Here is a 72,089-nt window from a genome sequence, read left to right as displayed (position 1 = left end):
TAGGTAGCTTCCACTTCAGGGTTTCTGGTTGGAGTACTTCAAGTCTGTGTGACTCAAGTGGTGATTTTTGTGTGATGAGTTAGCAGTATGATGGAGGACAGATCATGTTGCCATGTAAGCTCTGTGTGCGTGAAGGATCTTGCAAGGGAAGTGATACATGATTCTTGCCAGACTAAAGGAGAGAAGAAATATCTACAAAGTGAGCTTATTGAGTGACCGGTTCATGACTAATTGAGCTGTACTAGATGTTATCATTTGCACTCTGATTAAACAGCATCCCTGTTTGTCAGTCATTTGGAGTATTTTCTATCAAACTAGTTTCGGACTGTATTTGTGTTTGTACTAATTCACCCCCCCCCCCCTCTCAGTACCGGTTTGGTACTAGTGATTCATCATTGAGTTATCAAATCTTTGTGCAAGAGAGATAGTAACTCTCCCAAGATACTTGCCATTTCATGCCCCCATTATCATTTAAAGTCAGCTAATACAATGTTGAGAATCCATTGCGTGAGACTCAGCGGTCATATTCTGATTAGCTATTGGGTGTGTACCTAAGTTAGCAAGCAAAGGTTTTCTTCTCTCACAAATTTCCATAGGGTTAGCATGTTGTGATTGAAGTCATTATACATATTGTGTGTTTACTATGTTTTCATCCCTAAAATTGAAACTAAAATACCAATATTGGAGAAAACAATAAACAACTCAGTAGTCAAAACTCTATCTGTGTCAAAACTAGTCTATCTTAGTCGAAAATTTGTTTGTGTCAAAACTAGTCTATCTTAGTCAAAACTTTGTCCGTGTCACAAACTAATCTATCTTAGCTGTCCAAAAAATTCATCCATCTCAAAACTCGTCGTCATCAGTCATTAAAAAATCACTCTATTAGAAATTGTCTCTTTCTACTAAATTGTCATACGAGTCTTCCAATTTATCATCTGGGTCCTTATTTTGTGTCATACAAGTCTTCTAATTTATCATCTGGATCATTATTCTATGTCATACAAAATTTCATTAGCTCTAACAGTTTGTCATCTAAGCCTGAGTTCTGTGTCATACGAAACCTGATAAATTGTCATCCTTTTTAGGGAATTATGGTCTGGTCTCTGATTTTGTGTCGTACGAAACACCATTATATTCATCGGTTTTTCATCTAAGGTATACCCATCTATCATGTGAACATAGGTAGACACTCATATGAAATTCTTTTTTTGTCGTCCTAAAGCTATTAAACTATCATCTGGTCCTGTAAAACATGTTGTGCAAATCTCTGATTTTGTCAGTCCAAAATAGTCAAACTTGCCTAAAATAGTCTACAGTGAGCATAAAAATGGTTATCATCATTCTAATCATAAACAAATCTAAACAGTGCACTTCTGTCATAGTGTTGCATGATTTTATCGATCATCTTTCAGCTAGTTCAATCAACCATTTATCAAATTTAAGTCACTTAGATAACATCTTACATAGGATAGATCATTCCTAAAACCAGACTGAGTCTTAGTCACTTCTCTTAAATCAAACTAGGTAACTTAGATAAGCATCTTACACATGATAGATTGTTCCTAAAACCAGACTAAATCTTAGTTGTTTCTCTCAATCGATGCGTTGAATGAACAACTAGCTACAATTTGATCTTGACTTATGTATCACAAACAGGTTTAGGTCACATTAGTCAATAAAAATGCCTATTCAAACCAAAATTTCTCATAAGAAAGCTACCAAGGAAAAAGGACAATCCTTTTCATATCAAGATAATCCATTTTACATAAAGGATCCTCTCACTGATAAACCTTCATCATCAGATATGCCAATTTATGATCAAACCTTGTCTCCCACCATATCTAGAACAAAATAGGAAAGACAAGTTGCTAAACAAAAACCTTATAACAATCTTAGTATCCATGATACCGATAATGATTCCTCGTCAAGTGAATCTGAAGCCCCTGAACCTCCAAAAACTAATATACAAAAATGTCAAAAAGATAAAAATTTCCAAAAAATGATGAAGGTTATCATGGCTAGAGAAAAAGAAGACTATTTTCTAGAACTAGAAAAGCAAGGATTTAAACTTCCTACTGGTTATAACGTTGAGGCCCTCATCACTAAAGAGGAAGAGACACCATTAGCAATGGTAAACAAACAATTACAAGCATTACGAAATGAGATCACAGAACTGAAAAACAAGGATAAATCACCAAAACAATATACTCTGGACACAATATGCCCATTTTTATTTGATAAAAACATTTATATGCCTCCATTTCCTTCACAAGTGAAGATCTCAAAATTTGACAAATATGATGGTAACTCAAATCCCCAAGACCATATCAAAGAATTTTGTGTTTTATGTATGGGTTTCATGCATGACCAAACATATCTCATGCGCTTTTTCCTGAGAAGTTTATGGGGACAAGCCATGGAATGGTTCTCAAGCCTACCTATGGGAATAAAAACTTTTAAAGAATTAATCCAGCTATTTTTACGACAATACTCCTATAACATTCATCACCCAGCCACTATGATAGAGCTTTGCAATACCAAAGAGAAAACAGGAGAGCCCTTTCTCACTTTTCTCCAATGATGGAGAAAGATGTTCTCTAGATATTCACGGCCTATTCCAGCTTCTGACAAGATGGATATCTTCATCAACAACTTAATCCCTGAATTGAAATAATGTATCCAAATGCAAGTGCACCCTTCATTCTATTGGTATTTTGGTATGGTTTTGTCATTGATGTCAACACCTACTTTGGAGATCCAGCAACATTCACCGGCAAGCAGTAATCTATGCAACAGTTACAGGTATATGGTTAACCAGCAGGATATAATGTTCATCGATACCTGGAATGACATGGAAGACACTTGGTAATATCAAAGACATCATGTGGACACTTTATTTTGAAGAAATAATCATTGGTATATTCATATTTATATATTTTCTTTTACCGGCAAATAGGTCTAGGTTATCTAGGGTTACACCGGTAGGTTTATCTTTTCCAGATCAGCATGGCACGCTATGGAGATGATTTATTATTGTTGTAAATGCATTAAGCCGACATGTTTAATCGGTTATTGCATCGGATATTATATTATTTGTAAAAAAATTTTATTGTAATATCTTGTAGAGCCGACCTACTAAAATTGGTCTTAGGGTATGGTATAAATGTAAGATCTTATTTGTAAGATCAAGTGTGGAATGCGAAAAAAAATTTGAGTAAAGGTATATGCGAGATCAAGCAGAGGCATACACAAAGACATCATTTGAAGGTGAAGTTAGGTTTTTGTAGAAGCATATCACCATTACACCAGTACTGAATCCAACATATGAAGATGCTATTTTGAGTAGTACATTCTTATTGGATTTAACCATCCAACTGTAGTCAGTGCGACTCCCATCTTTGATTGAGTAGTGAGCTCTAGGTTGTTGGCCTTTCTGCATGTGTAGACCCCTCTTTGTACACTTACTATCTGTAGTAGTATCATCTGATTGTGGGTAAGGTTTCCCACCATGGTTTTTCCCCTTACAGGTTTTCCACGTACAAATATTGGTGTCATGTGTTGTGGATGAGTTTATGTTTATGTTTCATGCATTAAATATTACAGGTATAGAAATTTAATGTTAACACTATCTACTGACATACTTAACTAGTTTACCGGTATTAAGCATTAAGTTGGTTAACAAGTTTTTGGTTTGAATTTATTATACAACTGATTCACCACCCCCCCTCTTAGTTGTATCTAGGACCTAAAAATTGGTATCAAAGCTTAGTCCTCTTTTGCAGAAGTTTAACAACTTGAGGAGATCCAATGACTACTAATTATTTTAGGAAGGACAGTCCTAAACTTGATGGAACCAACTATGGGATATGGAAGATCAGAATGGAGACACATCTAAATTGCATCGGTAAAGACATCTGGGAAGTTACTAAGAATGGTTTTACTGTTGTTGTAGTTGGTCAGACTGCTCCAACTACCTTAGCCAAAGATGAAGAAAATGATTACAAAGCAAGAGAAGCACTCTTGAGCGCATTATCAAATCAACAAATCATGGGATTATCTGATAGGTCTACTGCTAAAGCTATTTGGGATCATTTAGAAACACTGAATGAAGGAGATTCCACAGTCAAAATTGCAAAACTTGAAAGCTTCCGAGTCAGGTATGAACATCTGAAAATGGAAGAAGATGAAAGGATTTCTGCTTTTATGGAAAGAGTAAATGAAATTGTTTTAGGAATCAAATGTTGTGGAGGAACCTTGAGTGAGGATGAAATTGTTTCAAAAATCTTAAGAGGTTTTCCATCGGCATATAAAATGAAGGTTACTGCTATAAATGAGTTGAGAACAATGCCTAATGCATCAGTAACTAGGGATACATTGATTGGAAAACTTTCAGCTTTTGAAATTGAGGAATTTGGTCCTGTTATTACTATAAAGACTGATTTGGCCTTTAAAGCATCAACATCATCTACTCCTTCATTTAACAAATTAGACTGGAGAGCCTTTTATGCAAAAGAACTTGAAGAAACTAGAAAGGAGAATGAAGAGCTTGAAGAACTTGATGCACTATTTGCAAGGAAAATGCCAAAAGGTCCAATTGGAAGTAAGTATGAAGGTAAAGCACCCTTTAAATGTTTTAACTACAATAATATTGGTCATATGGCTTCAAGATGCCCTAATAGACATGCTAGACTAAGAGAAGAAGCTAGAAGAACATACAAGCCTAATCCTGAATATCAGAGATACAGATTTAAGAAGAACAAAGATAAATCTTGTTACACTGCGGATGAAGGTGTGACTGATGATTCTTATGAGGATCCAGCAGACAATGGATGGGTTTTTGTTGCTATAATAGAAGATCAACCGGCACCTATTGCTCAACCGGTAGAACAAGCCCTAGCAGCTAAAGTTGAATCAAAGGATGAATGGATTATTGACTCAGGATGCTCACATCACATGATTGGAGACAAAGGTAAATTCTTGAACTTTCAAGAATACAATGGAGGTTTAGTAAGATTTGGAGATGACAAAGCTTGTTCAATCAAAGGTAAGGGTTCAATATCTCTTGATGGTAAACATAACACTGACAATGTCTACTATGTTGAAGGATTAAAACATAATCTTCTAAGTGTTGGTCAATTAGTTGAGAAGGGTTTTCAGTTACAACTTCCAAATGGAAAATGCAAAATCATGAATAGAACTGGTTTGGAAATTGGAACCGGTAATCAGACTAGAGGTAATATCTTTCATTTGAATAACAGTGAAAAGGCATGCTTAATTGCACATATAGATGAAAGTTGGTTATGTAATAAAAGACTATGTCATGTAAATTTTGAATGCATGGTAAAAATCAGTACTTCTAAGGCAGTTAGAGATCTACCTAAAATTGTGAAACCTCAAAATACAATTTGCAAGGAATGTCAATTTGAAAAACAAGTTAGAGCTAGTTCCAAAAGTATTCTAGAAAAATCCAATAATGCTCTTGATTTAATTCACATTGATTTATGTGGTCCAGCTAGAACTAAAAGCTTACAAGGTGATAGATATTTCATGCTAATTATTGATGATTATTCTAGAATGTGTTGGGTTACTTTTCTTAGAGAAAAATCAGAAGCACTTGGGAAGTTCAAACTATTCAAAGCAATAGTTGAAAATGAAACCAGTAAGAAAATCAAATGTTTAAGATCAGATCAAGGAGGAGAATTCACATCTAAAGATTTTAATACATTCTATGAAGTGAATGGAATCAAAAGATAGTTATCAGCACCTCGAACACCACAGTAGAATGCAGTTGTTGAAAGGAAAAATAGAACTATCTTGGATCCAGCAAGAAGTATGTTATCAGAAGTAAATCTACCACATGTGTATTGGAGAGAGGTAGTAAGCACTGCTGTCTATACATTCAACAAAGTTCACATCAAAAGTGAAACCGGTAAGACCCCTCATGAACTATGGTTTGGTAATATTCCTACTCTTAAGTATTTTAGAATTTTTGGAAGTAAATGTTATATTAGAAGAGATGAGTATATTAGCAAATTTGATCCTAGAAGTGATGAAGGAATATTTCTTGGTTATTCATCTAAGAGCAAGGCATATAGATGTTTTAATAAAAGATTGCAAAAAATTATTGAGAGTACAAATGTAAAGATTGATGAAGAATTCAGAGGAACTTCAAGGTATATAGACTCTGAACCGGAAACAGAAATTGTGACAAATGAACCTACACTGAACCCACTGGTACAGAATGAAGATCCAGTTACCTCGGTATCATTAGAGGATTCCACAGTAATTGAAGAACAACAACAAACTAAGACACCTCGGTATGTAAGACTAAATCATTCTGAAGATCAGATAATTGGAAACAAATTTAAAGGAGTTATGACAAGAGGAAGATTGGCAAATGAAGAGGTAAGTCTTATTTCTCAAATTGACCCTTTATCTATCAATGAGGCATGTGAAGATAAATTTTGGATTAAAGCTATGGAAGAAGAATTAGGACAAATTGAGAAAAATAATACTTGGACATTAGTTCCCCGGCCTAAAGATAAAAATGTAATCGGAACCAAATAGGTATTTAGAAACAAACTTAATGAAGATGGTAAGGTTGTTAGAAATAAAGCAAGACTAGTGTGTAAGGGATATTCTCAGAAAGAAGGAGTTGATTACAATGAAACCGTTGCACTGGTAGCCAGAATTGAGGCAGTTAGATTATTCTTGGCCTTTGCAGCTCACAAGGATTTCAAAGTTTATCAAATGGATATTAAACGTGCATTTTTGAATGGAGATCTTAAAGAGGAAGTTTATATTGAACAACCTGATGGATTTTCTTTGACAGATGACAATGATATGGTTTGCAGGTTAAGAAAAGCTCTGTATGGATTAAAACAAGCCCCAAGAGCTTGGCATGCAAGATTGGATAAGTATCTTTTAAAGATTGGTTTTACTAAAGGAAATGCAGATAGCAATTTATACTACAAAGTAACTAATGATGACATCTTGATTATTGAAGTATTTGTTGATGATATAATCTTTGGAGGAGAAGATGGATTATGTAAAGAATTTTCTCTTTAAATGCAGCAAGAATTTGAAATGTCTATGATTGGAGAAATAAAATTCCTTTTAGGATTACAGATTTTACAAACTGATAAAGGTATATTTTTGAGTCAATCTAAGTACTTGAAAGAACTACTAAAGAAATTTGGGATGGAGAACTCTAAACCGGTAAGCACACCTATGACTACAAATGACAAATTATCTCAAAGGGATGAATCTACACCTATTAATCCAACTAGATACAAATCTATGATAGGAGGTTTACTATATTTGACACAAACCAGACCTAATATTATGAATGCAGTATGTATTTTCTAGATTTTAGAGTAATCCTAGGGAAAATCATGAATCAGCAGTGAAAAAGATTTTCCGGTACTTACAAGGCACAGCAAATCTTGGATTATGGTATCCTAAAGATGAAAATTTTGATCTATGTGCATATACAGATGCAAATTGGGTAGGAGATGTGGATGATAGAAAAAGCACCTTTGGAGGAGCATTATTTCTTGGAAAGAGATTAGTTTCTTGATTTAGTAAGAAACAGAGTTGTACATCTTTATCAATAGCAGAATCAGAATATGTTGCAGCAGCAACAAACTGTACACAGGTACTTTGGCTTAAGCAAATGTTGAAAGACATAAAGGTAAAATGCAAGGAACCTATTACTATATACTGTGATAACACTGCAGCAATTGATATATCTAAAAATCTGGTATTACATTCTAAAACAAAACATGTTTCTATCAAACTAAATTTTCTAAGGGAAAAAGTTGAAGAAAAAGAGATAAAGCTGGTTTATGTGAATACTAAAGAATAGCTTGCAGATATTTTCACAAAACCTTTGCCTAAGGAGACTTTTGAATATCTCAGAGATCAGCTTGGAGTCATACCACCATTGGTAGAGACTTAGACAGTTGATGATTGTCATCAACCGGTAGAATTAAATGGACAAATATTTTATCCCGGTATTTGATGAGGAAGCTACTTCTTAGGGGGAGTAGTTGGTCTATTGAATTGGTTGGTATTTTGTATGAACTTGACCTTTTGTGACTTTGGCATTTGATGTCAAATGGGGAGAGATATCTATGGAAAAACACATTATCTTTTTGGTAAGAAAAAGAGATTTTAAGGGAGAGATTTTGAAAAACACATTTAAAGAAAATTGGTATGAGAAATTGGTATTGTTACTCCCAGGGGGAGAAATGAAGATTGTTGGTTTTTGTATTTGGCATTTCTGGTTTGGCACTTTGATGGTTTTTCCATCTTGTGTTGCCATCAATGCCAAAGGGGGAGATTGTTGGTATTTTTGTATGGTTTTGTCATTGATTTCAACACCTACTGAATACACCTACTTTGGAGATCCAATAACATTCACCGGCAAGCAGTAATCTATGCAATAGGTACTGGTATATGGTTAATCGGCAGGATATAATGTTCACCAGTACCTGGAATGACATGGAAGACACTTGGTAATATCAAAGACATCATGTGGACACTTTATTTTGAAGAAATAATCATTGGTATATTCATATTTGTATATTTGCTTTTACTGGCAAATAGGTCCAAGTTATCTAGCATTACACCGGCAGGTTTACCTTTTCCAAATCAGCATGGCACACTATGGAGATGATTTATTATTGTTGTAAATGCATTAATCCGACATGTTTAATCGGTTATTGCATCGGATATTATATTATTTTTAAAATGTTTTTATTGTAATATCTTGTAGAGCCGACCTACTAAAATTGGTCTTAGGGTATGGTATAAATGTAAGATCTTATTTGTAAGATCAAGTGTGGAATGCGAAAAAAAAATTGAGTAAAGGTATATGCAAGATCAAGCAGAGGCATACACGAAGACATCATTTGAAGGTGAAGTTATGTTTTTGTAGAAGCATATCAACATTACACCGGTACTGAATCCAGCATATGAAGATGCTATTTTGAGCAGTACATTCTTATTGGATTTAACCATCCAACTGTAGTCAGTGTGACTCCCATTTGTGATTGAGCAGCGAGCTCTAGGCTATTAGCCTTTCTGCATGTGTAGACCCCTCTTTGTACACTTACTATCTACAGTAGTATCATCTGATTGTGGGTAAGGTTTCCCACCATGGTTTTTCCCCTTACAGGGTTTCCACGTACAAATATTGGTGTCATGTGTTGTGGATGAGTTTATGTTTATGTTTCATGCATTAAATATTACCGGTATAGAAATTTACTATTAACACTATCTACCGGCATACTTAACTGGTTTACCGGTATTAAGCATTAAGTTGGTTAATAAGTTTTTGGTTTGAATTTATTATACAACTGATTCACCCCCCCTCTCAGTTGTATCTGGGACCTAACACATTCAAAAAAATGGTAGATAATGCCCTCAGGATGGAAGATGTGCTTATAAAGAAGGGAGATATCTCACTTTGGAAAGAAACACAACCGAGATCTAGTTCCAAAGAAAAGAACAAATATTGGAATTATGGCAAAGACAACAACAAAAATGTTGTTAATGATGGAGTGGTAGACATTGTTAAAGCAAAATAAAAATCTATGATATTTAACTTGGCTAGTGGCACGCAAGCACTCAAAGTAGTTGAAACCGTAGCAAAAAATCCTCTGAAGAAAGTGAAAGAGTGGTTTAAAGAGAAACCTTGGCTTTCAAAACCTAAACATGAATTCACTCCTCTGGAAGAATCATACAAATCCGCTTTCAAAACTTTATTGGCAAATGATCTGATAGCCTTACCAGACAATTCTAGGCTATATGACACAGAATTTAAACTGAAACGGTGGAGAGAAAATGATTACTGCGAATACCATAGAAACAAAGGTCATAACACAAACAACTGCATGAAGCTCAGGCATGAGATTCAAGATCTCATTGATGCTGGAAAAATTGTTGTTGGAAATCACACAACTAATGTTGATCACAAAGCTTTTAAAGATCCCTTGCCTATTTATGAACAAGATGATTCCTCAAAGTTAAAAGGAGGTGCCAAGGTAATTACACCTATACCAACAATGACAATGTGATCAACATGATTGAGTCTTCCCAACCTGAATATTGCAATGTGATTATAATCAGAGACAAACAACATGAATCACAAAAGGAAAATATTGTGACCCGTGCTCAAAAGAAAGTCACTCTCCAAGGAGCTAGTTCTTCAACTCCTGCTCAAACGATGTCAAACCTACCAACCTTGTCAAACAAACAAACAGATACAACATTTGCTAAATTTAGACAGCTAACTTCATCAACATCCTTTGGATATAGCATTGTCAAACAATTGAAAAGAACGAATGCTCAAATCTCCATCTTTGAATTGCTCAAAATATCTTCTACTCATAAAGAGATCCTGGACAAAGTGTTACTCACAACTAATGTCCCAAAATATTTAGATATCGATCGGTTTCAATCTATGGTGGGTCACCTGACTTCACCTCATTATCTTACTTTCTCTGAAGAAGATGACAACTCATTGAATCACGCACATAACCAGCCATTGTACATTGAAGCTATGATCCATAAACACCAAGTTAAATGTGTTTTGATAGATGGAGGCATTAGGTTGAATATGCGTACCTATAATCTTCTTACACAGCTGGGCTTCTCTAATAATGTCATTGATCCATCCAAGAAAATAACAATCAAAGCTTATGATGAAGAAGAAAGAACCTCTAAAGGTCTGGTACTATTGCCAATTAGGGTAGGACCTATAGAAAGAGATGTTATTTTCTAGGTGCTCGATCTTCCTCTATCATACAACATCTTACTGGGCAATCCATGGATTCATGAAATGAAGGCAGTTCCATCTACATATCATCAGTGCTTAAAATTTCCTTATAACGGGGTTGAAGTCAACATTCCTTTTGATACAAACTCCCTCTGTAATGCATTGACAAAGAGTGTTGATACCTTTGTGCCTCATAATAGAGCAGCATCTATAGCTGAAAGTTCAGAAAACTTGATGAAGGACTTAGAAAAGAAATTGAAAATCATAGATACTGGCATGGATGGATACAATATAGAACCAGTACTTTCACTCATTTATCTTCCACCATCACCCAGACAATCAGGAAAATCATCAGAGGTTATGAAACCACATACTTCCACTCCAAATGTCATATATAATGGTCTCTTTGTACAATCCTCTACTGACCTTGCAGATGAAATAGAAGAGGATGTTGTTCTCAAATGGCTTTTCAAAGAAGATAGTGAAAACAAAGAAGTAAGACATTGTGAGATTTCCCTGACACAAAATGGTCCAAGATATAAAATGATTCAAGGCATGGGATATTCAGGTACTGGTCCTCTACGCAAAAATCAAGAAGCTATTATTGAACTCTTTCATCTACAAACAAAGTTTGCAAATGACAAAGCTGGACTAGGATATAATCCAAGAAAGACATTAGACCAAAAACATGCTTCTAAGTCTAAGTGGAAGAAAAAGACACTGCCTTCACTATCACAGGAAGTAAACACTCAATGGACTCAAGAAGAGTATGAAAAAGAATAAAAAGAACTAGCAATCAAGAGAGAGGAAATAGCCAGTAATCAAGTTCCAATGTTATCAGCTACAACATTACAAGGAGTAGAAGTCCTAGCAGATATGAGAGAAGAGGTAGAAAGAATCAGAGAATTGTTTGCACTGCTGAAAATTCCAGTCACATACACTGGTAGAAAACAAGTAGATGATTTAGAAACTAACTTGAACGAGTATGAATAGGGTCCATATCATCTCTCAGATACATCTAGTACAAAAACTTTAGAAGAGTCCAATGATATCACAGATGAAACTCAAGAGTTGATACGCTTAAAACTACAAACAGAGATAGAAGAAATCAGACTAAAAAGACAAGCAAACTATGAACAAAAGCTTAAAGAAGAAAGGACACAAGAAAAAAAATTGCCTACTATGTCTCCCTCTAATAGGACAAAACAAATCAGGTATGGAACTACATAAGAATAATTAGAAGCTATAGAAACAGAACCAGTCATTAGTACAAAAGAAGTTGAATGGAGTAGAAGACAGAGATTCACAGAACCATCAAGGTTATGTTAACAGGTATGTCAGATACAAGTGATAAATGAACCAAATCATGAAGGAACTTGCAGCATCAAAGATGTAAGTATTGACACTATACATACATTCACTCAATTGCTTGAAGAAGAGTCAGAAACTTCCTCTTATGACTCTGATGACTCCAACAATATTCCTATTGATGACAATACTTATTCAGCATCAGACTCTGACTCCTTTGTCATGGATGTCGAGAATCTGTCTATTGATCTTGTTACTATTGAACCACAATATGTAGTCCAGTCTAGCATAGAGAATGATACTAGAAGTAGGTCTATTGAATTTGGTCAACTAAATAATAACAATCACTTAAATGATCATGTTGTGAATATTCGTGGTCTTGAGACATTTACGCAAGGTAGTCTTCTAGAGATCTTCTTGTCGGTCTGAAGTTATGATAATAATACTGTGAACTCTCTCGAGCCTATCCAAACTTATCCTTGGTACATCCTAAACTAATTGACTGTAGTCTCCAAAACCAACCTATGAATGTAACTATGTTTTCCAATGACTATACGTTAGCCTACTACCTTAATGCAATTGAACCAATGGACTCTTCCACCAGCGAACAAAGTGAGAACATGATTGAAATAGATATCAAGTATCTTAGTCACAAAAATCAAAAGAAGAAAAATAAAAGACTTGATGGTGAAAACCACATTGTGGCGGTGTCAAAATAAAAAAGAGAAAAAATAAAGGACATACCTAAGGGTGAAAACCTCTCTGAGGCACCTGAAGGTGAGATGCTTGATATACTATCAAGTTATTTCCAGGAAAGGTCTTCTATATTGATTGAACCAACTCAGCCAGTAAATATTGGGAGTCAAGAAACACCACATATCATCCACTTAGCTCAATCATTATCAACAAAAGAGTTGAAAGATTTCAGCAATCTCTTCCTAGAAAAAAAGATCAACTTTGCATGAACATACTCTGATATGTCGGGTCTAGATTTAGGTCTCATCATGCACCATCTTTCTCTTACACGAGGAGTTAAACCAATCAAGCAAAAACTCTACAAGATGCACCCTCATGTGGCACTATTAGTCAAAGTTGAGCTAGAAAAATTGCTAAAAGTTGTATTTATCAAAGCAATAGACTATGCAAAATGGATTTCAAACATAGTAACTATATCAAAGGCAGACAAATCTATTAGGGTTTGAACAAACTTCAGGGATCTCAACAAATCATGTCTGAAAGATGATTTTCCATTGCCTAACATTGATATGATAGTGGATATGACTGTTGGATATCAGATGAACTCACTAATGGATGGATTCTTCGGTTATAATAATATCAAATAGCTCCTAGAGATCAAGAAAAGACAACTTTCACTTGTGCATGGGGAAGTTTTTGTTGGAACGTCATGCCATTTGGGCTAAAGAATGCAAGAGAAACTTACCAAAGAGTAGTAACTACTATCTTTCATGATATGATGCATAAGAATATGGAAGATTATGTTAATGACACTTTAGTGAAGACTATGAAGAGATCCACACATATTCAAGAATTAGGCCTTATACTAGATAGATTGGAAAAATTCAAGCTCTCACTAAATCCTAAAAAGTACATTCGGAGTGACATCAGGGAAACTACTTGGCTACATCCTTTCAAAGAAAGGAATTGAGGTTGATCCTAAGAAGGTCCAAGCTATAATGGAAATGCCACCTCCAAAGAATATCAGTCAAATGAGAAGTTACAAGGATGTCTCCAGTCAATCAGAAGCTTTATTTCTCGGCTAGCTGATAAGGCTCAACCTTTCACAAAAGTATTAAGGAAAGGAGTAACATACAACTAGTATTAATAATATGAACAGCACCTACACCAAATCAAATAATACCTATCTAATCCACCAATACCGATGCAACCGATTCAAGGTAAACCATTGATCTTATACATATCAACTACTGATTCATCATTGGGGGCACTTCTGGCACAACGGGATGAAAATAAAAAAGAGAGAGCTATCTATTATATCAGCAGAACATTGGTCTCTTATGAAATGAACTATAGTATAATATAAAAAGAATGCTTGGCATTGGTCTTTGCATCACAAAAATTGAGACACTACATGTTAGCACATTCCATCAAGCTAGTAGCTAAGATTGATCCGCTCAAGTATCTTCTCAACAAAGCAACACTTACAGGAAGATTGGCTAAATGGGTCATGGTTCTTACAAAGTTTGATATTGAATATGTGGAACACAAAGCCATCAAAGGACAAGTAATTGCAGATCAACTTATTGATGCTCCACTTGAAGACACTCGACCTCTGCATATAGAATTCCCAGATGAATCAATAATGCACCTTATTCAATAATCATGGAAGATGTTCTTTGATGGGTCTTTCACTCAAAATGGTTCTAGTGTTGGAATACTTTTTATTACTCCTCAAAAGAATTCAATCTCAAAGGCTTATAAGATTCTTTTCCCTTGCACAAACAACATTGCAGAGTATGAAGCTTTGGTAAACAGGATCAAGCTGGCTATCGAATGGAAGGTTCTTGAATTACACATCTATGGAGATTCTCAGCTAATCATCAATCAAACAAATGATACATATCAGACTCAAGATGACAAACTGATGCCTTATAAGAGAATGGTGGATGATCTCAAGAAATATTTTACTTTTGTATCATTCCAGTAAATTTCTAGATCCGCAGACAGAGTAGCAGATGCTATGGCCACCTTAGCATCCATACCAGAGTTACAAGAATCTAATTTTCACTTTGAATTCTTGGTGGAAGAGTTACATTAACCTTCCTATGATTCTCATGAGTCCCAAATGGTTTGTTCTATTATTGGACATGACTCATCTCGCTACATCCATATTTACTCTTATCTACAAGACCAAATTGTCCTAGAAAGTCTTACCCATAATGAGAAAAGGAACCTAATCCAAAATGCTTCACGGTATGTCATCATCGCTAATAACCTCTTTAGGTGAGGTTTGGATAGTACTTTGCTTAGGTTTCTAGAAACTGAAGAGTCCCAATGTGCAATATCGGAAGTGCATGAAGGTATTTGTGGATCTCATTCAAATGGTCTTACTTTAGCTCGAAAACTACTAAGGGTTGGCTACTACTGGCTAGACATGGAGAAAGATGCTATAAAGTTTTCTAAAACTTGTGAGAAGTGTCAGCTATATGGGAATCTCATACATTCTCCCATAAGGGATCTCATACCCTTCATTACACATTGTCCTTTTCAGCAATGAGCCTTTGATCTCATTGGTCAAATATATCCTGCATCATCCAACAGACACAAGTTTATCATAACTGCCACTGAGTACTTCACTAAGTAGGTAGAAGTAGTTTTGCCCATCAAAGCAACTGGTAAACAAGTAGCTATGTTCATCCTTAACTATATCATCTATAGGTATGGGATACCTTCATCCATTGTGAATGATAATGGAGGACAATTCAAGAATAAAGATCTAGATGAGCTCTATGAAAAATTCAAAATCAAATAGCACTGGTCATCCGTATATTACCCTCAAGGAAATGGACAAGTTGAAGCATCTAACAAAAATTTGTTGACTATCTTACACAAAACAGTGAACAAATCTGGGAGGGATTGGCATATGTAGCTCAATCTTGCACTATGGGCTTATTGAACAAGTATTAGAACACCTACTGGGGCTACACCTGTTTATTTGGTGTATGGACCTGAAGCAGTCTCACCTATTGAGGTGGAAATACCATCTTTGAGAGTTTCTTTACAAGGTCTTGTTACTGATGAAGACTATAGAATATCTAGATTGCAAGAACTTGAGTTGTTGGATGAACATCGACAAGTGGCGTTTGATCATCTAAGAGTGTATCAAAAGAGGATGTCTAAAGGATATAACAAGAAGGTTTGATAATGAGAATTTCAGGTTGGTGACCTTGTTCTGACAGAAAATCCTAAAAATCAATAGTTTCGAGATAACAAAGGGAAGTTTTAACCCAACTGGTTGGGTCCCTACATCATTATTATAGTCTTTGGCTCTAGTGCCTATCATCTCTTAACATCAGAATGAGAACAGGTTGATGAACCGATTAACACCATCCACTTGAAAAATTTCTTTACTTAGTATTCTCTACTCTAGCAACTTGTACAGCTAATAAAAAATCTTTAAAAAAAAAATCTTTGCCAAGAAAGTGAAAATCTGGCAAACAGGCGCCTCTTGTACTCAAGCACTCCATCTATCAATGCAATGTTGGCATTTCTCACTTTCCTACATCTTTGATTTCACTTGTACATAGCTTTTAGTTGCTTTTGTGACATCCTAGTTCTTTTAGAACCCTCATGACTTGAAACTAATCAATGTCCTAGTCTTAGGGTAATCGACTGAGCAATTTACGTGTCCTAAGTAGTATCAACCAAGTCATCATTCTATCAGTGATACCCAGTCGTCCAATCTAAGTCACTCACCTGTCTCCTAACTGCTAAAGAGTTTTATCATTGAGTACACAAGAAAAACAACATTAATGAAAACAATCACTAAATAGTTTGAGATATGCATGAAATCTTTCTTTGTGTGATGTCTTTTATATTGGTTTTTGATTATTATTCCCTTTGATTAACTCAAGGAAGTCTATCTTGACTAAGAGGAGCAAGGATTGGGGACATAATGTTTTCTTTGTTTTCTACTTGTAGGAATGATTTTGATGATCTGGAAATATCTAATCAGTTGGGTGTCTATGATAAGAGTCTTCACATCAAGATGAAATCACCACACATACCTCAACTCTGCTTATTTGTATGCTACAAGAAGGTTGGCATCATTTCTTTGTCTGTTTTGAGTAAATTTCTTTAAATGTGTAATCTGGATACATGTGTAATTTGTCCAAGGATATGAACAAAAAAAGGGTCATTGTGGACAAGATAATTAATATTGCACATGAAAAGGAAGGAACTCTATTCTACCTTCTATGTTTATAAATGCTCAGTGATAAAAATTAAGTATTTCAAATCTAGTGACTAGTTTAAGTTGCATTCATTCTACATTTTCTGCATTTTGAGTGATTTATGCATGATAACAATGATCTCTTTATCTTTTGAATAAGAGTTTGAAGTATCATCATTTCTAAGCTAAGTGCTCTTTGTTTCATCATTTCTCCGATCGAGTACTTGTGTATTGAGATGTTACCTACATACATACACATCTTATATAAATTTATACATTCATTGCATTCATATTATTGCATAGAAGAAAATAAACAATTTGCATTACTAGTTACTCATTCTCATCATTATGAAAAGAAACAAAAATAAACATCCATATTCATCTGCATTAAATACATCCATAGTGAACAGATATGCATACATATAGAATAAAGCATATAGAATAAAACATCTCATAAATTAATCGACACAAGTACAATCAAATCAAATCAAGGTCTCATATATATAATCATCAATATCTTGGAGCATAAGTGATATAACTATCATATACAATCTCTCATCGAGAAAGAATCGTATGGGCTACAAAAAAATGGGGTGTCTAACAAAATCTAAGAGCTATAAAAATATAGCTCTCTACCTCTGCCTCATCACCAGGTGGTGGAGGAGGTGGATCCTTCTAACCAGCATCCTGCCTTGGTGTTGGAGCTCCCTTAGATCATGCCATGTACTGAGAGTAGGGGACAACCTATTGCGCTACAGGAACTACTATGCTATATTCCACAACATAATAAGTTGTCTAGCTGGTTTGGTGCAAAACCTTCTATTGAAGAGCATCTCACTCTACCCTCATCTCTGGGACCTGACAATCACGCTCTACTCTGAGCTCCACCAGTTGTCGGTCTCTCTCTGCCCTCATCTCTATGACCTAATGTTCGTGCTCCGCTCTAAGCTCCGCCAACTGTCGATCCCGCTCTATAAGTTGTGGCTGAGCCACTGTCAACTATGACTGTAGAACTGCTAATCTCACCCTCATCAATAGTGTTGCATCAGCTGCCCTCTGATCCCTCACAGGCTCTCCACCTCCATCTCCACCCTTCTCATCTCTCCTCTATCATACCTTTCTAGAAGCTACTCACTCCTCCTCTCCTACACCCTCCACTGTCCTAACACCACTCATCCTCACACCAATAGCTCCTAGAGATCTGCCTTCTCCTCTCTGCTGTTGTCTCCCCCAAGCTGGTACCCTGTTGTTGCTCACACTAGGATCACCACCAGCCTACCTAGAAGCCTCTACACTCTGTCCCTATCCTTGTCTCTCTCTTTGTGCCTTTCCCTATGCCTATGCAGGGGCATCATCCTTAATCTCCTCTATGAGAGTTGCCTACTTAGCTGGATCTGTAAACCTAGGGAATGGATGCTACTAGAACCAATCCCTGTACTAGGGAAATACCCCTGCATCTGTGATGTCATCCAAGTAATTTTACCTGTCATTGTAACCCTGTCAGGTCCTGCATGCTCAATGCGTATGATAACCTAGGGGCTCATCCTCATCTCTCCTTGTCTACATAACGAGCATAAGTGGTGAACTCCTGTGAAATCTCTTGAGGCCTACCATACTACCTCATGACCCAATATACAAAGAATCACTCAATTATTGTCACAGATCTGCCCATAAGAGGACAAGTCATGAACATGTCTATGTGTATAGCTCTCCAGTCATCCCAAAGCTTGAGGCCCTTGTACGGTCTCCATACAATAACTATCAGGTCATATAGTTGTCATCTCCAGTACTATGTCTTTCCCAGATGGGGCTGAGTAACATATCCTAAATATCTATAAATAATCGGTTGTTGTGAATCTTTGGTGTCATCCACTATAGGTCTGCAAACTGCAATATGCTCCCAGACCCATATCTATAAAATCAATACCCCTGCAACCATGCTTTTCCCCTCTTTGTATATAATCTCATGCATCTCACTATACATGTGGGCTAAAACACATGAACCCCATCCTAATCTCTCAGGGTGATCCACAAGCCTCTGCAACATCCTAGCCCAGCCGCATAAGAAACCTTGTTGTCCCCTGTCCGGCATAATGAAGCAACCAATAAATCCTGCCAAGACACAAGGCAGTGGAAACTACTCACTATACCTGGTCATCATATCATCCAAGCTAATAGCCCGCGTAAGGATGTCCTCATCATGAAATACCTATCTCAAAGCTAGTAAGCCAGGACATTATGCAGAATCGTAATCAACCTTATCCCTAGCGAATGGAATCCTGAGAATCCTATAAACATCCTCGGGAGTGATGGTCATCTCCCCAACTGGTAAATGCAATGCGTTATGCTCAGAATGGAATCTCTCAACAAGTGTAGTGAGAATCTCGTGATTCACACGAATATCTGGCATCTGTAGAAGGTGGGTAAACCTGCACAAGTTAATATGTACTCTGTGTATATCAGATAACTCACACACTAGCCTCATAGTCAGAGGATAAACGCATCAGAAAAGTACATGTGGTAATTGCACCCACAAGAAGCAAACAACAGAGCATCAAAGAAACATCCAAATTTGCTATAAGACAGTTTAAACATCACGCAAATCCAAATACATCAATTGCCAAATAAAATTTTCATGTTTTCACCCTTAAAAAAGCTCATTGTTTTTCATATGACATTTCGTAGTGTAGGCAGAAACTCGTATGAGTCGGAAATAGCTACAGCACGATAAAAGACTCCTATACGACAAAAGACATATACCCGCATGATAAAATGGTCTTCTAAGAAAATATTTGTATGATACACGGGTAGGTCTTGAATGACAAAACTAATGGCCTCAAATGATAAAATACTAAAGCAAATTTTGTCGTACGGGACACATTGTCGTCTTGCACAACAAAATGACACGGACCAAATTTTAAATGACTAAAAAGCAAAAAAAATCAACAAAAAAATTCAAAATTGATGAAACAAACAAGCATAAGATTAGTCACTCACCGCTGGCTCGTAATTCTGCGGTCGATTATGATGTCTTTGGCGTTCAAATCAATGCTCCTGGATCAGAATGACCATCTTTCTTCACATAAGGCTTTTTGAATTTTCAAACCTGGAGAGGTTAAAATGAATTGAAAATGACACTTTGACCCCTTATATAGCCCAAAACCTAACTTTTCAACTTGCTCTGATGGACATGAAAATTGTACCCTTAGCTAACTTGCTCATTCTGATTCCATTTTCGAGATCAAAATTAAAATTTGAGATCATTCTCCTAGTCAATTTCAATACATTTTGGACCACTTAGAACTTTTCATCAAATGCTCATTATTTCTCCAATTCGCACTCAATTTCTCATTAATCAATGTGGAATCTCAATTTATTCTAAAAATCATTCTTCACGCTTAATTTCTCATTAATCAACGCCAAATCTTCACATATTCTTCTAAATCATTTGTTGTGCTCAAATCATTATCATTGCCAACAATTGCCTAAAATTATATACCCTCGCTATCTTTCGATTTCGCTTCTGAAGGGGCATACTCGTGATCTCATGACCTCACATCTTCAAAGTTGAGAAAATTTTCAAATCTTCATCAAAAGTCGAGCAAAAAAGTCTTTTAAAATAAAGAAAATCAAACAAATTATTGTTTCTAAGGGTCAGCTCAGCTTCATTGCTTCATATCAAGTTGAGATTTCTCGTTCATCTGAATCGAATCAATCGCTAGGGGAATATTAGTTTCATTGCTTAAAATCAAGCTGATATTCATCTTCATCTGAATCAGTCTCTTAATGTTAATCAATTTCATCACTTTTCATCAAGCTAATTATTCATTTAAACTCAATCAAAAATTTAAAGAGTATCTTTGATCATATGCTCAATCTAAGCAGGTGTTCAATTTCATCGCATCAAATCAAGCTGGACAGTTTATCTTCGCTCATCATGTCTTGATCCATCAAGTTCAAGATTGATTTTTATCTTCACTCACTGCATCTAGTTCAATCAAGTTCTAGATCAATAAGATCCACTTCTTGATCAATCAAGTTCAAGTTCAGTATCTTTGCTCTTCATCGGTATCGCTTTAATCAACTTTGTTCAGCTTCATCCCTTCAAATCAAGCTAAACACCTTGCTCTTCATCTGGTTCGTGATCAATCAAGTTCAGAATTGGTATCTCCTAGACATCAACTATTCTTTGAAACAACGTGTTGCTTGCACATTAATTCAAAGAGGGACAAATGTAATACCCTAAAATTGGTCACTTAAACCATGGGCCCCTAATCTCAACAACATCACCAAGGTCCTAACCAAAGGCAATTAAATCAACTTTGAGCACACAATTAATTAATTCTTCAATCACCAAATGTCACATAAATGAATTATTCTATATTAAATAAATATTTATTTAATTAATTAAATCATTCCAAGAAAATCATTTTGATCAATTATCATATTTAATTTATTAAATATCCTAGCATATTTAATTAATTAATAAATTTGCCATTTAATCATAAAAAAGGAATTAATTTATTACAAAAGAGGAATCAATATGCAAAGCAAGAGTTAAATTGAAAATAAAATAAAATAATTGAATTGAGAGAGAAATCAAACTTGAGATATTATTTCTTTCTTCTAAATTGAGAACTTGAAATCAAAAAAGCAATTAAAGGAATTTAATCATTCTCTAAAATTGGAACTCAAAGCTTTTGAGAATAGAAGTTCAGTTGCATTGAAAAGACTCTTTTTTTGAATAAATCAAAAGAATTGCATACAATTACCTATTTTCATCTCAAGAGCATGGAAAAAATTGAATTATATCTCTAATGCAGACTCAAACTTCTTTTCTAAATTCATTTCAATTAAACTATAATTGGAATCTATCTCAAGGTTAACTGAATCTGATCTCTCAATTATTTCAATTATCCTAAATTGTGCTTTTTCTTGACCTCTCTTGTGATTCTCTATAAATTCAGCCTTCATCTCTCATTCAAAACACCCTAGAGATTTATTGTTATTATACAATTTTTGCTCTAGAGTCATTGAAGATATTGTGCTTTCTTTTTGAGATTATTGCATTTTAGTTTAATTTCTTTTTGCGTATTTCATGATAGCTTGAATTCATTTAGCTTAATATTCATCCATCTTGCATCCATTTAGCTTAATATCATGCTCATATAGATTAAATCCTTCATCTTGGTGTAGTCTATTCACTATTATTGCTTATACAAATCTGAGAGCAACTCTATACTTGCATCTTTTAGAAGGCAATTGGTTGATTTGTTATGGTTTTACTATTCCTTATATCTATCTAACCATACATGTAATGACTTAATTGAAGTGTTGTGTCTTACAGCTTATAGACTTATTCCACTTTTTCACACACACACAAATAATAAATCATCACACCTTGCATCCACAAAGGTTATCTCATAATCATCTATAATCCATCAAATGCCATCATGCATCATAGATGCATATATACATCATACAAAAACATCATAGAATGATCATGTATGCGTCCATACATTGGATCATAGCTTCATAATCATAACTTAGAAATATCTCATAATAATCATAGGTATATGCACATATCCATATAGGTCATCATAAATCACAAGTATATCATAATAGCACATGTATACATGTAGGAGTCATACATCATAAGTAGCATATAGAAACAACACAAAGGACCATAATCATAACATCATATAAATCATAACTACATCCATAATTATCACATAAGGCATCACATAAGAATGTAAACATATGCATATAGTCATTGTCAAAGATAATGTCATCTCATATATAATCAAAAAATAATGTTAGATACAATAATGTCTATGGGGGCGAGAAAATCAAGATCGAGTGACTAGGACCTAATCCCACTTTAGCCAACACGTTGGGAATACAAAAGAGCCTAGGGAGATAGCTCACTTTGTCTACTTATTGTGAGAAAGAGAGATCCAAGGATTATCCCTTATGTTTTATATCCCTCTTGTTACAAATGATGAGAAAAACTAGGGTTTGAATGATCAACTAGATTAGAATATAAAGAATGAAGCATAAATAAACTCAGAATTGCACAAACTTGCATATCTAAATCTGAGATACTGAAAGCATGAAAGGGAGAGGATTTTGTATTTGTACTTGATGCTTCAAATTGACCAAAACAGACATGGACTGGGGTTCCACGCCTCTGTCCTATTTCTACAGACAGGAGGCTACAACAGAGACACTGCAAATCTGAGATCCTTAAGCTGCAACCTGCTAAAAATCACTGAAAAGTAGGGAGACCATGGCACCATGCCACTATCTTGGGGAAGACCAGGGTGCCACACCCCTATCCTAGGTAGATTAGGGCAAATCTGATGATTATGGGTGGTTCTTGTGCCTTTTACTGAGCTGAAAGTGCCTTCGGGTATCTGTTTCTACACCTGCAACTGAAAAGCGAAGTTTTGGGTGGCTATATGGGGTTTTGCTTTAGTCAAACCCTTGTTTTGGTGATTTCCACCTCTACAAATAACCAATAATGTACTGAAAATGTGTGTGCTAGAACCTTGTGTGTATGCAAGATCCTAAAATGAAAGAGACTAGAGCTACCCTACACATGAGAGTAAACCCTAAATGTAAATGTGAATGTAAATAAAAATGTTTTAAACCAAATATGCTAAATGATCTAAAGCATGAATGTAAATATTCAAATTGATGTAAAGAAGCTCATACAAAGACATGAAAATAACATGAAATCATACCCATCCCCAAGGGAGAGATATTGCCACTAGATCTCCTATTATTCTTCATTGTCTTCAAGGCTCCTAATTGATGATGAATGCTTGAAAAATGATTGATGAATATTGTTGAATGTTGTTGAAGACTCTACATAGGCTTATCTTTCACTACATAGAAGGCTCCTTATGCTCCAAAAACCTTCTTTTAGATTCTTCGATAGATAGATCTTCCATCCCTTCAAATGAAGAAAGAGAGCTCTTATGTATGAAACCCTAGATCTTAATTGTGACTTAATTATTCCTTTAGGCCGACCTAGGAATTGAATTTCCCACCAATATTTTGGGTTTAAGCATTATAATATCATAGAATTGTGCTCCTAAAATTTTGGGAAAAAAGTCGAGGACTGTGGCGGGAACACACATGGTCCGACCAACTTTTCACCAAATTTTTAGGGTCATTAGATATAATAATATTAGAGTGAATCCCAAAGTTACAGCTGATTTTGAGGTATTTTGATATGTGAAATTGGACCTTAAAGGTCAAAATAGGACATAATTAGGGTTTATGATTAAATGATTTATTGGAGGAATAAAATAAAAAGGGGCACACTTAGGGTAAAGGGCCCAATTTTATAATGTGTGAAGCGATGAAATATGACTTTAGATTTAATTAAATCAATTAATTAAATTCTTAAAGGGAAATAATAATGCAAGATGCAAACACACCAAGGTGGGTGCTAGCCTAAGTGTGAAATTGTACCACCCTAGCAAGGGTGTACAGTCTACGACACTAGGCTAATGTATGGACAGACACATGGGCTAATCTAGCACCACACAGATTTACTAAGATCCTGCAGGAAACAATCCTAAACTAACAACAAGCAGAAGATATACCCCAATGTAACATGAGATAACAAAGACCTCATGAGGGTACAACTAGGGACACATCCAAAAGACATGCCAAGCAAAAACCAAAAGCAACAAGATCACATCCTAAGCCTTTTTATTCCTAGCACACCATGATATAAAAGATCATGGTGACCGAGGAAACAAGACTCAAGGAGCATAAAAAGATAGACAAAGATAAAAAAGAATCAAAGACAACATGAGCATCTCATATATCTTTTGTCAAAGGATGATTGATTGGATGAGGATTTGATGATGTTTGACTTGAGGAAGGATACATCCAGTACAGACTAATGATGGGTGTTATTTATGTGAGAATGATATATATCAAAACAACACCAAGATAAAAGATTGATGATGACCAAAAAAAGGGATCTAATAGGATCATGATGACAAAGATGCTAAAGGATGATTGTTGAAGAACCAACTAATAGGATATGATCTCAAAAGATAGGACTGACGAAAAGGAAGAGATCCTATTTACAAGATGAACAAGTTATGGATGATGGATGAAGACCCAGGGATAGGCATGAGGTTACCCCAATCAAGATGAAAATCCATGAGAGATTGATGATGGATGGGGTGTTGTTGATGTGGGAACAATATATCCCAAAACAATACAAGGATTGGGAAGGATGCATCCTGATGATGATGATTGGATTGTGATCAAGGGTTGTAGCAAGGTTGGGAACAAGACCAAGGATACAATTGGATGATTAGTTGGTGTTAGACCTTGGATAGCTAAGGAATGTGAATAGGATTAGTGTGTGATGGTGGATTGTGAGGATGAGATGGATTGATAGGATGGATGGCATTAGATTGTGTGGGGGTAGCCTAGAGCTAAATACCAATGACAAGGGATGCAAGAGGTGGTGGAATGATATGAGAGGAGGGATGAAAGGATGGAGGATAGGATGAAAAGGATTTGGAGATGGAAGCATTGTGGATGTGGTTGGGAGATGTAAGGATGAGAGATGAAGGGATGGAGGTAGATGAGGATTAGGAGAGGAACCAGTTATGGATGAAGGGATGGCAGAATGGGGAGATAAGGATTGGTGGATGGATGGATATGATAAGATGGTTGACAGAGGGATAGGAATCTGAGGGAAGTAGATGAAAGATAGGGGAGATAAGGTTCATGGAGGCCAAGAGGTGTCCAAAGAATGTATACATGGTGTTCTTTTATTCTATCAAGATCCAAAGCAGGATGGAGGAAATGAAATGGATTGGATATAATGGGTATGGTAGGTGAATGGAGATGTAGGAGGAAATAGCTAGATGGTAGGAATAACTTGCCCCCAAGTACAAAGAGAAAAAGGATGAGGGGAATTATGCATGGTGCCTATTTTCTAGGTTTTTGTCATGGTACTTGTCGAAGGTGCCTATTTGCCAAGTTTTCACCATTGGATGGATTTTTCTCTTTACTTTTTTTTCAAAAAAAAAATCTTCTTTTTGCTTTTTTTTTCATATTTTCTAATTTTGGGGAGGAAATTTATGGATGGAGATGGATGAGATTAAATGGATTTGGAGGATGGGTGACAAGGGAGATGGATGGAGGACTCAACCATCAAGTTTCATATTGAGGTAAGGAACCCATTTGGAGTGATCAAGTTGGATGTTGGTACAACTTTATTAGGAAGGAGTGGATTATGCAAAGGCTTGGATTAGATGGTTTTTATGGGGGATGTATGTGGTGTAATGGATATGGTAGTGGCAAGTGTTTGGATGGGATAAAGGAAAGGGATTGTGATGGGGAGATGTTCTCAAGACCAACATGTTGTGGGGGATGTAGTAAGAGTGGAGGGGAGATTGATGTAGCATGTGGATATGATGGATAAATTATGATAGGTAGCTTTGGGACATAGGGACACAAAATAGACTCAGGAGATGGAGGGGGAGAATGTTTAGCTGATGTACTGGCAACTTTGGATGCCATTGGAAATTTTTCTTTTGGATGCACTGCTTTTTACTTTGGAATCCACATTGTTTTTTCTTTTGCTTTAGTGGGACTTTGCATCTTTTGGGATTCATTTCATTTTTGTATCAGCTTATGATTTGTTGGAGAATGTCTCTTTGAGTGGACATGGTCATCTTTATATTATTGTGGATGTGTAGATTTGTGCATTTTTTACTTGGCATCCAAATTGTTGCTAGTAGCTTTAGAAGGGGTGTGCAAAGGCGTAGGAGATGGAGGGAATATGGGTGAGGTGATGGATGTAGGATGTTGGATGGGATGTGGGGATATGTGCCTTTGTTGATCCTGATTGGGAATGAAAGGATTGGGAAGTTTAAGAAGGGTGATGGAGATATGGGATCTATATACGGAGGGATGAGTAAGGAAAGATGGAGGATGGGGTTGTGAGATATAAGGGACCAAAATGGATTTATCATGTGGGGGATATATGAAGGTATATTTTGGGATATAGGGATATAGGGACCCAAAATGGATTTAGAGGATTAAGGAAGAAAATGGATGGTTATTTTGGCTTTATATGATGGAGAGGGGGGGATGGCGATAAATGATTTGGAGGAACGGTGGGGTGATGTGATGGTGTGTTTGGAAGCATACTTGGATTTTGCATTAGTTGTACCAATATTTTTGGATGAAGTACCTTGGGATATGTAACTCGGATCATGAGATCCTGGATGTGCTTTAACATGGATGAGCTCCAAAGTACCTTGATTATGTAAGCCCGAGACTTTTCCTTGGTAGTTCTTTTTTTTTAGCATTTTATCTAAAGTAGGATACTTGTTCTCTGGGTAACAAGATGTGAGTTCATTATTACATGGAGGAGAATAGGTGGTGTATATGAGATGTCCTTTTGTTGTGAGTGAACTTACATGGATGAAAGTAAGCAAAACAAGGGGATAGAGTGATGGTGGTGGGATGGTTTGGATAGGAGGAGATGGAGGATCGAGAGATGGAGTATGTCAGATAGGAGGATCTTGACTTGGATGAAGGGCTAATAAGGTCTCTTGAGATGGAGTAGATGAGATGGTAGGATCCTGATTTGGATGGAGGGATGATGAGAGATCTTGAAATGGCAAAGGCAAAATGGGAAGATCGTAATTTGGATCAATAAACTTTTCAATGTGCTTTAGAAAAAGATCTTGGCATTAATGAATACTAAGAGGGGGGTGAATTAGTATGCCCAAAAACTCAACCAAACTCTTAAGCATTTTTTACTGCAGACCGGTATAATAGTTTAAACAACAAACCGGTTAAAACATAGATAAGCCAAATAGAAAATAAAGAATTCACCCACAGAAGCACAATCACCATAACACAAGATATTTTGACATGGAAACCCAAATGGGAAAAACCATGGTGAGTAAAATTCACAAGTCAACTATCTGCAGAATAGTAACCAGACCGGTTAAGGTCAAAGTGGTTAAGGCCTTACAATGTTCTTTACCAGAACATATCATGTTAGGAATCCAGATCTTTGTTAGGAGATAAGTCCTGTTAAAGACTACCCTGTTAAAGGATTTCAGATCCACAATTGTGAACCACCTTGTTAGAGGATATACAATAGGCTTAACTGGGCCTACCCAATTAAGGGTTTCAAACTTGTCAAAGAGATTAGTAATCAACAAGTGAATGATCTAGAAAGTAGCACAGAATGCTTGATTAGATCCTTGACTGCTCTCTGTTAATGCATTGCAGTATTACTTCAGTCTTCTCTCCTTTGCATGTTTAATCTCTATCACATGATGCTTCTATAAAAACTTCACTTTTCAACACACATACACACACATTAAAACCCTAGACATGATGTCCTTAAATAGGAAGTTGATTTCATGTTGGTCCAATGAGATTGGATTACAATTTCCTAGGTTCAAAGCATCTAGACGCATTTAATAACATGGCACAGAAACACCACCAAAGTGTTGATGGATGATAACTCATCACACTATACAATTTTACCAGTTGAATCATTGCATCATTTTCGGTGGATGATAACTCATCACACTTTACAATTTTATTGGTTTAACATCGTATACCAATTATCGGTTAACAAACAAAGACTGGTAAACTGGAACATAGTGTTCGATCAAAAAGATTAACTACCACTGGGGGTCCTCATTTCACTTGAGGTCTTCATACCGCTTGAGGTCTTCATACCTCTTGAGGTCTTCGGTCATGCTTTGACCGGTAAGCATCTTCTACAAAACACCGATAGTCTTCTATAAACAAAGGCTATACATTCAATGGCATATAACACTGGTGTGATCAATACAACACATATTACTGGTGGAGAATAACTCATACATAAAATAAGTGTGTGTCCATCAATGACAATCACAACTAAACATCATCAAAATGCCAACAATCTCCCCCTTTGGCATTGATGGCAACACTTAGGAAAATTTGACATCTAAGTGCTTACAAAACAAAAATGATGCCATAACCAAAATTTACTCCCCCTAAGTATATACACTACTGCCTTTCCCAAAATTACAAGCATGTACTACTTCAATTCCATTCCCCATAAAATTTTCAATTCAATACCACTCCCCCTTTGCCAATAATGATAAAGTAATACAAAACATAGTGGGTTTACCACTCCCCTGATTTACCAAAATCATATTGCATAACATAAAAATAGAGTATATATTTATGACAATAAAAAGTAAAACTCTTCAAAAATAGATTTAAAGTTTTTCAGAAAATCCTTCATGTCTGTTGACCAGGTATCTAGGAGTGAGGTAGCAATTTCACTCTGATTCTTCATCTGGAAAGCTAACTCCTCCATGGCATCGATGGTGCTCAATTCTTGTGTAACAATAATAGCCTCCATGTTCAGAAAATGCTTCTGAAGAACCTACAACTTTGGTAATAAAAGCAACTGGACCTCCTACAGATCTTGAGTCCACTTGCAAATCTTTAATTTAATCTTTGCAATCTGATGTCGGTGAGTGTGAATAGTCTACCCATACACTATGAAGGAATCATATGGTAATTTGAATTTTCCTATATGTTGCTTTAACTCTGATTGGATTTGACTCTTTTTCTTCAAAGAATCATCACAAAATAGATCAGGCTAGTAGATTTTGCTCAACTGTTTATGTCCTTCAGCCATTGCCAGACTGATATCATCCCTCTGGTGGATCAGCTTGTCTTTGTCTTCAGTAAATTGCTTCACCAGTGCAAGTTTGAGTGCCTTTTCATGATATTTCTTTACAGTGGCCTAGAAAACATCCTCCAAACATTGTACTTGATCATCCATGATTGTGAAAAGAAGTTTTAATTGGGCCACAGAGGAATCAGTACCAAGGAGACTAGTACCAAGAAATAAGCTGGAAAGAGTGTCAACAGCAGAATGAATGACATCCTATTCTTTTTTCCTCCTTAGTTCTTCCAATCTTTCCTAAGCTAGTTGAATACTCCTTAGTAGCTCATTTTCATCTACCAATTGGGTAAGATAGGCAAGAGTCAAATCACTGTGACCGGTGGGATCAACCTGTTTGGTTTGATCATCGGTTGCCTTAGGATTATGTCCTCCTTCCTTTGATTTGTTCTCCTCTTGTTTCCTCTTCTCCTAGTCTTCTTTTTCCTTGGCCTCCTTGTTGGCCTTTTCTTTCACCTCTTTCTCTTTCTCTGCTCTTTTCTTCTCTTCTTCTTTCTCTACTCTCTTCTTCTCTTCTTTTTCCTTTTCCGCTCTCTCTTTGTCTTCTTTTTCTTTCCCCACTCGCTCCTTGTCTTCTTTTTCTTTCCCCACTCACTCCTTGTCTTCTTTTTCTTTCTTCGCTCTCTCTTTCTCCTATTTCTCTTTCTCTTGTTTCTCTTTCTCTTGTTTCTCTTTCCCATCTTTCTCTTTTGCTACTTTCTCATCTTTTTCTTTTTCCACTCTCTCTCCTTCAGCTTTCTCCTTTTCTGCCTTTTCCTTCTTCGCTTTCTCTTTTTCCTGTTTCTCTTTCTCTTCTTTTTCTTTCTCCTTTTTCTCCATGTCTACTTCCTCCAGTTGAGTACCTTCAGCATCTTGTGTATCCACATCAATAGGGTCATTATGCTCAGTTATTCTTTCCCCCTAACTGTTGAAGGTTTCATCTGGTTTAGATGTAGATAGGTCAAGCTCTTGCTCAGTCTGTCGATTAGCTCCGGATACCTTCTGCATTTTGACAGTTGCTTTAGCTTGCAGATGGGTATCTTTTTCCACTTCAGAGGTTTTGCCTCCGAGTAACTGAAGTCTTCTTCTTCGCGTGAAAAATATGCCTTTGTACGGATTAAGAATCTCAAACAATTTTGAATTAGAAGCATCAAGAAAATATTGGGCAAAAATTTCATCCCTAATTTCTTCCTCCTTTTCAATGACAATGTGCCATTTATTATCCAAATAATTATACAAAGAATTACGAACAACAGGTTTATTATCAATTGGAGACCGATCATTATCACACAAATATTTAATAACTTCTAGCTCTACCTCTTCCTTTTCAATATCGCTAAGATCATCAAAATAATCTTTTAAATCATCAAGAATTTTCCTCCTAATATTCTTCATAATCCTTTGAAAATGTGTCATAGGCTAGTAAGAAGCAACATGTTTATTTACCAGTGTAGAGGTTGTAGGTACATTACCTATTGTCTTCATCTTCTTAATTGGTTGCCTTGACTTCTTCATTTATACCTCCGGTTTAGTGTCTTCTAAATCTAGTGTGTTATTTCTAATTTTTCTCTTCCTTTCAAATACCTTTGGCAGAATGGCCTCTGATTTCTTTTTGGCTGGTGACCTCTTGGTCACTTTAGGACTAGAAGAAGATGCAATAGGTGTCGATGCCGATGGAACAACTTTCCTCTTCTTCTACTTTGGTACTTTAAGAGGTTTGATCCTCTGAGTAAGTATTGGTCCTCTTCTTCTTTGGATCCAACAGTGAAGCAAGTAGGGTAGCAGCATACCCAGTAAGTATATCATTCACCACTTCATAGCCCATAGGCTCAACTTCATCTTATCTGGGCTCAACCACTTCCATTATGTAATGATCCACTTTGATTATGAAGCAGATATCATCTTCATACTTTTTAACCAAATAACCTGATATTCTTATTCTCTGGTTCATCTTCAATCTGAACTCATCAAAATACCTGTTCAGAGTCTTCCGATAAGCAGATCCCACTACTTTCAGACTCTCCTTGATTTGTCTTGAAACCAGTAGGTCATTTGACCATAGAACATCACCGACTCCTAGAAAATAACCTTGAAAATAGAAAGAAAAACTGATAAGTAGTTGACCGAATTAGAACCTTAGTGCCTTGTCCTCTTTGAAGGATTTCATATTCTCCATGAGTTGTTTTTGCATGCAAGTACATAAGTCATATTCTGCATCTTCCTTGATCATCCTATAAGCGGCATGCACCGCAGCTGTAGGAACAGAATTCATTCTACTAGAATAGAATACTTTGTACCCGATCACTATGCACGTATACTTTACCAAGTCATCTCTTTTGGTGTTTACTATCATTGCTCGTTGGTCGCTCATAGAACCGGTGAGCTCTGTCACTTTGACTTTAGTGATCTTGCAAAGAATGGGGATTTCTCCAACATTGCAGAAATTGGTCACGGCATGGATTGCCTCCAGTGTGATATCATGGGTTCGATCAAGATACATCTTGTCACCATGAACCCTACTAATAGTAATCCTTATATGATGTTCTGTGAATTCCTCGAGAAAATATATTGCATTATGGAATTTCTTTTTCTCGATCACACTGTACTATGGTTTAATCTTTTTATCATCTCCACATAACAAACTCAACTGGGAGTGAATCACTAGAGACCTTAGGTCTTCCAGTTTGTAATCAATATAACCAGAAATATCCCCTTTGACAATGACTCCTACAAGAATTTGAGATAGGGCATTATATTTCACCTTCTTCCTAAGAAACTCAGATGACTCTTCAGGTTCAGTGGAACTAGCAGGAATTTTGGATGTAGAGGCCATGTCTAAATAATTTCAAATGATGAGAGGATTCGACAAAAAATACCTTTACACTCTGAACTAGGGTTCATCCATGTCAAATTCGAACTAGGGTTTGTCTATGTTGAGCATAGCACACTTCTCCAAAAGCTTATTTTACCACTCTGACCTCCACTCTGGATAACTTGAAATGGCTGCAAAATCTTCTGCAAGATTTCTTTTTGGATTTCTTCGAATGCAAGATTGATCGCTCGTGTTTCGTTGCTCAAGCTAGAAAAATTCTTCTTTGAAAATAGGTAAGTAAAAATGATGACAAAAGTCACTTTTAAACATGCTCCTACCTACCACAATAAATGCATCACCAATAGGGTACAAACCCTAACTTTACCACTTCATTTCTTATGTCGGTTGATAGGTAACCGATACCAATAAAAACACTTTACCGATATAAATTGAGGGTCTGAAACATTGTTACCGATATGTTCCCCCTTAAGATTTTTGAAGCTTAATTTTTCGGTTCAAGGGTCTCCACACTAGGTGCGGAAATTGGTACAGTCTTGTGGCTTCTCTTCAAATTTCTTCTTCCAAATTTTATCCATATCGGCCTGAATGGTTTCAACATCAACCTTTCCTTCTGGGTCGACTGGTATGTCTATTGATGGATTCTTTTTCAGTCTGCATGTTTTGGCAATATGTCTCAGTTTGTGACAATCATAGCATACCATACCAGGTGCTCTCCGTAGTCCGGTGTTCACATTTCCTTTCTTCCTCCTGCATGTTGTAGCAGTGTGACCGCTACCATGACAAATCAAACAGGTTGCTCTCCAACTGTTTACTGCTCCATAACCATTTGACCAGTGGTCATAGGTTTTGTACCGGTTTGGGTTCCGGTTCATAGGAGGTTCCGGAACAACTCCTTTAGATTTTGGTGCATTAATTCTAGGGTTGTTCATAACTGATCTGCACTTAAAAGATCTATGCCCAAACTTCTTGCATGCATAACAATGACCATTAAATCTACCAGTTCTAGCCTTGTGGTTATACACATTGTTTTACATGTAAGGGAAATTATTATAAGCCTTGCTCCTACACACATTAGCAGTATGTCCTTCCTTATGGCAGTTAAAGCATACAGGTTTGAACTTTGCCTTACCTTTGCTTCGGTTGATCTTAGGTGTTGATTGCTCCTTTGGTGCATCAGTCTTGGTTCCAGAGGTTTCACCTTCCTCATATGTAGAGAAACCAAGTCTAGAGGTATTCTTTGATGGCTTTATTGATTCCAGCTTTTGGTCCAACTTCACAGCACTTTGGTTGAACTTTGCAAGTATCTTTTTTGTCTCAGCAAGTTCCTTGGAAAGAGCTTCATTGTTCTTCATCAAGGTTTCATTTTGAGAAATGGTTGCATTGAGTTCTGCTTGCATTTCTTCTTTCTCTTCCTTACCCTCTTGCAGATAAGCGGTAATGGTACCAATTTCTTGTTTCAACGTAGAGATCTTGTGCTCCTTGTCCTTCACTAGATCTTTAGCTTTTCTTATGTTTTCTAGTCCCTGACTCATCCTGATAGTCAGTCCTTCTAGCTCCCTCCTTAGGTTAGTTTTGGACTCATTCAATTTCTCTACTTCTTGGACTAGGGCATCCATGTCTTCTTCATCAGAAGAGTTGTTTTCAGTAATTTCCATCATTTGCTAGCAAGCTCTCTTCTTTTGGGTAAAGAGGCTTTATACTTGACCTTAAGTTCATCATAGGCTCTCTCAGATTCAACCAAACAATGAGTGAGTTCCCTCATGTTGTATTCCCCCATATCTCCTTTCAAGTGGTTAGACTTAGAGAAAGGTTGGCTTTGATACCAATTGATGAATACTAAGAGGGGGGGTGAATTAGTATGCCCAAAAACTCAACCAAAATCTTAAGCTATTTTACAGCAGACCGGTATAATAGTTTAAACAACAAACTGGTTAAAACATAGATAAGCCAAATAGAAAATAAAGCATTCACCCACAGAAGCACAATCGCCCTAACATAGGATATTTTGACGTGGAAACCCAAATGGGAAAAACCACGATGAGTAAAACTCACAAGTCAACTATCTGCAGAATAGTAACCAGACCGGTTAAAGTCAAACCGGTTAAGGCCTTACAATGTTCTTTACCAGAACAGATTTTGTTAGGAATCCAGATCTCTGTTAGGAGATAAGTCTTGTTAAAGACTACCCTGTTAAAGGATTTCAAATCCACAACTATGAAACACCTTGTTAGAGGATTTACAATAGGCTTGACTGGGCCTACCTAGTTAAGGGTTTCAGACTTGTCGAAGAGATTATTAATCAACAAGTGAATGATCTAGAAAGTAGCACAGAATGCTTGATTAGATCCTTGACTTCTCTCTGTTAATGCATGCAGCATTACTTCAGTCTTCTATCCTTTGCATGTTCAATCTCTATCGCACAATGCTTCTATAACAACTTCACTTTTCAACACACATACACACACGTTAAAACCCTAGACATGGTGTCCTTAAATAGGAAGTTGATTTCATGTCAGTCCAATGAGATTGGATTACAATTTCCTAGGTTCAAAGCATCTAGACACATTTGGTAACACGGCACAGAAACATTACCAAAGTTTCAGTGGATGATAACTCATCACACTATACATTTTTACCAGTTGAATCACCGTATCAGTGTCGGTGGATGATAACTCATCACACTTTACAATTTTACCGGTTTAACATAATATACCGATTACCGATTAATAAACAAAGACTAGTAAACTGGAACATAGTGTTCGATCAAAAAGATTGATTTCCATTAGGGGTCCTCATTCCGCTTGAGGTCTTCATACCGCTTGAGGTCTTCATATCGCTTCAGGTCTTCGGTCATGCTTTGACCGATAAGCATCTTTTGCAAAACACCAATAGTCTTCTATAAAAAAAGACTATACATTTAATGGCATATAATACCGGTGTGATCAATATAACACATATTACCGGTGGAGAATAACTCATACATAAAATAAGGGTGTGTCCATCAATGACAATCACAACTAAACATCATCAAAATGCCAACAGGCATGAGGGGATTGGTGTGGATGGTGTGATGAGGGGTGAGTGGGTTGACTCTTCAAATGGAATGGATGGAATGATGGAAGGCTCAATGACTTGAGTGGATGGACTGGGTGGAAGGATGAGAGGTTTTTCAGCAGGGATATATGGATTAGATGGAAGGATGAGAGGTTCTACAACTAGAATAGGTGAAGTAGATGGAAGGGTGAGAGGTTCTTCAACTAGGGTAGATGGAGTGGATGGAAGGATGAGAGGTTCTTCAGCTAGGGTAGATGGGGTTGGTGGAAGGATGGGAAGTTCATCAGATTGAGTTTGAATGATGGTAGGGGTAGGTGATGGGGATTGTGGTTGGACAATTACAATGGATGGAAGGTTTTCGATGGTGTTAGGAGGCGAGATAGGAATGATAGGTGTGCGAGTTGGAAGTGAAGTTGTAGAAATGGAGGAGGGAATGGATGGTGGCCGATTGAGATACGATGGAGTGGAAGATGGTGGAGGATTATGGTCAAATTTGGAAACTTGTTCCTAGCTACCTTCTCACAGTGCTTTGAGAGTAGTCTTCATTTCCTTTCATTTTGTACTGACAAGAAAAGAATTGGGAGATGAATAGTAGATTGATAATACAATCCTTGTTGTGCCACATGGTGTGAAGACATATAACTTGATTCTTGTGGCGGATCAAGATTAGATGGAGGATTGAGATAGGATGGAAGATTAGGATTGGATGGAAGATTTAGATAAGATGGGGGATTAGGATTAGAGATTGTGTAATGGATTTGGGGATAATGAGATGGTGGATTTGGATAGGGATGTAAGTGGTAGTATTGTGAGGAAAAGATGAAGGTTGAGATAGGACCATGGGAGACGATGGATGTATGGATGTTGCATATGAGGGATACATGGATGTGATATGTGAGGGAGTTGTGGGTAGAAGACATGATGGATTTCTATTGTCAAAGGTGTGATAAGGATTCTAAGCAGATTCGCATGGAGGAATGGTAGAGTAGCTAGGATGAACAATTGGGTTTTAGAATATGACACTTGGTACAAGTTTTCTAAAGATGAGGGAATCAAGGGATCCACTTTCATATTCATATTGATCAACCATACCCTCATCATCACCAGGATAGGATGAAGTGGAAAAAAATGAAGGATGACCAAACTCATCATAATAAAATTGTGACATGATGATTAGTTGATGATTTGAAGAGATGAAAGATGAAGATGAATGATAGACTAAAGCTTAGAATGAGACAAGGACTGAATTTGAGGAAATTGGAAAGAGGATAAAGTTTGATGTTTGATTTTGAATGTTTGATGTTTATATTGATGACCTAGGAAGAAGGAAATGATGACACAATTTAGGAGATGAGAGATGATGACGGATGAAAGTGATGACGAAAGAATTGAGATGAGGAAGACAAAGGTTATGACTAGCAAATGAGATGATGAAGGTGACCATGCAATTCAATACCCTGGTAGACGATAATGATGACATAAGATTTGCAATGAGGACTAAGATGAATTGATTTGACACCCGACTTAGGTAATTTTGACAACATAACGAGACAACTAATGCAAGCTCACTAGAACGAGAGGACAATTTGAAACTAGAACCTAGTGAAGTGAGATGTTTGATGTTTTGAATTGATTTTTGACAAAATATTTTGTGACACCAAACATGGCAAACACACAAGTATGAGAAATGAAAAGCAATCATGCACTTCCTAGTTTGGTAAAGAGACAATACTTGTTGAATCCCCTAGCCCAAAATACCACATTCAACCAGATAGATAGAAGCTTGGCAGCACTGGCTCCACTCCATGATACACACTTCTTAGGCATTCCAAGCTTCAAATTTCTAAAGATCCTAAGATCTCAAGAAATTTTCTCTCAAATTGAGGAGTACATGAGGGGTATCTTCGACATGCACGTATCACAATGCCCGAGTCAACAAATAGAAGGATTTTGGAAAAACTAAAATAATGGTTCATATTATGGGATTCTCTTTCGAGCATCCATGTATGCTCTCTCCCTTGGGAGGCTTCCTTCTTGTAGAACACGGGTACTAGGGAAGTCAGCGTAGGTAGACAATTAGTACCCGTTGTGAAAAATTTTGTCCCACATATTTTATATAGGGACTAAGAAGTGACTAAGCCTTAGCCCATTACCGCTTGGGTCGTTCTCCCCTCACCGACCTTATAGGCTTCTCAGGGGGAAAAACCCTCTACCTACTAAATGAAAAATAAGTGTGGCTGACACTTTTCTCATGCACCCAAGACCACGAGGGCCAAGGGGAGAGGATAGTATGTGTCAGTTGTGGGACGGCTCACATGCACAAATGTGCCCAAGCAAAGCAAACACAAAAGATAGATGTTCCTTTTAAAGCCCAAAATTCAAATGTTTTCTAACTATTAAAATGAAGACAATATGTTTCAAATGTTGTCTTTGACAGCGTCCTACATAAAATGTGTTAGTAGTTTCAATGTAAGTCTTTGGTCGATTGAAACGTCTTTGTGATCCTTGCCACATTGCAGAGAGACCATTAGTAGCAAAAATAAAAATTACAACATTATATATATTTATCTTTTTATTTTTTTTAAAAGAACTTGCTAAAAATGGAAACCTACCAGATTTAGAAACCTGCTAAAAATGGCATAGTGCTAAAAAATAAAAACTTGTTAAAATTAGAAACCTACCAAAAATGGAAACCTCATAGATTTAGAAACCTGCTAAAAATAGAAACATGCCAGATTTAGAAACCTACTTAAAATAGAAACCTGCTAAAATGAAAACTTGCTAAAAATAGAAACTTTCCATATTTAGAAACCTACTTAAAATGGCAACCTACTAAAAATAGAAGCTTGCCAGATTTAGAAATCTATAAAAATGTAAACTTGCTAAAAAATAGAAACCTGCCAGATTTAGAAACCAGCTAAAAATGGCAACCTGCTAAAAATAGAAACCTACTAGATTTAGAAACCTACTAAAAATGGTATCCTGCTAAAAGCGAAAACTTGAAAAAATAGAAACCTGCTAAAAATGGCAACCTGCAAATAGAATTAAATAAACCTGTGAAGTGGGTCCCACTGGGCATGCCAAAAAATGTGTGAGGGAAAATCATGCTCAAATGTAGAAGATTGAAATACTTGCGATCATAACCAAGCAAACACAATTAGCTCAAACACCTCAAGATTGAGATGTTAAAAATAAATGAACAAAGCATAATTGACATAAAACAAATAATATGCAAACTCTATTCAACTTCTTGATTTGATTATCCTAGTGTTCATTAACGCAACAAATGCTCGATATTTCTCTATGATGTGTGATTATGCTAATTGGATTCAAGATGTGAATATTGGATGAGGGGATGTGAGGATGAAATTTGGCATTATGAGGGTGTGATTGCAAAAAGTTCGATAAAATCCTGCATTATGACATTATGAGTCTATGAAAGTAGAGGATTTGATTGAAAAAGAGAGGGGATTAAATACGAGTTGGAAGGAGAGGAGGGGATTGGGAAAATGAAATACAAGTAGCAATCCTAAGGATGCCATGTGAAATAAGATTCCACACAAGTGGCCCAACAAGGGAGGACAAGTGTCCCTTAGAGGGACAAGTGTCCAAAAGGGGCTTCACATGTGTCCTCAAGGACACAAGTCTATTTAGGGAGAAAGCCACCCAAAATAGGTTCAAATTTCCTAATAATAAGGAAATTAGGGAATTATGTGTGTGCACACACATGTGAGGGGAGGAAGTTAGGATTGTTGGCCATTTGGTGGAATTGATTATGTGTTGCATCGATGTTTTGCAATTGATGCCACAACACTAGCTATTTGGATGCTTTACTGGCACCCTTCTGGTAACGGTAGGTTGAGTGTTTTCTGGTTAACATGGATCTAGCATGATCTGGTAGGCTTTGGTATAGTCTGGTGATGGAATTGGCTTGTTCATGATACCCATACGCATATTTGGTCAATTGGTTATCGTCTGGAGATTGAATGCTATCCTACTTGCTTAGAAGATTGGTTTCTGGTTCTAGTGAGAGTTTCACAAGCAGAGATTTTTGTGGAGATCTTTGATGAATTGTGTATACACCTAAAAATGGTCTGAAGATAATTAATTAAATAAGCAATTATTTAATTAATCTCCCTCCCCAATTTAATTGAATTCACTAAGCAATTTGATTAAATTTCCCCTTTCATCTACTTATTAATAAATCTAAGGATTTATTTAATAGGTTCATTTCAATAATCCCCTTTGATTAATTAATTCAAATTAATTAATTCCCTCCATCAAATCCATTTCTTCTAAATCCCCTAATTAATTAAAACAAATCAATTTATGAGTTGTTGAGATTAATTAGCCTTTTCCTATTATTTGAATTTTTAAATTCAAATTCTCCTAACTTCTACCACTCCTAAACCTAACCCATTCCATCTAACCCCGGGTTTTTCTTAACTCCATCCTAGCTTGCACATCCTAACCACCATGTCCCCTTTCCTTGAACACTTTACCCTCTCATGAGCAAAGCTTTGTGACACTTGTCACTAAGTGTTCCCTTTCATCCAACTTCTTCTAGAAGCCTCTTGACACTTGTCACCATGGAGATGACAATGTTCCCTTTCACCCAATCCCTTCTCCTACCTACCACCAATTGTCCCCTTTAGTCCAACCTCTTTGCCAACTTCCTCCAATTTAAACATTGATATCTGCAAATCAATATTGACCGTTGATTCTTGCCACATCACCCTTAGCCTTGGGAAATCCTATAAATAGACCTAATTTTGGAGCACAAAGGGTCCCAATTTCATATCATTTTGCATCCCCATTGATTCATCTCATTTTCATTCAAGCATTGTTACTATAGGCATCTAGCTTCTAGTTTATCATTTCAAGCATTGTTATCATGTTCAAATCTTAGCTTAATTGCATCTTCATTCTAGCCTATTTTCTAGAATAATCATGAAATCATGTAGGTTAATCATGCTATCATTGCTAGATCATGCTTCTTCATCATTTAAATCCTCCATTTAAGTGTAGTCAAGTCACTAGAATTTACATAATAATATCTGAGAGCAAAATTCATACTTGCATTTACTAGGAGGCAATAGATCACTTAGTTATGGTTTTATCTTTCTTTGATTTAAATTCATTAACCATACTTGTAATGATCTATTGAGTGTCTTGTGTTTGCAGGTGCAGGTACACTTCACTTACACAACATTTTGGCACCCACTGTGGGGCCAGAATCATCACTTTTGGCCTCTTAATCTTCAGCAAACTTCATCTATATCTGGCTCTGGTTCAGAAAGTCATACGAGTTGCTTTTCTAGCTCGTATGAATTTCCTTTTAGCCTAGGATGACACCTCATCCTGACTTGTACTATGTCTAAAGTTGTGTCCTACGAGTTTCTATGTTGCAAATTCTTTATTCATACTAGCATAATCTTGTGTCATACGAGCTAGTTTTGGCTTGTGTCAGAGATCTAAACATTTGTTGTTTTATCTGATAAATCATGTCGTATGAGTTTCTGCATATGTGATTTTTGATAAACTGCAGTTAGGGTTTTCTAATTCTAATCTAAAATTTTCTAACACTAACCCTGACTGGTTTATAAGATTTTTGGCAACCTAACAAGTTTTGCAGGACATTGTCAAAGATACGCTTGTCAAAGACATAATTCAAAAGAAAAAAATGATTACTAATGGATCTATTTTGTAGGTTGCCCATGAATCTAACTAAACTTTGTGTATTCATTAAATTTTTATAAACACACTTCAATTTTGCTAAAGGAAATGAACAATCATGTAGTTCATGTCCTTGATGATAGGCGAGTATGCTCTCACCTTTCTTAGGTGATCAAAAAGCTAGACTCATCTTTTACTTTTATTAGTGCATTTCTTTAGCAGGCCTACCCTCCCGAGGAGTAATAACTCTTAGCCATTAAGGTCGGTGAGAGGGGAACGACCTAAGCGGGAATGGCTAATGCCAAGTAATCCAACCCACTATAAAATAAATATGTTTTTGATGAAAATAAAAGCAATGGCAGTGCTCGGGAATAGCTCTCCTCTATACCTTCAGGTATATCAAACCTTGGTTTTCAAGGCTGGGAGACCTCTTAATTGAGTTTATACCCCGACGTGTCGAACAGATCCCTTACTAGTGCCGGTTAAAATAGAAGCTACCCGATTCACCTTCAAAAGGGTGATAATCTTTGTGCAAGAGAGATAGTAAGTCTCCCAAGACACTTTCCATATCATGCCCCCATTAGCATTTGGAGTCGGATAATACGACATTGAGAATCAATTGCATGAGACTGAGTGGTCGTATTTTGATTAGCTATTGGGTGTGTACCTAAGCTTGCAAGCAAAGTTTTTCATTCTCAACCAACTTCCTTAGGGTTTAGCATGCTTAGATTCACTTATCACATCATGTGTTTGTTGTGTATTCATCCCTAAATTAAAAAATCAAACATCTAAAACTGGAAAACATAAGCAAAATATCAAAATTCACAAATCCAAATTCAACAAAACAAACACGTTTTTCATTGTTTTTGTTATCTGTTGTACGAGTCAAGTTCTCTGTCATATGACGAAATTGTTTTGTCATGTGGTTCATGAAGTTTTGTCATACGAATCTCTTCTCTATCAAAGGAAATTTTTGATTTGTCATATGTTATTGTATATTTTGTTGTATGGTTTATGAAGTATTGTCGTACGAGTCTCTTTTTTTATCAGTCTAGAACTGCTACTTTGCATGACTTTTTTAGGTCTATCATTCTGCTTGATCGATTTGCAGTATCAATAAACATATATTATCTGTTGTTCCATGCTTAAGTTGTCTTCTTGGTTTGCTTGGTCGAGTTATCATCTGTCAAAATCAGACTCTACAATATATACACCTTAAGATTTCCAAGTGCTCACCCTCAACAAGTTCAAGATCTAAACATCTCAAAGTGCATTATCACCCTCTTTGGTAAACTGGTCACTCAAACATAGTTTCTCATCAAGATCAATCATCCTTTATCACGAAACTGAAACATTTGGTCAAGATAATCTTGTCCCACATCGTAGGATATATCATTCCTACTAGACTTGGTTCTTATCAAATCACCATCAATGCACTCCTAAATCGAAGATCAAAAAACTTGCAAACTTTTAAACACTGGAATCATCTTTTTATGTCCTATCATTCTAGCATATTTACCTTGACAGTTGATCACTTATCAAAACAACATTTAGACAATCAAACCCCTAAAATGGAAATAGAAACATTTGGAATAACTGAAGATCATATCAACATGGAATACAAAAACCAAAATACAAGTAACAAGTCAACATATCAGAGAAATCAAACAAGTCCAAAATTAAAATCCAACTATGTTAAAATGTCACAAGGATTTAAATACATCTCAAAAGAAAGGTGGCTCTTTTATGCACCTCTTAAAAAGATCCCTAAAAGATTTGGCTAAAGAAGAACAAAACTGTACACTTATGTCTAGCAATGGCTCAACCCCCCATAAACAAATTGACTCTCCAAAGGCATATATTCCTACACCTCGTGAAAGCTTGCAAGAACCTTCCATAGAATCATCACTAAAGAATACATCGAAAGATGAAGTTCCCCAAGGGATATCCATAATTTCCATCAAACCTATTTCAGAGGACCCTATTCAAAGCTCATCTCCTTCATATTCAAGCATTGATTCATTGCAAAATCCCCATAATGCTCTCGTGCAAATTAACTCCTTATTCATAGAATGCTTGTTAAACGTGTCCTGATAGATGGGGGAGCTAGCTTGAACATTTTCTCTATGAATCTTGTCTATACTCTAGGCTATTCAGAAGATGCAGTTGATCTCCAGAAAAAGATAAAAATCAAAGCACATAATGAAGAAGAGAATTACTCTAAAGGAATTGTGGTATTACTCCTCAGAGTAGGACCTTTGCAACAAGACACAGCATGCCAAGTTCTGGACTTGGACCTACCATACAATATGCTCTTGGGGAGACCATGGATTCAGGACATACAAGCTATTACATCAACATGTCATCAATGCTTAAAATTTCCATACAATGGACAGGAAATCACAATATCAGCAAACTCCAATCCATTGTAGTGTTGTAGTAATCTAAAATTAGCTCAAGAGGTCATTGTTTCACATAACAGAGATGTTAGGTCCAACAATGAAAGAAAATGTACTAAGAGGGGAGGGGTGATTTAGTACATCAAAACTTTTCTTTAAAAACAATCTTACTGATAAACATAAACTGTATATAGTTGATCTCATAATATATAAAGCCAAAACATAATCATAGAAATTACATCCATACACTTTTCACTCCATAACACAAAGATTTTGGTTACGCAGAAACACTTGGTTGGAGAGAAAAACTATGGTGAGGATGGCACCCACAACTTCACTACTACAATAATAAAGGTTGCTTGGTTAGAGCTACATGTTTAGCTATTTCTGATAGCTTACCCTATTAGGAGTATCAAGATCTTTAGATCTACCTTGCTAAAGGATTTTTACAAACACTTTTACAAAATGTTGTACCTGGTTAAAGGCTTTACAATTTATAGACCTTGTTAGAGTCTTTTACCCTGTTAAAGGTTTCTAACACAACTCAAAATAATTCAATCAAAATCTTTTACAAAATATTTGCAACTTTACATCTGAAATGTTATAGCAGACTCTATGTGCTCAATATGAAATTACCATGCTCATAGCATACCTCGGTAATTGATAGATCAACTCGATGACCTCTTCTGTATCCTCTGTCCCTTAAACTATTTTCTGAAAATCTTCTTGGTGACCTCTGAATACCTCTGTTCAATCATCACATCTTATCTTTTCACAAGATTTTATCTTCAACTCGCCATCTTTTTCTTCACTCTTTTTTTAATACTCAAGTCACTCTTTATATAGATCTCTAAGGCGGTGATCTTGTTCATACATCGATTATACAAATATGTTTTATCAAATGAATAAACATAGAAATTATTGCATTGGATAAACTTCCTCAAAATCGTACAAAATCTTTAAGTGCAATTCCCTATTAAATAATAGTTCCCTGTTCTCGAATCTTGTAACGCATTTCCACATATGTGTCCAGGTTCATTGAATCTAGTAACATGTTTCCACTCAGTTCAGATTAACTCGGTGTACCTTCTTTGCTAGTCGGTGGACATAGGAAATTTACTCGGTAGACAGCTCGGTATATATCATCTCGGTGACTAGCCTTTCTTCTGTAACCAACACCCTTAGTGCTTACCAACTGAATCTTTCTATAGTATTAACTGACTAGGGTATATAGAATGACTTTGAACATAAAAATAATGACAACTTAGTAAATAGTAACAATCTCCCCTTTTGACATTAGTTTGGTATGTTTGACAAAACTCCTTTCAAAGTCATAACACAAAATCTATATACTTACAAAATGTGACTGAAATGACAGTATATACATTCATTCAAATACATACTCCCCTTATCAATATGCTTGAACAAAACTTGATTTGCAGGCCCCTGATGTTCCATGCTCCCCCTGACAATTTCATCTGTACACTCGAATACTCTGTATATACTCAGTACACTCCCCCTTTTGACAAACATCAAAACTAGTTACCATTCGGTGGGGGCAACTGATCAAAAATGCATTTATACTTAGTACGAGCATCATTGAGAGCATTGGTAAGTGCATCCTTGACACTTTCCATTGAAGAATTCTGAGCATTAATATCAGCTAACAATGAAATCGAACCATCTAAAGTGCTTCCCTCTGCTTGTGTGGACAGTTGGGTAGCTCGGTTGATCTGCTCTTGTACTGATGACAAATGGGGAATAAATAATGTCTGAAGAGTCATAATATCTGTCCTTATTTTGTGCTCTTCATTTCTAAGTTCTAACTGCTGAGCCATAAAATTTTGCAGCTTGGTATAAAAATTCTGAGTAGAATTTGGCTCAGTAGTCAATTTATTTGAGAGATCAGTAATCTCTTTTTCAATGGCTTTGGTCTTCTACATGATATCTTTAATAAAGAATGAAAATGTACATAATTTCTGGAATAAATAAATAATGTGCTTGAGTTGAGGGGACAACTCAGCAATGAATCCAACAAGCTTGATTTTACCTATAGCAATGGCTTTCTGCACATTTTCAATCATTTTGGCAATTAGCTCTTTGTCTTTCAATTTGCTAAGGTATTTGGATGCCTCTACTCCTGATATTTCCAATTGAGTGAGTAGTTCATCCAATTGCATATGGATGGCTGCATCTTTACTTACAGTAGCTTCAGGTAGCATGTCTGTCAATAATGCTTTAACCTTCTGAAGTACTCAGTTCTTCTTTTGAATGGCTATCTATTTTTCTTGTTCTGCTTTGGCTTTGCATAGCTCACCAAATTCAGTAAGTTCTTTCCCTTTGAGTTTGGAAATGTCAACATTTGGCAGCACAATAGGCTTTGACAGATCTCTCTTGAAACTGTGCTTCTTTGCTTTCTTCTCCTTTGATGATGATGCCTTCACCGGTTGAATGAGTATAATCACTTTGGAGGATAGATCTTCCTTGGTATGTTGATCGGTGGGAGCAACACTTTTGTCAGTTGCTATAGCCTCTATTGTAGCCTTCAGTGATTCCTTGCTTGGGGTCTTAGTGGTAGTAGTTTCAGTGCTTGTGGGAGCTTGAGAAGTTTTCTTGCCTATGGCCTGAGGGATAGATTCACCTTTTGTAGCCTTATGATCCTCTTTTCCTTGTTCTATGTCCTGAGGTATCTTGGTTGTCACTTGTTGAGTTATCGGAGGATAGGACTTAACCTGTTCCAAGACTGATTCACTGGTTATCAGTTTGGCATAGGCATTTCCTTCTATCATTTCTCCTTCTTGTGCCTCAGTGTCCATGACATCCTCATCTTGTTGAATGGTTGAAGCAGGATCTTGCTCGGTAATGTCAACTATTTCTACTTCACCTTGAGGTTCTTCAGTCTGAATTATGAAGATTTCTTGCCATTTTTCTTTGGTTTCCTTTTCGACTTCAAGATAAAGTCCATTCATCATTTTTAAGGCTTTGTGCTTCACTTGAAAATTTGTCTGGTATTTTTTCAAATGATTTCGAATATCATCTACCGACATGTCTAGAAAGAGATGTACTAAAACTCTTTCTCTTATCTGCTTCTTCGAGTCCATAGCATATTTCCATATGTTGTCAATGTGAGAGTACAATGCATCTGGAAGAAAGTTACTTACTTCCAATTGAACTACTCAGAATTTGATAAGTGTACATACAACTGACTCTTCTATTTGTCTCTTTTCTTCTTCTATCCGGGAGTCATATTTAACATACCTAAATGACCCGAATCCTCCATATTGTTTTAATTTGGCACAAAAGTTGTCAACACTGTGTACATCTTCCTTTGTGCTTTTAACAATCTGAAATTTATTTTTGTCTCCAAATTCTGTGTCACTTGACTCCTTATTCAAAATGAGTCTCCTGGTCGACTTTGTATAAGTCTTTGTAACTTTAGGCAATTCAACATTTTTCTGCCTCTTACCGGGTGACACTGCAGATGATCTAGTGTTAGGTTGTTTCACTGGTGGAGTCGGTGATACCTTAGGGGTATCTTGTTTCTTCCTTTTCAATATTTTGCCCTTTGGCAACTCGGTGCTCAGAGTGATGGCTGCTTCCTGAGCTTCAAATTCTTCCTCAATTGAAAGTTGATCATCTTTCCTACCTATTGGCTTAGTAGGTGTGGAGGTAGAACCTTCTCCAAATTTATCAATTAAGTCTTTTATCATTTAAGTGGCTTTTCTGCTAGCCTTTGCTACAACTATGCTCATTTTTACCTTTTCTTTTACCTCTTCATAGGTACCATATCTGATTTTGGTCGAGTGCCTTGGAAGTGTCAAAAAGGCATCTATATGTTGTTGAGTGATCTCAAAATCAATCTCATAACCCATAGGCGGTAAAGATTAAGTTCTGGGTTCTACTACATTGACATAACAGTAGTCAGTGTCCACTTCAAAACATACAGAATCCTTATATTTCTCCACTAGCTGAGGTGGGATCCTTTACCTATTATGCATCTTTTCCTGAAACTTATTAAAGTAGTCATCCATTATCTCATTGAATTTATCACATAGCTGATTGATAAAATCATTTATCTAATGGGTGATCGGTCGGTGTAGTTCCCAAACAATGTTACCGACTGAGGGAAAGAACTTCTGAAAATAGAAGAGCATGCACACTAAGAGTGACCCAAACTTTTGTGTGTTAGCAGAGTTATTCTTCTTAGGTTTCCTTATTGTGTTGAGATTCTTCAACAATACTTCACATAGATCAATTTTCATACCCTTTTCCACAATTTTGTAGGCCAACTCCACAGCTGCACATGGTACATTGTTCTCTCTCGCCGACTGAAAGAAACAATAATCGATGACTCTAATTGTAAATTTTAGTTCTGCATCTGTTACATTATTCAACTTAAGACCTCTGCAATCAAACTCAACTCCGGTTAAGGTTATCAGTTCCTTCTGTGAAATCATCTTCTGTGCTCGGGCATGGTCATATATAGGGTATCTGGTGATTATGTGAATAATCTCCTTGGTGATCTTGAACGGTTGGTCTTCTAACCACATAAAGTAATCATGCACTCTGCTCAAAACAAATTTGACCCATTGAGGTTTGAAAACTCGAGGATAGGTTAGGGGTTTGGTCAATCCCTTAACCTTCATATGCTCGTACTTACTATCCAGGATTCCATCAGTGCAAAGTTCATCATACATGTCCTTAATTTCGATATGACCTAGCTCTTCTACATGACACTTAGTATAAAATCTGACATCTTCAACCAATAGAACCCTATTTGGAATAAGAGAAAATGTATTTTTCTTATCGGGTTCAGATGCCACTTTGGGAGGTAAGGTATACTTCAGTGAGGGCTTCTCAATAGTCTCAACTACAACTAGTTTTTGCAACTTGGGAGCCATTTCAAATTTTGGATTTCTACTAATAAAATAGCTTAGGGTTTCAACTAACCAAAAATGCCTTCAACTTAGTAAATATAATGCAAATATTCACAATTGATATTGATCGGTTAACTTGTTTGAAAATACATTTAAGATTATGTGAAAATACCTTGAATTCGCTCTAAAATGTTTGATCGCGTTTGATTCGCTTAGCTCTGCTTTTTCTGAAAACATGTTAGTGTAAAATGACCGCACAAAGAACTTTAAATAAACCCTTTACCTTATCGGGCTTTGTGCAGCTAGGTAAGATAAGCATTAAATGCATTTGATTACACTTTACCGACTAACTTCCTTATATGCTTTTACCGACTAGACAGGTTTACTGTATTTACCGACTTCACTGGTGAATCGTAAGATTAGATGCAATTTTAGAAATGTTAATACATCTTAGCTATGTAGATCTCGGAGTTATTTACATGATTAAAATAGGAACTGTTAAGATCTAACCTTGTGAAGACACAGTCCCTTCATACCTTTATTGATTAATTAGAAGTAGATGCACCTAACTCGATAGGTAAGGTGTTTTCTTCATTATTTGATCCATTTTCCTTCTTTTTCTAGATTTTTTGTAATTTGATTCTTATCTCTTTAGTATCTCCTCTGGGTTCATCTCTGCAGTCTTTAGCCAAGTGTCCAACTTTATGACAATGAAAGCATGCCATTCCAGGATTTCTCCATGATCTTCGATTGTTCATTCCAAACCTTATCATACAGTTTGCACTTATATGTCCATACCTTCCACAACATTCACACCATATTCTTGTATTGTAATCCCATGGTACTGCAGTATATTGTCGATTGAGATCTGTGTGAGTTTGGTAGCTTCTATCATTTGCTCGGTGTGGAGACCACATGTAGTTTTTCTTCTAAAACCAGCACTTCTCGGTATTGTGTCCATATCTATTGCATTTTTTGCAAAATCCCTTAAATTTTTCCTTCTGATAATTATTGATAGACTTTGTCCTACATTGTTTAGATGTGTGACCATACTTATTGCAATTGTAACAATAACTATCAGACCTAGTGACATTCAGTAGCTTACCTTTTCTGATTCGGCACATGTTGGCAGTATGTCCTTGCTTTCCACAGTAGTTGCATATAGGCTTGTTATATTTCAACTTATCTTTGTTTCTAGCCTTCCTTGATGATTCTCCTTTCTCGGTGGTGTTGATTCCTTTGTCAGTAGAGTTGTTTCTTTTGTAACTAAGTCCAGCAAATTTGTTGGGTGATCTTGTGTTTAGTTGCTCATCCAACATTCTTAACGCTTCATAACTTTTCTTGAGTGTTTCTTTTGACTTCTTTTCTGCTTCAAGTTCATCAGTCAATCTTGATAATTCAAGTTTCAATGCTTGGTTCTCATTTTCTTTCAAAGTTTCTTAATGATGTGTGTGACCCAATTGATTAGATAGATTATGTTGAATTCCAATCATCCTTGTGATTTCATCATTCTTTTCAGATACCAATGCTTCCAGCTATTGTTTTCTCTTTCTATACCTTTTATGTTACCTTCAGCTATTCTCAATGCATCAAGTTTTTCAGTCATTTGTGTGCTGAAATACTCATGTTCCCTTCTCATTGCCTTAAGCTGATCATTCAGTGCTTTGTTCTTTTCTTTCAATTCTATAATCATTTCTTCAGACTCTTTTGATATGTTGTTCTCAGATGATGTCTCAATTTGTTCCACCAACTCTTGTGAGTCCTCTAAATCATCAGACAATCTAATAACTCAATGATGAAAGAATAGTACCAAACGGGTACTGAGAGGGGGGGTGAATCAGTACAGACAAAAATACACTCTTAAACCGGTTTGTCAGCAGACACTATGCATTGACAGACAAATAGTAACACTAGTCCTAAAATAGAGTACAACCGGCAAAAACCCAGAATAGCTAAGACAAGCATAAACTAGTTGATACCTATCTTGTCATATACTCTAACACTTCATTTCCATTTCACCCTAATACATGAACAAGTAATCTACCATCAAAGATATACATATGAGCAACTAGATCAACATGATTTACTACTTGATAGAAAACAACAAAGCATCACATGAGGGAGACATCACACATAACACACATATTTTTCACATGGAAACCCAACTAGGAAAAACCACGGTGGGGATGAATACCCACAAGCTTGTTTTTGAACTCTTTAGAAGTTCGCTCTGTTAGGAGCCTTGTCCAGTTAAAGACTAATACAATAGGTTCTGTTAGGAACTGATCCTGTTAGGGATCACCCGGTTAAGGGATGGCAAGAATACCCGGTTAAGGGTTAAACCCTGTTAAAGGTTACCTTGTTAGAGGATTTCAAGAACTCAATTGTTTTGAGTCACCCTGTTAAAGGATTTATAGCAAGTCGGTTAAAGCTACCTTGTTAAGGGATTTTCCAACTCTAGAGGTGGTTAGAGATCAATGGGTATTACAATGATCTGGTGACAGCACTCAATGCCAATGTAGATCTACTTAAGCTCCTCTTCACCTTCTGCACTTACACTCTGCAGGTATCACTTCTCTCCTTTGGTTTGGCAAGAATCACGTCTCCCTTCTCTTGGATACACATACACAACTTTTTCCAACAACCTTAGAAAGAATCACAACATCGACCTTATAGGAAAACAGATAGGTCGGTAGCATAAACCCTAAACCCTAAAACCTGTTAGGTTAAGGAATTCAAATGGTTCAATCCTGACCATTGAGCACATTGCATTAAATGCAACAGTCTTGATCCAATCTTCATCATCCATTTTCCACCAATTTCATAGCGGTTGATAACCCATCACACGTTATCACCATTTACAGACTTCGCACATTCACAAGGTAGATAGGAACAATCTCCTTCATGCAAGATCCTTCACGCGCACAAGGCTTATGTGGCAACATGATCTGTTCTTCGTTACCATTCTAACTGATCACACAAAGTCACCAGTTGAGCCACACAGGCTTGAAGCACTTAAACTGGAAACCCTGAAGTTGAGAATACCAACCGGTAGTCATACAACGCTTCCATGTGCCAGTTCCCATAACCATATGTCGGTTCACCTTGAACAAACACACCACTTCACTTTGGCACAAATGTCGGTTCACAATGTTACACTGGTTCTCACATATGCTGCTTCTCACCTCTTCAACATATTGACATCAATGACAACATACAATGTCATTATGTCCTCATACCGGTTCACATAATGCCAACACAATCTTCTTCTTACTTTCAGTGATTTTTGCATTTGTCTCTGCATGTTTGCAATCACTTGATTAGCATGATCCAATTCTTCTTGGAGATTCACAATTATGCGTGATTATTTATAGCCTTCCGTTGATGGGATCTTTCTCTTTAGGCTGTGAAACCCTTTTCCAAGAGCATTGCTCTTATACCAATTGTTAGGTCCAACAATGAAAGCAAATGTACTGAGAGGGGAGGGGTGAATCAGTACATCAAAACTTTTCTTTAAAAACAATCTTACTGATAAACATAAACTGTATATAGTTGATCTCATAATATATAAAGCCAAAACACAATCATAGAAATTACATCCATACACATTTCACTCCATAACGCAAAGATTTTGGTTACGTAGAAACTCTTGGTTAGAGAGAAAAACTGTGGTGGGGATGGCACCCACAACTTCACTACTACAATAATAAAGGTTGCTCAGTTAGAGCTACATGTTTAGCTATTTCTGATAGCTTACCCTATTCGGAGTATCAAGATCTTTAGATCTACCTTGCTAAAGGATTTTTACAAACACTTTTACAAAATGTTGTACCTGGTTAAAGGCTTTACAATTTATAGACTTTGTTAGAGTCTTTTACCCTGTTAAAGGTTTCTAACACAACTCAAAATAATTCAATCAAAATATTTTACAAAATATCTACAGCTTTACATCTGAAATGTTATAGCAAACTCTATGTGCTCAATATGAAATTACCATGCTCATAGCATACATCGGTAATTGATAGATCAACTCGATGACCTCTTCTGTATTCTCTGTCCCTTAAACTATTTTGTAAAATCTTCTCAGTGACCACTGAATATCTCTGTTCAATCATCACATCTTATCTTTTCACAAGATTTTATCTTCAACTCACCATCTTTTTCTTCACTCTTTTTTTCTACTCAAATCACTCTTTATATAGATCTCTAAGGTGGTGATCTTGTTCACACATCGATTATACAAACATGTTTTATCGAATGAATAAACATAGAAATTATTTCATTGGATAAACTTCCTCAAAATTATACAAAATCTTTAAGTGCAATTCCCTATGAAATAATGATTCCCTGTTCTCGAATCTTGTAACACATTTCCACATATGTGTCCAGGTTCATTGAATCTGGTAACACGTTTCCACTCGGTGTACCTTCTTTGCTACTTGGTGGACATAGGAAATTTACTTGGTAGACAACTCAATATATATCATCTCGGTGACTGGCCTTTCTTCTGTAACCGACACCCTTAGTGCTTACTGATTGAATCTTTATGTAGTATTAACCGACTAGGGTATATAGAATGACTTTGAACATAAAACTAATGACAACTTAGTAAATAGTAACAAGAGAGGGAGCACCTTCAAGCACACAATCCAAGGAACAATCATTGGAATCAATTATGTCGAACATGAAAAAATAAAAGCAACGAAGACATCAAGAGAATGAAGAACATTTGCTATTAGGGAAACAAAAACAAGAGCAACTTCAAATTGAGAGGGATGAAGAAGCAGATATAGTAGTCGATGTAGTTCACACATATGTAGGACAAACGTTAGGAACTAGCCTATTTGAATCAGAATCACATTCGACTGACATGGACTTAACTGAGGACGATCGGGATTTTCTTTTACAAGGTCATTCTGACGAGAGTACTTTTCTAGACATCAACATACATATCGAAAGCTCTGACATCTCTATCATGACCCCTAATATCTTCGACATAATTCAACTTGAAGATCCTTTATCCTCAAACTTTCCTGAACCTATGGACTAGGAAAATGAAGGACATACTACAATTAATACCTTTCCAAATGACCATGCCATATCCTTATATCTTAATGAAATCAAACCCATAACAACTCTCACCAGGAATGTCAGCAATGCATCTTCCAATCAAGTGGGTGCCAAATCTCCTAGTCGCAAAAGTGAAAATAAAGAAAACAATATCAGGCCTAATGCTGAAAACCATTTATTGGCAACATTAGACCACGAAAAAGTAAAAATAAAGGATGCATCTATTGGTGAAAACCTCATCGAGGCGCCAGAAGATAGGATATTTGATACCTTACCTAAATTTTATCAAGAGAAGTCATCCATTTTGATCGAACCAGCAGAGGCAGTTATCATTGGCACAACTGATCTACATCCAGGAATTTCTCTTTCAGAACTAGCAAGGCAGAAATATTTTGAATCCTTCAAAAAATGGCAAATCAATTTTCCCTGTTCAAATACAGACATCCCAGGGTTTGATCCATATCTTACAATACATCACCCAAATATCAGTCTAGGAGCAAGCATCAATAATAGAACACAACATGGATCAGGAGCAGGAATTCTATTCATCACACCACAAGGCCATACAATCCCGAAAACATACAAATTAAGATTTTCATGCACAAACAATATAGAAAAGTATGAAGCATTGGTAAAAGGTGTAGACACATAAAAATTTCCATTAATTTGTCCTCATTTAATTTCAAATTTCTCCAAACATCGGATGAGTCCTTATTATTACATTATTATTTCTCTATAATTCATTATTCATAATTCTCATCTTTTATTATATTATTATTAATATCTTATCATTTATCCATTAAATTTATTAAATAAAACATTTATCATATTGATTTATACGTCTTCACGCATTCACCTTATATACATTTCTCTATTTATTTAATAAAACCCCTTTAATATCCCCTCCTACAATTTACCATTTCCCACTTACCATTTCCCATTTACCACTCATCTTGCATTATCCCACATTCATCCCACAACATGAACTCGCCCGGAGAAATTGTATTTAAACAAGCCCCTCTCTCTTATTTGGGCATCTAATGTTTATGCGTCAAACTTATGTCAGTCTGTATTCTTCAACATCTTGGCACTTCATTTTCTTTAGCTTCCTTTGCATCAATCATCTTGAATCTCCAAAAAACTATAGCTTCTTGTGTGTGCTTCTGAGAGAAATATTATCTACATAAGATCTTGGTTTAAGGAGTGCAATGGAGTGGATTATGTAACATGCATTAAGGAGTGCAATGGAGTGGATTATGTAACATGCATGTGTGTTCTTGGTTTAGATTTTAAGTTGCATGTGTGTTTTTGACAGGAAAAACTTCATTGTTGGATGTTGGAAGATTGAATCTTGTGTTCAAATCCATTTCCTCCATCTACAATTGGCACACCCGGTGGGACACTCCTTTGTCCTTTTGTTGATTTGATTTTTGTTTTCATCTACAGATTGCCATAATGACATTTGGGGTACCGGTTCTTTGAGGCTTTTAAAAACACTTCATGAAGTTGCAGTTTTCGTTTTGAAGCATCTAATCAAACAACTTCGTTGGTCTTGTATCGCAGTTCAAATGCCTTGTTAATGCTTGCATATTTTGTTACCTTTGTCTGAAATATTTTAGAACTTTTTCACAAAATTCTTTTCGTGCATAACTTTCTATCTTAAATAAGGATATTTCTTTGAAGGATCTGCCAAAAATTTCACGTTGCTTGTGTTTGCCCACACCTATTTCTGTGTTCCAAATAGTTCATGCGTCTTGGTTGATTGGTAACGTTTTGTGGAAGTTTTTCTTCTAATCCTTTGCATCAAGTTCATTTGATACATATTCTGCAATCATGACAGCCCTGGAGACCTTATTTCTTTGCACGGTTCATTAAATCATTAAACATTTATTTGTCTATGCTCCCACTGTCTTGCATGCATTACCTTTAAAACTGCCATTGCATTTACTTGAAAGTTTATGGTACCTTATCTGCAAATTTCCAAAGCCATTTTCAGCAAAGTCATTATGTGCACAACCAACCTATTATGATGTTCCCTGTGATAACATCGCTGAAGCATTTTTTTTTAAAAAACAGCAATTCACATTACCTTATCTTTACCTCCACGTCTTGTCTCTGCTGCATATTTTGCATGCATGTTTTGTCTCTGCTGCATATTTTGCAGAGAATAATTCTTTTAAAACAATCCTCCACGTTTACATAAGACTTAATTAGTTTTTAGTTTGAAAATGAAAAGTGGGGTCTCTTTCTTTATTTTGCATAAATAGTTAGTTTTGGTTTGTTTTTAGTTTTAATTTTACTTTTTGCCATTTTTTAGTTTTAAAATTTTGTTTTTTGTTTTCCATTTGGTATATATATGTTTGGTTTTTTAAATTTAGTTTTTTTAGTTAGGATTTCTAGTTTTAGTTTTAATTGTTTTTTTAAGTTTAGTTTGTTTCATTTTTTTTAGTGTTTTTTAATTGTTGATTAGTTTATATTTTTTTAGTATAGATTTTTAATTGTTAATTAGTTTAGATTTTTATTTATTTTTAATTAGTTTTAGATTTTTAATTTGTTAATTAATATTAGTTTTTTAATTGTTAATTAGATTAATTTAAATTTAAATTTTGTTATTAGATTAGATTTTTAATTTTTAATTTAGATTAGATTTTGAGTTTAGATTAAAATTAGATTTTCAATTTATTAGTCAGATTAGATTTTAATTTTGTTAAGTAGATTAAATTTTTTATTATTATTATTAATTAGACTAATGTTTAGTTTGGTATTAGTTTGTTTTGATTTTTTTGTGAATTAATCTTTGTTGCTTTGTGTATTTGTGTAGGTTCTCTCTTATGGCATCCAATCTCATGTGTCAAAGATAATCTCCTAAAACTACTAATGTCATTTTGATGCAAGATGCATGTTGAAGAAATGGTGATTTGAAACAAATTGTTTGATTTTTTAGCTTAGATCACATTTTTAATTGGTTCTTTAAAATTAACTAGTGTCTTTCGTGTTTTGAGCATTAGGCTCTTTTGTGTTTACCTTTTAGAGGGCCTGCCTCCCAAGAAGCCCTTAAGGCTCGGTGAGAGGGAATGACCCAAGTGGTAACGAGCTAAAGCCAAGCTCTTCCAAACCACTATAAATAAATGTGTTTGTGACGAAAGTTGCAAGCAACGAGTGCTGATTAGTTCTTACCGACGGCATGTCTCCCCATAAACTCTATAGAGCGCAACCTCTATAGGCTGGGAGCCTTCCTTAACGGAGCATATGCCGCCGCATGTATGGCCACTTGAATGGATGCCCTTACTAGATACCTTTCATGTTAGAAGCCAAAAACCTTCTAGTTGTTGACACAGGAGGTCGGACCTCTAAAGCGGCTCACATTCTTATGGTTCTTAGTAGAGATACAAAGTTCACCACAGGGAGTTTTCGTGGGGACTGATGTTTGGCTGCCCCAGAGAAGTGAGTGTCGAGGGTGGAGCCAGTGGGGTCAAGCATCTAAGTATTTGCTCTGAATTGCATAGCTCAGGGTAACCCTCCAAGTGAGATTCAACAACTATTGTCCTGGCCAGCCTTAGGATTGTGCTTGAATGTGTTTTTATTGCAAAATCTGTTGAAATGTGGTGACTGATCAGCAAAGTACTGTACACTTAGCACGTATCCTCGCCGGGGTCCAGGGCCGAGCTAGGCCCTAGGCAGGGGTTTGGGGGCAGCAGCCTTCGAAAAAAGCGGGGGTTCAGGGCGGCAGCCCCCGAGAAAAAAAAATTTGCCATTTTTCGTTGATGAAAACCAACATTGTAATAAAACCCTAAAAATGTCGACTTTGTTTGTTGCCCTAAAAATGCATGTTATAAGCGGCTGGGATGCTTAAGGCATTGTAAGGTTGATGTACTATTTTTGCTAGATAATAAGAAAGATTGGACGGTTATGTATGGTGGACGTAACCCATTCTGGGTGAACCACATTAAATCTTTGTGTTATCTGTGTCCTGTTTTATTTCTTTATCTTTTTGTATTTAAATCTGCATATAATTGTTAGTTCATATTTGCTTCGGATTTGCTTGAAACCCTAACAATTGGTATCAGAGCGAGGTTTTCTGTAAATTGGCAAGACTTTCAGATTTGAGTGGGAGCAATGGAGGATTCCAAATTCAAGGTCGAAAAGTTTAACGGCCAAAATTATCAGTTATGGAAAATGCAGATGGAGGATTACCTGTATCAAAAGGATTTGTGGCGGCCATTGGAAGGAAAGGCAAAGAAACCGACCACAATATCAGATGAAGAGTGGGACATTTTAGATAGAAAGGCACTGGGATCCATTCAATTGTGCCTTGCGTCGTCTGTAGCATTCAATATAACAGAAGCAAAAATGACTGTAGATTTGATGGCAACATTGGCTAAGCTGTATGAGAAACCCTCGGCTTCGAATAAGGTATTTCTTATGAAGCGTTTGTTTAATTTGAAAATGAGTGAGGGAGGATCTGTAGCGGAGCACTTAAATGAATTTAATACAATTACCAGTCAATTATCTTCGGTAAAAATTACCTTTGCAAAAGAGGTTAGGGCTCTCTTAATTTTATGTTCTTTGCCAGAAAGCTGGAATAGCTTGGTTATGACTGTAAGTAACTTTGTCTCTGGTAAAAATACTTTGGTATTTGATGATATTGTTGGTGTTATCCTAAGCGAGGAAATGCGAAGGAAAAGCACAGGTGAGACTCCAACATCATCGGGTAGTGTTTTGAAAGTGGAGAATAGAGGAAGATCAAAGGAAAGAGCAAAAGGCCCTGGGAATGAGAAGTCATGAGGGAAGTCAAAGAAAGGACGCTCTCAATCTAAAGGAAAGAAAGATTGCTGGTACTGCGGAAAGCCTGGTCATCTAAAGAAAGACTGTTGGTCTCGGAAAAACAAAGAAGGAGACAAAAATGAAAATGACAGTAAGGAAGCTAATATTGCAAGTAATACTTTACAAGATGCTTTAATCTTATGTTTGGATAATGTTAATGATTCCTGGGTAATAGATTCTGGGGCTTCATTTCATGCTACACCCCATAGAAAATATTTTCTAGATTATGTTCAAGGTGATTTTGGACAGGTATATTTTGGTGATGATGAGCCCTATCAAATTGTTGGAAAAGGAAAGATAAAGATCAAGTTGCAAAATGGTAATGATTGGTTTCTACAGGAGGTAAGACATGTTCCTAATTTAAGAAGAAATTTAATTTTTGCAGGGCAACTAGATAGTGAAGGTTGCATAGTTACCTTCTCAAACAGTATGTGGAAGGTCACTAAAGGATCATTAGTAGTAGCTAAAGATGCGAAGGTAGGCACATTATATCTGTGTACTGGTAACACTTACTCTACCTTAGTTGCTACAGATAAAGTTACTGTAGGGACAACAACAATAAATGTTGCAAGAACAGATTCGATAATGTGGCACCATAGGCTTGGGCACATGAGTGAGAAAGGGATGAAAATCCTTCACTCCAAAAATCTATTGTTAGGACTAAAGAAGATTGATTTAGAGTTCTGTGAAAACTGTGTTTATGGTAAATAGAAAAGAGTCAGATTTCTCAAGGTTGGGAAAGAGAAGAAGAGTGAGAAGTTAGAGCTTGTACATTCAGATGTATGGGGACCGGCTCAGGTATCATCTCTTGGTGGCTCTTGTTATTATGTTATTTTTATTGATGACTCAACCAAAAAAACATGGGTATATTTCTTAAAACAAAAATCAGATGTTTTTGAAACTTTTAAGAAATGGAAAGCTTTGGTTGAGAATGAGACAGGAAAAAAGTTGAAGTGTCTCAGATCGGATAATGGAGGTGAGTATTGCAACAAAGCATTTGAAGATTACTATTCCTTAAATGGGATTCGAAAGCAGAAGAAAGTTCCAGGAACTCCACAAGAAAATGGTGTGTCAGAGAGAATGAATAGGACTATCATGGAACATGCAAGGAGCATGAGATTGCATGCTGGATTGCCCTTACATTTTTGGGCAGATGTTGTACATACTGTTGTCTATTTGATAAATAGAGGACCTTCAACCCCTTTGGATGGTGGTATTCCAGAGGAGGCATGGACTGGTAAAAAGGTAAATTATTCTTTTCTAAAAACTTTTGGTTGTGAAGCTTTTGTCCATGTTGATAAAGAAAACAGAACCAAGCTTGATGCTAAATCTCAGAAATGTACCTTCATTGGATATGGGATAGATGAATATGGCTATCGGTTATGGGATTTTGAAAATAAGAAAATAATTAGAAGTAGAGATGTTATAATTAATGAGAAGGTTATGTATAAAGAACAGATGCAGGAAAAGAAGCATGAACAGGACAAACAAGAATATGTGGTGTTGGATGAGATTCCTGAAAATGAAATGCCACAGGTACCTGATGCTCAGCAACAATAGATTGTCCCACAAACTCCTGCAAGTGTTAGACGTTCTATGAGGACAAGTAGACCCCCTGAAAGATTTTCTCCTTTTTTTTATTCTATTTTATTAATGGATTCTAGTGAACCAGAAGAATATGAAGAAGCAATGCAAGTAGATGCCAAACAACAGTGGGAGCTAGGAATGAAAGAGGAGATGGACTCCTTGATGAAAAATAAGACTTGGGACTTAGTCCCTTTACCTGCAAAAAAATGAGCCTTGCCTAACAAATGGGTTTATCGGCTGAAGGAGGAGGAAGGAGGTCAGAAAAGATATAAGGTCAGACTTGTGGTAAAAGGTTTTGCATAGAAAAAGGGTATAGATTATGATGAAATAATTTCTCCAATTTTAAAAATGACTTCAATTAGAACTGTACTTAGTCTTGTGGCTGCAGATGATTTACATCTTGAACAATTAGATGTCAAAACAGCTTTTCTCCATGGAGATTTGAAGGAGGAAATTTACATGTTGCAACCACAGGGATATGAGGTCAAAGGTAAGGAGAACTTGGTGTGCAGGTTGAAGAAAAGTCTGTATGGCCTAAAGCAAGCACCCCGATAATGGTATTTATTAATTGATAGTTTCATGGCTGAACACGGTTATCATAGATGTCATTCTGATCATTGTGTATATTTTAAGAGATTTGATAATGGCAGTTATATTATCCTATTGCTTTATGTTGATGACATGCTTGTTGCTGGGTCTAACATGCAACATATAAATGATCTTAAACAGAAATTAGCCAGGTCATTTGCTATGAAGGATTTGGGTGTAGCTAAGCAAATTCTCGGTATGAGGATTACACGGGACAGGAAAAATAGAATCTTGAATTTGTCCCAAAGTGAGTATATAAAGAAGGTGTTGAAAAGATTTAACATGCAGGATGCAAAAGTAGTTATTACACCTTTGGCTAGTCATTTCAAATTGACTAAGGAGATGTGCCCAAAGACATAGGAAGAGGTTAATAAAATGTCTAACATCCCGTATTCATCAGCAGTTGGCAGTCTAATGTATGCAATGGTATGCACAAGGCCAGATATTGCACATGCAGTGGGAGTTGTGAGTAGGTTTATGAGTAATCCAGGTATGGAACATTGGAATGTTGTGAAATGGATTCTTCGGTATTTGAAAGGAACTACTATGAAGGCATTATGTTTCAAAGGATCTAATGCTGCTCTGAGTGGATTTGTTGACTCTGATCTGGCGGGTGATATTGATTCATGGAGGAGTACTACAGGGTATGTTTTTACTATAGGGGGAACTGCAGTCAGTTAGATTTCTAGGCTGCAAAAGGTTGTTGCACTTTCAACCACTGAAGCTGAGTATGTTTCTGCTACAGAAGCTAGCAAGGAGATCATTTGGTTGCAATGTTTTCTGAAGGAATTGGGTCAGACACAACAGGATAGCCCATTGTATACTGATAGCTAGAGTGCCATTCATCTTGGGAAGAACTCTGCTTTTCATTCAAGGACAAAGCACATTCAGCTCAGGTACCACTTCATCCAGACTGTTTTGGAGGAGGGTCAGTTATGGCTTGAGAAGATTCACACAAGTGAGAATCCTACCGATATGTTCACAAAGGCAGTTCCATAGGAGAAGCTGATTTCTTCATCAGTTTCTATTGCTCTTCTTGATTGATAATTGTGGAATTTATACCAGTCAAGTCCTAGTGTTTTATCCAGCGGATGTTGCATGTATAGTGGTGTCATGTAGTATCAGTCTCCAAGTGGGAGATTTTTGAAATGTGGCGACTAATCAGCAAAGTACTGTACACTCAACACATATCCTCGCCCGATTTTTTTGCCATTTTTCATTGATGAAAACCAGCATTGTAATAAAACCCTCAAAAGGTCGACTTTTTTTTTTGCCCTAAAAACGCATGTTATAAGCGGTTGGGATGCTTAAGGCATTGTAAGGTTGATGTACTATTTTTGCTGGATAATAAGAAAGATTGGATGGTTGTGTATGGTGGACATAACCCATTCTGGGTGAACCACGTTAAATCTTTGTGTTATCTGTGTCTTGTTTTATTTCTTTATCTTTTTGTATTTAAATCTACATATAATTGTTAGTTCATATTTGCTTCAGATCTGCTTGAAACCCTAACAAAATCAAACAAACATTTTGTCTACCATGTGTTTTGAATGTGTGCACAAACAAACAAGAACATTTCACAATCAACACCACACTTGAAATTGAAACACTTTACAAAAACCTTGGTCTAAGCTTTGAAGTATCCATCCACATTGTAAAACAACATTGTCCTTGAAACATTGAACTTGTGTTCTCAAAACAATCATTTCAAATCTCTTGATACATCACTTTTGAAGTTCTGATCGTTTAGGTCCTCATATAGTCACATCATTCTAGCTTCCCATACCTTTTAGATCCTTGCATAGTCTTCACCTAGTTGCACCTTTCATCCTTGCATATCTTATTTAATCATACCTAGTCTTTGCATATCCTCCTAGATCAAACCCATGCATAATCCCCTTAGATCATACCCATAATCTTTGCATAGCCTTCCATATTCTTTTAGGACATAACCTTAAACTCTGCACAAGTTCCTTAGGTCATTTCATATTTGGTCCTAGCATTTCATTATTATTTGCATATCAAAATCCAAAAAACAATAAAAATCCAAAAAAAACCAAAAACATTGCTTGCACTTAGGATTTCTCATCTTAGGTCTGACATCAACTTTTGATCATCAATCCCCCTTATCACTTGAGGTGCATCTTCCTTGAGTTAGGGCATCTATCAGTGTCTTTGAGTTGGTATTCCACTTGGAGTTCATCATCTCCTATCATAGAATTCCCTCTCTTTGATAACTTATCCTTGTGTCTATCCATCATATCACAACTCAAACCTCACATTGCAAATATTTTCCAGACCTAGAGTATCCTTATTCCTTGCATCAAACATCCCCATATGCCATTTAGGGTTTAGTTGCACATCACTTTCCTATCATATAGATCACATTTTGCATCAACCCTTTAGCACATTCCCATCTCAATCATGTCACATAGATTAAATTTTTTCATTGTTCCTTATCACATCCTAATTTCACTCATATCATATAGTCCCCCCTTTCCACTTTAGGGTTTGCATTATACCTAGAGTCTCATATATTGTCCTAGGTCAAAGATCATAACTATCTTAAATCTCCATGGCTACCTTTGCCCAACAATTTCAAGATCTCAAGAGAGAAATATATGACATTCAAGTTCAACAAAATGAATCAATGACCCCTTTTGAGGAACAAATTCATGATATCAAGAGTGACAAACTTCAAGGAATGCTAAAACGACTATATAAGGTGGAACAACAAATAATTGAAAATCAAAAGCCAAATCTCAAGAAAGATCACATGAATTCTTCACTAAGACAACAAGACATTTGTTCTAAGTATCCCCTAGATAGAAAGTTTACACCATTGGGGCAATCTATTGAGTCAACATTGAAAGAGCTTCTTGAGCATAATCTTATCATACTGCCTAACAAGACTACATGGGGATGTGAATTTTTTAGCAATTATTGTGAATATCATAGACATAACAAACATAAGACTTCAGATTGCATGGAACTAAAACATAAGATTCAAGACCTCCTTGATAATGGTATTATTGAAATTGAAGATCCTAATGACTCATCTATAGAGAAACAAGGCAGTACTCCTAAGAATGATCAAAATAATACACCTATGTCTAGCAAGGCTTCATATGTGGCCTCCATCTCTTCCGCGATGCCTTCATCTCCTAAAACATCTCAACAACAATCCATACCATCTCCTTCAAACAATAAACCTAATGGTGAAACTTCTCATGTTGACCCTCAAGGTCTAGCCATAGTACAAATCCAAGCTAATCCATTCTTTTATACAAATCCTCTAAACAATTCAGATGTCTTAGATCCTATTCCATCATGCACTCTAATTCCAATAATACCCACTCTAGAAGGCCCCATCCAAAATTATTCCCCATCATGCAAAAACATGAACACCTTCCAAGAATCCCCCATGCATATCGAAAACACTACCCCATCCTTAGAAGTGGCTCCATGTCAAGAGGATAATCTGAAGAATGAAGAAACAAGTCCTATCATAAATCAAGATCAAGGCACCAAAACTCTCCAATCCCATCCAATGGTTAAAACTATCCTACCTCCCTAGAGTCCCATGATGATCCCCTTGTACCTTTCTATTTCTTCCAAGATGATCCCCTTCCATCTCAAGAGAAAAACATCCTTCCAAATCCTATTCCCAATCCACTTCCTAATCAAGATCATGATGCCTCTTCCACCTTTTCAAATGGTCCTATTCAAAATGAAGTGTCAAACACCCTTCCTATTCTATCCAATGGTCCTCTTCCATGTCAAGATCAAAGTATCCCTTTAATCCCTTGTCATAACTCTCCATGTTTTCCTCAAGATTCCATCATGCCCCTAAAGTCCTCTCATGATCCTATCATCCCTTGCAAGCCACCTCCATCCCAAAATGGACTTGCCTCTGGCATCAAAAGTAAGAAGAAACCCTTTGTTAAAAAGATCTTCCAAAGCATGCATTATCAAGGAAAAGGGTTAGACATCCATGAACAAGGTATATTAGAACCCTTTGATATAAAACAAAATCTTGAGTATAATGGCTACATTGCTCACTCTCAAGATGTCAGTATCCTTCATAAATCCTACATTTCTCCAGCTAAATCCAAATATGTGCCTTCCCCTTCACCCCTTCCATCTATTTTAGGTCCCTATATCCCTCTATCCCTTATGCGAGATCAACAAAGGAACACATCTTTGAACACCTTCCATCCATCCAAAATACCTTCATATCTTTCCTATCCATCTACACATTCTTTTCCTTCTCCAAGCAATTTGGATACCAAGCATAAAAGTCATGAGTCAAAAAATCCACATGCATTTAAGGATCAACATGTCCCATATAATCGACATGTAAAAACAAAGAAAAATGTGATCCAAAAAGAAAAAGAGATATACAAAAGGCCACAAAGGCCCTTTGAGAAAAAGAAAGAAATTTCAAAAATCATATGAGCTCCTAAGGTGCTTGTAGAAGCAATGCATTCCAAGGGACTACAAAAGAAAGAAATATCCAAAATGCCACTAAGGCCCACAAAGAAAGAAGAAAAGTCAAGATGTGTATGGCTTCCCAAGTCTTACATTGAGACAATGCATTCTAAAGTATCACAAAAAAATGAAAAATCAAGAACCATGTGGATTCCCAAGTCGCTCATACAGGACTTGCACACTAAAGAAAAATCCAAATTGGCATTCAAGTTTGCTACCCTAGCTTCTCCCACATCCACTATCCTAAAACCTACTTCTCCTCCTTCATCCATTTTGGCTCCTTGTGTCCTAAAATCTACATCTACCTTTCCATCAAAATCACAAACTCTGAAATCAACTATTCCTCCACCAGTCCGCCAGCCCTCAAGGTGTGTGCCAATGTTGATCTTGCCATAATTTACATCCAACCATGCACAATTCTTCCAACATCCCATCCATTATCCAACACCTATGTTCTATCCTTGCATCCCTCTTATCCAATCCTTTGCATAAATCCTTATAACCTTTTCATCTTATCATCCATTTCATCTCCCTTTACCATCACCCTATCGACATCTTTCAGCATACCTACAATAACCATGGATCATTATAGAACATCTTTCAGGAATATTATCTAGAGAACAACTTGATTCATGAGTCATATCTCCTATCAAGTATCCATCATCTTCCAATAGTTCAAAAAAAGTCAAAAAAATGAAAGAAAGAAGTCAAAATGAGAAAAAAAAAAATGAAAGATAAGAGAAAAAGAAAGAAAAAAGTCAAAAAAAAAAAAGAAAACAAAAAAAATGAAAGATAAGAGAAAAAGAAAGAAAAAAGTCAAAAAAAAAGAAAACAAAAAAAATGAAAAATAAGAAAAAATAAAGAAAAATAAAAATCCGTCCATTGGTGAAAACCTGGCAAACAGGCACCTTGGGCAAGTATCATGATGAAAACCTGGCAAACAGGTATCATGTGTAATTCATTATTTTCTTGCACTATTCATTTGGGGCAAGTTCCATCCGTGTGCATCCATTTATTATCCCTCGTCCTCCATTATCCCTCATTCACTCTATATCCATCCATATCCACCTTTGATCTTGACAAGGTTAAGGATCTTTACAGGCTTTTCCTATCTATTGCACTTGATCCACACCCTTACGCTTATATCCATTATTTGTCCATTGCTTGCTTCCATCCATCATTACCCCCTTTTGATCTTGCTTATCATATCTACCTCCTATCCAAATCTATCCATCAATCTTGACCAAAATTAAGGACATAAAAATGCAAAACACCTCTTGACATGTCCATTCCTTTGGATCACATGACATTCGTTACACCTATCCTACCTTTACATTGCTATATCTGGTGCCTGTGATTGGATTGAACATGTTATCCTATTGTGGTATAGTCCTTGAAAATTGCATAAGCCTCATCCATCTTTCACTTATCCATGCATGTCCTCTTTGTTCATTCATCCACTCAAAATCCCTTTTACCTTGCTAGACACTAGGGGCAAACATGAAAAAATTCTTAAAAATCATTAAATGTCCTTAAAAAAATCTTTAAAATCACAAAATGTCCTAAAAAAAAATCTTAAAAATCATAAAATGTCCTGAAAAAAATCTTAAAAATCATAAAATGTCCTGAAAAAATCTTTAAAATCGTAAAAGGTCCTGAAAATGTCTTTAGAATAATAAAATCTCCTGAAAAAACCCTAAAAATTAAAACATTCATAAAATGTCCTGAAAAAATCTTAAAAATCATAAAATGTCCTGAAAAAATCTTAAAAATCATAAAATGTCCTTAAAAAAATCTTAAAAAGCATAAAATGTCCTGAAAAAATCTTAAAAATCATAAAATGTCCTCAAAAATTCTTAAAAATTATAAAATCTCCTGAAAAAACCCTAAAAACTAAAACATTCATAAAACCCTAAAAATCATAAAACTCCAAAAACATGCAATAAACATTGTGATGACACAAACACTTTGGACAAGCATGCAACTTTGGAACTTCAACAGACTCATGACGGGATGAGACTTAAATTGAGCAAACGGGACAACATCTGATCAACTTATACACTCGAACCCATCAACTGTGAAAAAAAAAAAATCATTTGACATGAAACATATTGTTTGCTTATTTTCTCTTGGTTGTTTCTAATTTTCCTTTTTGGTGACATGTCTTTTAGCTTTTCCAAGATGTCTTTGACTAGAAAGGCGAGGATGGGGCATGTTCACTTGTTTGCTGCTTGCGGGATGTTCCTTAGGAATATGACGACACGTCTTACGACATGATCACTTAAGATAATTGAGGACATATTGGTCTGATACACACTAAGGCAATCCTTTACTGTCTGATATGTTTTCTTTCTCGCAATTGGTGTGACTGATTTATTTGGATCTAATTTATATCCAAATGATTTTTTGCCTTTTTCCATAATAAGCTCGATGATGATACAAGAACTTAAAAAGCACAAGAATTCTCATCACCTTTCATATCCTATTTCTCATCATTCTTCATAATCATCACTTTTCTCTTCTCATCCTCCTTTTCATCTATCTTTTTCATCATTTCTTTCATCATCTTCTTCATTCTTCTTATTGCAGTGAGATCGATCAAACACTTTATCCAACCAATGCATGTCTTTGAATCTTTAATCTCTTTTTCAACAAACTTGCTTCATGCAATCTCACTGCCCCTCGAGTCAATCAATCAATCAATCATTGGATCACCTTATCTTGTGCTAGCATCAATCCCTATCAGCTTAATCAACTCAATCAGCTTAATCAACTTATCAACCTGGCTATACTATTCATTTCCATCAATTGTTCAGTTACGCCTCATCAACTGTACATTTCCATCAAATGTACATCTCAATCTATTTACTTGCGCAATATCAATCATCCACTCTTTCTCTCCCACGATCTATCGAGAGACCAATCTCCATCAATTTGTTCGATCAATCTCTCGAGGGGGCATAACCAATCAATCATCACCCTTACCAAGACACCTTTGGGACATATATCAGATGATCATTTTCTTTGAAACAACGTGACACGCTGCATTGTCTCAAAGAGGGGCAAAATGTAGACACATAAAAATTTCCATTAATTTGTCCTCATTTAATTTAAAATTTCTACGAACATCGGGCGAGTCCTTATTATTACATTATTATTTCTCTATAATTCATTATTCATAATTCCCATCTTTTATTATATTATTATTAATATCTTACCATTTATCCATTAAATTTATTAAATAAAACATTTATCATATTCATTTATACGCCTTCATGCATTCACCTTATATACATTTCTCTATTTATTTAATAAAACCCCTTTAATATCCCCTCCTACAACTTACCATTTCCCACTTACCATTTCCCATTTACCACTCATCTTGCATTATCCCACATTCATCCCACAACATGAACTCGCCCGGAGAAATTCTATTTAAACAAGCCCCTCTCTTATTTGGGCATCTGATCTTTATGCGTTGAACTTATGTCAGTTTGTATTCTTCAACATCTTGGCACCTCATTTTCTTTAGCTTCCTTTGCATCAATTATCTTGAATCTCCAAAAAATCATCACTTCTTGTGTGTGCTTCTGAGAGCAATATTATCTATATAAGATCTTGGTTTAAGGAGTGCAATGGAGTGGATTATGTAACATGCATGTGTGTTCTTAGTTTAGATTTTAAGTTGCATGTGTGTTTTTGATAGGAAAAACTTCATTGTTGGATGTTGGAAGATTGAACCTTGTGTTCAAATCCATTTCCTCCATCTACAACAGGTATCAAAATGGCTGTAGAATGGAATATTATACAACTTCAAGTCTTTGGAGACTCTCACATCATTAATCAAATCAATGATGAGTATCAAACAAAAGATGACAAACTCATGCCTTACAAAAAGATGGTGGATGATTTCAAGAAATACTTTGTAGAAATAACTTTTGAACAGATTCTAAGAAATGATAATAAAGCAGCAGATGCCATGGCTACACTTGCTTCTCTATTATAGACACAGGAAAATCAACAGCGTTATGAATTCCTAGTAGAAGAGTTGTTTCACCCCGCCTATAATTTGTTGGTATTTTGGTATGGTTTTGTCATTGATGTCAACACCTACTAAACACTTATCAACTCTGGCACTTTGGAGAATCAACAACATTCACCGGCAAGCAAGTGACTCATGCACAGTCAGCGGTATCTGGTACACCGGCAAGATATAATGATCACCGACACTTGGAATGATATGGAAAACACTTGGTTATGTCGAAAACATTGTGTGGAAACTTTGTTTTGGAGTTTTGTTTATCGATACATTAGCATTTGCATATTTGTTGTTACCGGCAAATAGGTCCAGGTTACACCGGTAGGTTTATCTTTTCCAGATCAGCACGGCACGCTATGGAGATGATTAATTATTGTTGTAAATGCATTAAGCTGACATGTGGAATCGGTTATTGCATCAGGTATTAATTGATATGTAAAATGTTTTTATTGTAATATCTTGTAGAGCCAACCTACTAAAATTGGTCTTAGGTTATGGTATAAATGTAAGATCTTATTTGTAAGATCAAATGTGGAATGCAAAAAAGGATTGTGTGAAGGTATATGCGAGAATAAGTAGAGCTATACACGTAGACATCATTTGAAGATTGAAGGAGGGTTTTTGTGAAGACAATCAGAACTACATCAGTACTGAATCCAGCATATGAAGATGCTATTTTGTGCAGTACATTCTTATTGGATTTAACCATCCAATTGTAGTCAGTGTGACTCCCATTTTGTGATTGAGTAGTGAGCTCTAGGCGCTTGGCCTTTCTGCATGTGCAGACCCCATTTATGTACACTTACTATCTGTAGTTGTATCATCTGATTGTGGGTAAGGTTTCCCACCATGGTTTTTGTCCTTACAGGGTTTCCACGTACAAATATTGGTGTTATGTGTTGTGGATGACTTTGTCTTTATGTTTCATGCACTAATCCTTACCGATATAGCAATTAACTATTAAAACTATCTACCGGCATATTGAACTGGTTTACCTGTATTAAGCATTAAGTTGGTTAAGTTGTTTTTGGTTTGAATTTATTTGACAACTGATTCACACCCCCCCCCTCTTAGTTGTCTCTGTGACCTAACAATTGGTATCAGAGCTTAGTCCTCTTTTGCAGAAGTTTAATAGCTTGAGGAGATCCAATGTCTACTAACTATTTCAGGAACGACAGTCCTAAACTTGATGGAACCAACTATGGCATATGGAAGATCAGAATGGAGACATGTCTAAATTGCATTGGAAAGGTTATTTGGGATGTTACTAAGAATGGTTATACTACTCCTACTCCTGGTCAGCCTATCCACCTACCTTGGGAAAAGATGAAGAAAATGATTGCAAAGCAAGAGAAGCACTTTTGAGCGCATTATCAAATCAACAAATCATGGGATTATCAGATAGGTCTACTGCTAAAGCTATTTGGGATCATTTGGAAACACTGAATGAAGGAGATTCCACAGTCAAAATTGCAAAACTTGAAAGCTTCTGGGTCAAGTATGAACATCTAAAAAATGGAAGAAGATGAAAAGATTTATGCTTTTATGGAAAGAGTAAATGAGATTGTTTTGGGTATTAAATGTTGTGGAGGAACCTTAAGTGAGGATGAAATTGTTTGAAAAGTTTTAAGAGGATTGCCATCGGCATATAAAATGAAAGTCACTGCTATAAATGAGTTAAGAACAGTGCCTAATACATCAGTAACTAGGGATACATTGATTGGGAAACTTTCAGCTTTTGAAATTGAAGAATTTGGTCTTGTTGCTACTATAAAGACAGATTTGGCCTCTAAAGCATCAACATCATCTGCTCCATCATTTGATAAATCTGATTGGAAAGCCTTTTATGCAAGAGAACTTGAAGAAAGCAGGAATGAAAATGAAGAACTTGAAGAACTATTTGCAAGGAAAATGCCTAAAGGTCTAGTTGGAAGTAAGTATGAAGGTAAAGCACCCTTTAAATGTTTTAACTACAATAAGATTGGTCATATGGCTTCAAGATGCCCTGATAGACATGCTAGACTAAGAGAGGAAGCTAGAAGAACATACAAGCCTAACCCTGAATATCAGAGATACAGATTTAAGAAGAATAAAGACAAATCTTGTTACATTGTTGATGAAGGTGTGACTGATGATTCTGATGAGGATCCGGTAGATAATGGATGGGTTTTTGTTGCTATAACAGAAGATCAACCGACACCTACTACTCAACCGGTAGAATAGGCCTTGGCAGCTAAAGTTGAAGTAAATGATGAATGGATCATTGATTCAGGATGCTCACATCATATGACAAGAGACAAAGGTAAATTCTTGAACTTTCAAGAATACAATGGAGGCTTAGTGAGATTTGGAGATGACAAAGCTTGTTTGATCAAAGGTAAGGGTACAATATCTCTTGATGGTAAGCATAACACTAACAATGTTTACTATGTTGAAGGATTAAAGCATAATTTTTTGAGTGTTGGTCAATTAGTTGAGAAAGGATTTTAGTTACAATTCAAAAATGGAAAATGCAAAATCATGAATAGAATAGGTTTGGAAATTACAACCGGTAATCAGACTAGAGGTAATATCTTTCACCTAAATAATAGTGAAAAGGCATGCTTAATTGCACATATTGATGAAAGTTGGTTATGGCATAAGAGACTCTGTCATGTAAACTTTGATTGCATGGTGAAAATCAGTACTACTAAGGCAGTTAGAGATTTACCTAAAATTGTCAAACCTCACAATACAGTATGTAAGGAATGTCAATTTGGAAAACAAGTTAGAGCTAGTTTCAAAAGTATTCCAGAAAAATCCAATAATGCTCTTCATTTAATTCACACTGATTTATGTGGTCCAGCTAGAACTAAAAGCTTACAAGGTGATAGATATTTCATGCTAATCAT

Source organism: Cryptomeria japonica, chromosome 11 (assembly GCF_030272615.1).
Source record: "Cryptomeria japonica chromosome 11, Sugi_1.0, whole genome shotgun sequence".
Classification (NCBI taxonomy): domain Eukaryota; kingdom Viridiplantae; phylum Streptophyta; class Pinopsida; order Cupressales; family Cupressaceae; genus Cryptomeria; species Cryptomeria japonica.
This window is presented reverse-complemented; position numbering follows the sequence as displayed.